This window comes from Acomys minous (assembly GCF_964271855.1).
Source record: "Acomys minous genome assembly, chromosome: 1".
NCBI classification, from domain to species: Eukaryota; Metazoa; Chordata; class Mammalia; order Rodentia; family Muridae; genus Acomys; species Acomys minous.
In genome coordinates, this window is record NC_140483.1 from 104644016 (window position 1) to 104716104 (window position 72089).

General features: G+C 39.7%; 1 protein-coding gene across 2 annotated transcripts; it reads left to right on the top strand.

Annotated features, from left to right (window-relative positions):
• Positions 1-9949: 9949 nt before the first annotated feature.
• On the top strand, positions 9950-54074 carry TRPA1 (transient receptor potential cation channel subfamily A member 1; the record flags this gene model as incomplete). Of its 2 annotated transcripts, XM_084780392.1 has the most annotated exons (27): positions 9950-10060; positions 15803-15962; positions 17317-17492; positions 22621-22728; positions 24143-24251; positions 24430-24575; positions 25434-25570; positions 29132-29180; positions 30807-30906; positions 31621-31721; positions 32667-32836; positions 32919-33083; positions 34396-34510; positions 36358-36524; positions 37681-37774; positions 38650-38709; positions 39627-39725; positions 40603-40673; positions 41199-41361; positions 42325-42414; positions 43878-44047; positions 45745-45874; positions 46337-46519; positions 47837-47905; positions 51825-51935; positions 53094-53191; positions 53832-54074. In XM_084780392.1, the coding sequence occupies 27 exons, from the start codon at positions 9950-9952 to the stop codon at positions 54040-54042; spliced, it is 3363 nt and encodes a 1120-aa protein (XP_084636518.1). In that variant the 3' UTR covers positions 54043-54074. The 2 variants fall into 2 exon arrangements, with proteins under 2 accessions (XP_084636518.1, XP_084636519.1); XM_084780393.1 differs by lacking the exon at positions 42325-42414.
• Between the last annotated feature and the right edge of the window lie 18015 nt (positions 54075-72089).

The window sequence follows — 72089 nt, forward strand, 5'->3', positions numbered from 1 at the left end:
CAGCAGCTGGGCAGCCACAGGGAGGAGGTAAGGTGTAGAGACAGCAGGATTGCCCTGAAGCTTCCCACCCACAGTGCTGATAGAAACAACAGGACAGGCCTGACTCAGTGAGGCCTAGAGAATTGTCTCCCGGCACATATACCTACACCTACATGTGCACACACATACATACATACACACACACACACACACCCTGACACAGACAAACACCTACACAGGCATACACACAGACAAATGCCTACACACAGGCATACAGACACACCTACACACACACACACACACACACACACACACACACACAGACAAATACCTACACAGACACACACACACACACAGAGACAGACAACACAGCAAATACTTATACACAGACATACACACAAACAAACACACACAGAGACAAACACCTATGCACATATACAAACACACGTTCATAAACACACACAGTCCTACACATACCTACACACACAGTCAGACACACAAAGAGACTGACACAAACACACACACACAGAGTCAGAGACAGACATATATACTGAGAGACACGTAGACAGACAGACACACATACACAAACAAACAAACAAACACCTACACACACAGACAGACATACATACAGAGACTGCCACACATACACAATCAGAGACAGACATATACACTGACAAACACACAGACAGACAGACACACACACACACACACACACACACACACGCACAAATAAAGAAATAAAAAAATTTAAATGTGAGAGCATACAACATTTCCAGACACCGGACAAGGGTCTTTAAAACAAAAGTTCTTCATGAAATTAAAATTACAGATATTCAGTAGATGACGATTACTAGAAAATGAAACTGTCAGCTAGACGATCAAATTAAAACTTTTTCCTATAATACAGTACAAAAGGACAAAGAACTTTATAAACTATATCAGAGTAATCTTTAAACGCAAGAAAAACAGGCTAAGAAATTTTAGAAATCCAGACAAAACTTAAAAAAAAAATCTGAGAAGAAACAGCAGTGGCAAACTTTTAAGAAACAGTTTAATTCAGAAAAGTTTAACGCAGAGCTCTGAGATGGTCTGGGTTACACATGTGCCACATGACATAGTTCTAAAGGACATACATACACATAAACATGGGCTTAACTCAAAAGTTTTCAAATAGAGATCCAAAAAGATGCAAATTAAATTCCCAAAGAGAAAATTAAAAAACAACCAGCCAACCAACCAACCAACCAACCAAACAGGTGTAGACGATAGATTTGAAAGTTAACATGCTTCAAATTACCTAATATGAAATTGTTAGATGCTTAAAGAGAATGTATCTAAAAGAGTAAATGAAAATATGATAACATTGACAAAACATGTGATTTTAATAGAGAAAACGAGAGAAAAACAAAAAATTCAAAACAGTATCTTAATATTGTAACACCAATATTTTAAATGATGTTTTCACTAGTAGACTCAGTAGACAACAAGATGGAAAGAGAATTTGTTAACTAGGAGATAGTTCAGTGAAAATTATCTAAAGCAAAGGAGAAATAGTAAAAGTTAAGTGCCACAGACTCATGGGACAATAATAAGTTTGTTAACACACATTACAGAAGTGCTAAAAAGAAAAGAGGGAAGGAGAAAGAAAAACATCTTGAAGAAGCAATTGCTGAAAAATGCAATTTGATTAGCACTGCTATTCTGCAAACTCAAGATCTTGTGAATATATTGCAGGAAAAACAAAGATCAGTACTTAGCCTGTTATTTATAGCTACAAGCCACTGAAAAAGAAAGGCACTTTAAATACACAGGAAATCATATTTATTATAAACAGAACAATGGAATAGCTTAGCATTTCTTGAGAAACAATGATGGCCAGAAGGCAGCATGGTGAAACTTTAAATATGGGGGGAAATAAAAGAAAGAAAAAAAAAAAAACAAAACACCTAACATGTGAAATGAAATACAGCTATCAAGCAAAGAGCCTCCTTCAGTGTTTGTTTTTCAAGCTGATCTGCCTTTAAGAAATTCTGCAGGATGTTCTTTAGACTAAGTGGGACTCATACCTGGTTGTACCTCAAATCTCTGAGAAATAAGGAGTAAAGGACATGGTAAATATGCAGGCAAATGTAAAACGTCATATAAGTCTACGTCTCCCTGTGTTTTTGCTTTTAAAAAAATGTGGCATTGTTTGGAGTGGTGGCACAGTATTTTGGAATACGTAACATTAATATGTAATGTATGTGCAAGGGTGTTAAAATGTTTTGTATATGACAATAGTATCATAAAAGGAAAGAAAAATGAAGATAGAAAAAATTTACTATCAGTTGTCAGGATTAAATATTCTCTTGATGCCAAAGATTGTTATTATAATCACTACACTACAGAAATAATATTTAATTGTGTTTAAAATATTGTAAGAGGAGAATGATTGAGCCGAGCCTGGTGGCACACGCCTTTAATCCCAGCGCTCTGGAGGCAGAGGCAGGCGGATCGCTGTGAGTTCGAGGCCAGCCTGGTCTACAAAGTGAGCCTAGGACAGCCCAGGCTGCACAAAGAAACCTTGTGTTGAAAACCAAACCAAACCGAACCAAACTGAACCAAACTAAACCAAACCAAAAATGGTTGAATACAAAGAAGTCAGTAAAGGACAGAATAACTAAGAAAGACACAAGACAGGTAAAATAAACCTAAAATGGTGGTTAATACAAAATTTATGGTTTCTTATAGTACAGAGAATGTACAAGAATAAATGTCAATGAAATGTTAGCCATAAATAGACATCTATGTTATCCTCTTTCCCAGAGTCCCAGGGACTATTGTGAAAGAGAGCAAAAGGATAGAAGAGGCCAGAGGTCCAGGAGGACTGGAGAAAAATTGACTTCTGGACATGACTTCTGGCTTCACTCACAAACTCCGAGTAGCTGTGCTAGCCTGCTTCAGATCTAAACAAGACCAAGCTAGTCAGCGTTTTAGCACGGAGAGGACAGGTGCTCAGGAGTCCTCACCCCTAAGTGAAGAGTCATTGCCAGGTGATGGCTTCTAGCAGAGGCAGAGAGAGTCCTCTCCATGGGTGTGGTCTTGGTGGGTAGACTGCTCCCAGCATATAACCCCACACAACACAAATGGGAGTAGGCCCATCAGTTTTAAGAAAGTGGAACGTGGATACGAAGGCTCAGCACTTAAAGAGAACTTTATGTTCCTGCGGAGAACCCGTGGTTCAGTCCTCAGCACCAACATGATGGCTCACTAGCATCTGTAATATCAATTGCAGGATGTCTAACCCTCTTCTGCTGTCCAGGGACACCAGGTACATAGAAATACACTCATGCAGGAAAACACCCGTCGACAATGAATAAAACCACATGAATCTGCAAAAAGAGAACAGAGTTGGGAATTGGGAGAATATGTGGTGGATCGTGGAGGAGTTAAGGGGAGGAGGGATGGGTGATTATGATCATAATTGTATTAAACTCTTAAAGAACTATAAAAACCTTTATATTTAAAGAGTAAAAACTGGACGAAAAATTTATACATAAATTCTATCATGGCCTCTGCAGGCACCTGTGTACTCAGGCACATGCTCACACTGATACGCACGCCTTTCATCCCTGCCCTTGGGAGGCAGAGGCAGGGGGATCGCTGAGAGGTCGAGGCCAGCCTGGTCTACAGAGTGAGTTCCAGGGCAGCTAAGGCTACACAGAGAAACCTCATCTCGAAAACCAAACAAAAGAATGAGAGAATGAGAATCCGTCTAGCACACAAGTAGTACACGTGAAAAATCTGTAGGGACCGTAGCTAGGAACGGAGAGGACCAGTGGTGATGTGGGTTCTGACAAACCCAAAGGGAGAATGAGATTTTCACAGCCATAATGAAAATTTCAGTAGAGGGCCACAGTAGACGATGACTAGGGATATGAAAGACTTGCGTACTATCAGTCAACCACACCTGACTAATGTGTTCAGGGCCTTGTCAAAACAACAGCAGAGCGTATTCTTTTCCAATACAAATTGACTAACCTTCAGGACAGACCACAAGTAACCATAAAACACAATTTTAAGTCAACGTTTAAGTTTATGTCAATTTAAATTATGTTAAGTATATTCTCTGACCAAAATAAGGTTAGATTGGAAATTAACAACAGAAAGACATTTGGGAAAGCTTTACATACTTGGAAATTCGACAACATACTTCTAATGGTAATTTATGAGTCAATGCAGAAACCACAGATGAAAGCACACTAAGCAAGATTTATAGCTGCAGCTATGAATGCTTAGTCACTGTTGTGTAAGCAGTCTTCTTCAGCCAGGACCTCATGCATGTCAGACGAGTACTCTAATGGCGAGCTACAGTCCCAGAAGGGATTGTATGATTATATTTTTGTATATCTGAAAGAAATCAGAGGGGAAAACACTACAAACACACAATAAACACAAAGCATAAAAAAATAGTATTAAGAAAAAAGAACACAATAGTCTCTTCTTTGAAAAGATGGATAAAATGACAGCTAGAAAAGAGAGGACACAAATTATTTTCAAAAGAAATGCAACAAAAAACGTTATTGCTGAACCTAGATTCTGGAGAATTTTGTGAAGTGGTCAAATAGACAAATTTCTTAAATGATATATATTACCAAAATTCACACCAACAGAAATCAAACTAATTCTATAAATGTTAGGAAAAATGAATTTCTGCATGTATAAATTACTTATTGTTGTGGCCAAATACCAGACAAGAGGCAAAGGAAGACAGTCTGTTTTGAGTAGACATAGTATCATAGTGGGGACAGTTCAGTAAAAGAAGCTTGATGTCTGGCTGGTCACATTGCATCTGTAGTCAGGAAGCAGGAGCAGACAGGAAGTTCAGCTGGATTAGGAACTCAGTGGGGTTGCCCCCTTGGAGCAGCATGTGAGTCTCATAAAACCTCAGGCCAGCAGCACCCAGTGACTCACTTCCTGTAGCAAAGCTCTCTCCTGCTTCTGAAGGGACATGACCTTTGAAATCAGCACCAGAGCCGAGGAGCAACTGTTCAAACATAGGAGCCCACTGGAGACACTTCAAGCCACAACAGTGATGAACTACCTCTCCAGAAAGAAAACATAAAGGCTGTCCTGGTGAATTTGTCCCATAGCCCAGAAAGCAGTTGAGTCCCCCTTAAGTGGGTAGTAGAAATCCTAAGACCCTCAGTGGATGGCTGACCAGAGAGCTAGGGTAATGAAAGCCATTTCATTTCAACTTAACACTTACATGCTGTGAAAACAAGCTTTGGAGTTTAGGTTGTTGCTTCAAAGACTAGCATAAATGTTCTGCTTACTCTTAACAATTTCATGGAAAATTACTCATTGTATGCTATGGCACACAGTAGGGTTCATTTGCACTAACTCAAAAACTTTTCCCTCCTTCCTTCTTTCCCTCCTTCCCTCCCTCCCTTCCTCCTTCCCTCCCTTTCTTCTTTTCCTCCCTTTTCTTAGTGGAATCACAATTCACATCTTATTTTGGATATCTGAATTGCCAGAATCAGTATTCATGCTTTAGAAGGGCATTACTGTCATAAATAAAGGTTATTTGGACATAAAAGCCAGCTTATTCCAATGGCCTCGTAATCCAGCAACTGAACAGCACAGTGACTTTACACCATGGTTGCCCTGGGAAGAAGATGATTCACATCCTGCATGGCAGGGAGCAAGGAGATGCAATACTTCATTACACCGTTCGGAACAGTACACGATTTAGAAACTATTCATTGTTTATGAAATTTTCTATTGTCTAATAAACATCTATGTAAGTCCTACTACTACTATATTTAATAATGGTTTCCCTCTAAGACTGGAAAATGAATTATGGCATCCATTCTCCACACTTCTATTTAGGTGTCCTGGACTGTTCAGGTTAGTCAGGGAGCATAGAAAGGATAATGTCATCATCATCACACATAATGCTTCATTACTGTTTGTTTGGTTCTGTCCTTTTCTTTTTTTTTATAGGCAGGGCCCCACTACGCAGTTCAGGCTGGCCTTGAACTCCCTATGCATCCAAGCCTGGCCTCACACTAGCAAACCTGCTGCCCGCACCTCCTGATGACCTATTAGAATCACAGGCCTGTGGGACCCTTCCTAGCTCAGACGAACCAAGCATCTGAGTAATCATCATCATATGCATGTGTGTGTATGTATGTGTGTCTGTGTGCACATATGAATGCTTCTCTTATGAGATCTGGACATGTAATTCTGTTCATCAAGACCCTAAGGCTCTAATCATCACCTTTGCTCTCACTAGCTCTTAGATGACACTTATTTGCACAAATTTCCATGAGACCTTAAAAGAGAGACTACAAGGATTAATGAATAAAATACGTGATGTGTAATCAAGACCTATATGAAAATTCAATTTCATTTCTCTAATGGCTTCAGATCATCTCAAAGTAAAAGTGAGATAATGAATCCATTCCAAGTTATTTAAAACTAATAAAATGTTAGGAACACATTAAACAGAAGTGTTCATGACCAAGACACACAAAACTAAAACCTATGGATGAGAGGCTTACGCTGTATCTGCACATATGGGGAAATTCTCTCTTTGTGGTTCAGAAATACTCAATTTTGAAACATGGTCTTGTCATTAATAAGATATATAAATTCAAATACAATCACTATAAAAATTCTAGCATTTTTTTATAGCAATTGAGAAGTTGATCCTATAGACGTATTGGAAAGGAAGAACAAATCTGGATGATTCAGACCATCCAATTTTAAATTTTATTATGCTGATGCCACAAAATTACGGCCATGTGATACTGGCTTAAATATAGACTTATAGTATTCACACATATACATACACACACATGCACACACATATCTATATTGGAATAGAAATAAACCTTAAAATTATGATCAATTAATTTTAATAATATTTTGAGGCATTTGTTAACTGGTAACAACTGTGCCTCTAACTTAACTCAAAATGGATCTATGGTAGGTCTACCTATATACACTTCCAGAAGGAATATTGCAGAAGGCACAGGAAAAGCTTCCTATAATGCATGACTCCATGTATCTGAAATTTCTAGAAAAGGCACAGCTTTAAACACAGAAACTGTAGAAGAGAAACAGGCCAAAGTTGGGTTTACTTCCAGTGGAAAGGGGAGCTGACTGCTTTGGACATAGGGACTTTGGGCATTGATGGGGGTATTCTAAAACTGGAAGTACTGAGTGTTACCTAATTGTACATATATACTGAAAATCATCAAATTGTAAATTTACTGTAAGCAGATTTTATGTATTTTTAAAAGATGCACAAAAATGTTCTATTCCTTAGTAAGTTTATTTTGTTTAGGTTAAAATGGCCTGTTTTACCTTAAATTGTGGACACTAGCAACACTATATTTGAAATAATGACTAAAAATATACATAGGTTTGGAATTGATTAGTAAAGTCAAGCAACTTTGCTAGAAAAAAATTAAGACAACTTTGGATAATTTTGTTGTTTGCTTTTATTTTTTCACCTGAAATAGCCATAGTTTCCCTGCGAATTCATATGTAAAATCATTTTTTTTCTTTTTTGAATAAGTGATTACTTAATGTCAAAACACAATTTGATAATAAAATAAACCTCTGAAAACATCTACAAAGATTTTTCCTTCTAATAACCTTAATTATTCTGAAATTATCACTGGTGAGCTTATTTCATTTATTTATACTTATCAATAATTAAATTTCAAAGGAAATAAGATCCTAATTGTAAGTGGCCAGCTAATGTCTTGTTCTGGCTACATTATAAATCTTAAAAAGTTCAGTATTTTGCAGGAAAAGAAGTCCCATTTATGAAAAGGATTTTTTTTTGGCTAGGCAGGAAATAGTGTAACAATTAGTAAGAAATGGCCACAAAAATTCTTGATTGCAAAAGGCAGGCACAAAGTGGACAAGTGCAGCTTGTACTTGCGATAAAAGGGAAAATTAATGTACATTTTGAGTTCTGTTTTCATGGCAGAAAGAAGGAGGAGATCAGTCCTATTGCTAACCATCTATTTTTCAGCACTAAGCGAGGAAAGGACATGCTGGTAAGGACCCAGACTTTGGAGTACCAAGTCTGTCTCTGAGGGTGGGTGTATATATATGCTGAGCCTACAACATTCTGTAGCAATGTTGTCTTCAAGGATGCTGGCTTCCAGCAACCATTTCCCCAGCACCACTCCACTGCTGCAGGTTCCTGGCTCCACAGTCTTCCCTCAGGCTCAAAGCCCACTGATGCTCCTTACAGCCCACCTTCTGCCTCAACCTAAAACCAAACAGAACCGCTACAATACAGTCCTCTCTTCTGTTCTGGTTTCTCTCCCACTTTGAGATGAGTATTGGGAGAGGAACAGCTAATCACACAGTCGTTCACAATAACGCAGAAATCCCTGGTCATCTGGTGTGTGGACCAGATATGCTGAAGCTTTCCTCAGCTTGATGTTCCCTATGAATTACCTCAATGCCATCCCTTGGCGGTGTGAACTGTGAGTGGTAAAGATCAATGTCTGCACCGCTCCACCCATTTTCCAGGCATCTCCTCTTAGGGACTACTGACATATTCAGCACCAGCCTCAGCCCAGCGGGTGAAATCGATCCCAACTTGCTGTATCAATGAGAAGATTTGGAGGGCAGGCCTTTCATGATTGCTCAGTGTCACTCAGCTCTTTAGACTCATCCCTAAACCAGCCCCCTTGTAACTCTTAAGCCAAACAAACTACAAAACCTTCCTGGCTGGAGCCCTGGGCTGTGTCCCTGTTTCCTGTGAGCTCGGGAGATAGGTGGTGGTTATCTATGTCCTGTGCAAACTCAAGCCCCTTTGGCAAGATGTTTTCCTGTGTTCTCACCTGGGCCAAACAGCAGTTGCACAGTGGAACTAGCCTCCAGGATAGAGCAGAACACTCTTCTGTGGCCACAGTTTACACCTATGCTGTGGATGAGTGAATTCAGGGCAGACCCAGAAAGATAAAGCCTTTAAACAAAGCTGCCAGGCAAACACCTTCTGCGGGTCAATAGTAGCTTCTATTTAACCTGCCATTTTATTAACCATATGAAAAGATAGCCATTTTATTAACCACCTTAGACAGGGGAGCACAAAGCAGATTAATACTGCTATCTACAGGAAATGAGATCCGAATGCAAAGGTCTAGTCACAGATCTAAGTCAATTCACTTCATCCTGACATCTGGGAAGAGAAATTTTGCTGAAAAATCTTACTTGCCTCAAATTCAAGAGCCCTTCTTTCCACAAGGAGTTGTCTGTGGACAAGACAGCTCTATTTTGTTGTATTGATACACTCTCATGCAGCCAGGACTGACCTCAAACTTGCCCTGCAGTCTAGAAGGACCTTGGACTTGAGACCTTCCTGCCTCCCCCATACTTGTATTACAGTTTGCGGGATTATACCAGTGTGCCTGTTTTTATGTGACACTGGAGAAGGTGTGCAGGGCTTCCTGAAGGTTAGGTAAGCACCACACCAAAGGAGCTACACTCCCAGTCGAACTAGCGGACTCTTATTGGGGAAAGATTTTTCTAAAAGTTCCGGATTCTATTCTCTCGCTCTCTCTCCCTCTCCGCACCCTCTCTCTTCTCCACTCATCCCTCCCTGCCCCCCCCCATTTCTTTGAGGGTTTGTTTTTATTTTAACAAATTCGTTGGATCCGCCCCAATTTGGAATCGCTCTGTGGACCTCCATAGGGGCGAGTCCTGGCCAGATGCCCAGGAGGTTCATTTCTGGATCCGGAGCCCCGCCTGCTGCTTGCTCTACAAGTAGCTCGGGCTGACTGAAAAACTCTTTGCAGAAGTTCCCTCCTACCCTGCAGCAGAGCAGGAATTTGGCTGCAGGGATCTCCCCAGCAAAGCTTGGGTATAGGTCCCAAGCTGGGCTCCAGCTCCTTTGCCTTGTCCCTTAGGTGCCGCCTTGTGGGGAGCAGCTGCGCCAGCTGGCGCCCAGGTGGAGTCAATGAAGCGCAGCTTGAGGCGGATGCTGCGCCCGGAGGAGAGGAAGGAGCTCCAGGGCGTTGTCTACTGCGGAGTGGAGAAAGACATGGGCTCCTCCAAGGAATGCCTAAAGGTACCAGGGAATCTGGAACACGCCGGGTGCGGGGCGATTGTGAAAGGTGGGAGGCTGGGGCTTTCCTTGTGTACAGTATTGCAGTACTTCTGCACTCTAGTTTAGGAAGCTGCAAGCTTGCATGGAAACAAGAGTATCAGGGTACTACTGAGCATCTGTAAGTACTGCTTATAGTCTCGGTCTCCCCCAAACTGCGGTCACATTAGTAAAGCTCTACCACACTTCCAGGTGGTCCTTTGTTTTGCTTACGTGTTTGCTTAACTCTGTCTTGCCAGGGCATGGTTTAATGCCAGAGGAGATGTGCCCATGAAGTTCTTTGGATAATTTACAGAATTGGGACCCAGGGACTGCTTTAAAGCCAGGATAAATTTGGAGTGTGTGCAGTTCCCTTTGAACGTTTAAGCGGATTTTAATTAATTAATTAACTAATTAATTAATTAATTTTGGTCTGTCCAACAAGTGTGTTGGGATGGAGAAGCGTTTCTATTTAAAAGTGAAATAAAGAACTCTGCGCTGGCAAAGGATGCCTCCTGGAGAGGAACTGAGGCAAGACCTGAGGGAAGATGTCAGTGAGTGAGTGCAACTGGAGACTCCGCATGGGGAGACCCAGTCAGGAAAGGAGGGTCCCTGAGCTGGGAGCAGCTAATTCTCCGTTCTTTGGGTGTTCTGACCCACAACAAAGTCGCACTCACTCAATACCAAGTTGCTGCTGCTGCTGCTGCTGCTGCTGCTGCTGCCCTGGTCTGAAGGGTAGAAGCCCAAAACAGCTAGTAGACTTCCTTAGCTTGAGGGAGGGGCTCTGAAATGTCAAGGTATTAACTGTGGCTTTCCAATTTCTTCCTTGCATTGTTAATCGTTCCTTATGCATTTTCCACCCCCAGGGGAAATGCAAACACAAACTTCCTATTGCACTTTCTTTAACTTACAAAAGTCATAAGCTTACAGAGGAAATTTTAGAGTACTTTTCAATTCAGTAGTTTGGAGGCTTACTTTTTTTTTTTTAATTTATTTTTGGCCTTTTTTGCTTTTTTGTTTTTATTTACTCTATAACTTTTATAATTAAGATATATATATATATATATATATATATATATATATCATATACATTTATATACCTGTCTATATTATAGATAACTAAATCTTTTTTCTTTTATTTTTTAAAATAAATTAATTTTTAGAAACTGATTCACTTCACATTTGTACAGTAGCCCTCTCACTTGCCTCCTCAGTGGTCGCACCCTCCCTCCCTCTTCTCCCCCCCCCTTCTCCTAGTCCTCAGAAAGAGAGAGCCCTCCTCCCCTACCAACACACCCCAAGACATCACCTCTTTTCAGGACTGACTGCATCCTCTTCCTCACTTGCCTGGCAAGGCTGCCCTGTCCTGTGAGGGGAAAGTGATTTAAGAGCAGCCAACAGAGGCCATGGCCACAGCCCTGCTCCCCTTAACAAGAGTTTCATTGCATTCCATCCCGTGGCTCACACCATGATTTATTTAACTACTTATGTACTGAGGTGCACTTAGGTCATTTTTGTTGCTTGGTTTTGCTGTTTTATTTAGCTTTGATGTTTTTATCTATGACTGTAGACGTGATTACACTCTAGGTGTCCATTGGTAGCTTTGTCTTAAGAGAGACAAGAAGAGCCTGGAGTGGTGGTGCTCTCACTTGAGAGGGAGATGCAGGCAGATCTCTGTGAGTTTGAGGCCAGTCTGGGCTACAAAGTGAGTTCCAGGACAGCCAGGGCTACACAGAGAAATTCTGTCTCTCGGGAAAATAAAAAAGAAGGGGGGGAGGAGGCAAGAAGTATGTACAGCTTGAGTTTTGGAAGACACTGCCCATCTCTATGCAGACAACACTGTCAGCATGAGTTGTCAGAAGCATCCTGCCTCACCCAAACCCATGCACAAGGCTTCTAGATACAGCAGTGCACCCCCATCCCACATACACTCAGCATGTTAACCATGGCCTTTGCTGTAGCAGGAAGAACCACATCGTGGGTGAATTTCAGCACTAGGATGCCATAATTACAATTAATATGGGGCAGAAAGAAATGTTGAGCGTTCACAAATTCCCTGATTAGGCGTTCAGTTTTCTAGAGATTTTGGAAGAAATCCTGCTATCCAATCCTAATATTTTATTTTTGTTTTTACTTTAGTGTCTTTAGTTTCATTGACTAGTTCAATGAACTAATTCAAGTTAATGCTTCACTTCTTAAAGAATACTTTAGCATTTAATCATTCTTTGGCTATAGATAGTTTTTCATCTTAGTTTTCTTTCCTTTTTGATTTTATTCTGATTAGACATATTTAATTCAAGTGATCTAAAACACATGGGTCTGAAGTCTGTAATTTGAAGGGCTTATTTAGAACTAACTTTCCTAAAAATGATCTAGTACCTGTTGTCTTGAACATAACCATAGAACTCAGAATTCAAGAGTTTACGACTCTTCAACACAGAAAACCACACTAGGTTAAATTTATGTGTTATTCCGCCAGCAGCTTAAATATACAAACTAGGAAAAAATAATGAAACCACATTGCAGTTCTGGGATAATGCTGATATTATAATGATTTTTAAGTGTGCTTTCCAGATTGGAACATATGAAACCAAGCAAAGCATTTGTCTCAATTATTTTCAAAGACATTTCTTAATAATCAATTAGTTAAGCAATTAATGACCATGACAAAAACCAAAATAAAAATGCAGTGCAAGCTAGTGACATTAAGTGGTCTTATTTTATATAAAAATGTATCTGTGAGCGTGCCAGGTCTGCCTTAAGAACGTGCTTGATGACATGTCAGGTTCTGAGAGAGTGTAACATGCTCCATGAGTTCACATGGCATGTTTTTAGGCTGCTTCATCACCACAAATTCAATAGTCTCTTGTGCGCTTCTGATCCAAGTCTTTCCTGTAAAGAATGTGGAGGGTTTGTGTCAACTACTTATCTCTGAACAGATTTGCAAATTACTCTTTTTGGGCACTGGTGATGGGCAGTTGAATCCCCTGTCATCATCCAAGGGATATCAAATCACTTGCTAAAATGCTTTCAAATTGATTTAGGTGAGCACTTCCTTTGCTAAGGTAAGGCATTAAGGGCAGGAAAAGTCCTAATTCTTCAAGAATCTCGCTTTAATTATTGGGTATGTGTAAATCTGAGAATGGCTGGATGCCTTTGTCTTACCATATAGTCACTAAGGGCACATGGAATTGTTTTTTAGATGTAAAGTGACACATTTTTTTTGTCTCTGCCAACATAAAGGTAGCTACATTTTAAGTGCTATTCTGTGACAAGAGAAATAAAATTCCAAGTTGGAAATTTAGAGATTGTAGTTTATTCCCTCCTAGCATTTAGTGAATGAACCTTATGCTAAATTCATCGCTGCTCTATTTCATAGTTTTTCTTTGCAATAGTGAGAAAACTTTTAGTTTTGACAGCTATCTTTCGTGACAAAGGGAACCAATCCTTGCCACAGGAGAATTCAAGCAACTATCTTGATCTTTTGTTTGGAGACTTTTTCTATGGTTTGAGGAAAAATGTATCATGTTGTCTTGGTTCTATGCAAAACTACTGCCTGTGGTACATTTCAGTTTGGGTCTTTGTTTTAATGAAGTTATTGAGAAACCACATTGAAAACAATTTAGGCAAACGTTTTCACTTGGCTGTTTGTAAGTCGGGAAGGTACAATGCTAAATAATTTGAATCTCAGTACTACCCCAGAACTACAATAGAATCTGTGACTTCTTTCTATTTTGTGCATTTCCACTTCCAGGAAACTAAAAGTCACTAAGTATCATAGTGTGTATAAAACTCTGTAGGGGGCTGAGCTATAGCTCAGCTGGTAGAGTACTTGCCTAGGATTGGTGTAGGCCTCGGTTTGAATGCCAGCATGGAATAAACTTGAGCTGTTGTTTATGCATGCAATCCTAGCATTCAAGAAGTAGAAACAGGAAAATCAGAAGTTCAAGGTCAACCTCAGCTATATAGGAGGTTTAAGCCTAACCCTGGGGACACCTAAGACCCTGTCTTAAAGGCAAGCAAAAATCTTTATGTCCTGTGTTCTGTGTGAAAGCTCCTTTCTCCCATTCCTTTCTAGAAAAAAAATTACACATATGACTATATGAGGAAAAATGAAGCATAGAAATGCATAGCAAACACTGAACACAATACATAAAATAAAAGGGGAGGAAAGAATCAGAGCGGTTCTCAAACTTTTGTTTTCAAATCCAATTTGAACTGAATAGTGTCCTAGCTCACACCTACAATCTGAATATTAGGGAGATAGAAGCAGGAGGAGCAGGGAGTTGGGGCCATCCTCAGCCACACAGCAGGTTTGAGGCCACCCTGCCTTACCCAAGATTCTGTCCTAAAAATTCAAATCCTTAAAGTAGACAAGTAAACAAGAGCCTAAGCTCTCATGGCACACATTACAGTCATCCTGTCAGACACCACACATGTTGGTCCACTCCTCATTGATCTTGGCATGGCCTCTGGGAAGCAGGACTTGGAGGGCTAAGGAAGGCTGGGAGACGATCCCTAACCATTCACTTGCATGTACATCAATTAGTCTAGAAGCAAATTTGAACAGAAATCTCATAAAACTATTGAAGAATAATTCAATCCTTCTGTAATTACTGGTTTTGAAAGGTCTTTATTTTCTATGTATAGCAGTTAGCTGAATGAGGGGATTGCTTACTGCCATTATAGATATTAAGTGAAAAGTCTTTAATTAGTTTTGTCAGGAGTTGCTCATTTTCAGGAGAAGGGCCACTGTGTTAGATGCCCCCAACCAAGTCCTGTAGGGACACTGCTTCAGGATGTGCAAGGAGAGATTGGATGGAGGATGACTGCAGGCAGAAGGGGACAGACAATATAGAACCATAGACTCTGCCTCTTCTTACTATTTTTGCCAAGTGTCTATTAACTGTACAAAATAAGGGCTTTCAGACAATTTTGCAACACAGGTTCACTGTACTTTCATCATTTTCAGTCTGTCTATCACTTGATTCCTCTTGCTATACTGAAATAAATACTTTTCACCCAGCAAAGCAAAGCCTTCTGTGCTTTTAAATATATTTTTTCCTCAGAGGACATTTTGTAAGCTTCCTTTAAACCAATCAAGATCCATGCTTAGACTGGGCCTAGCTCCCCCCGCCCCCATACAGATTTACCTGATGGGCCGCTCAGACTTCATATGGGTCCTCTTATAATGGGAGTTGGGGTTTTCTATGACATGGACTTTGTTGCCAGCTTGTTTACCAAGTCCCTCTGGTGGGACTGCCTCGCCAGGCCACCGGGGAAGAGGACAAGCTCAGTCTTGATGTGACTTAATGAGCGAGGGTGGATGGGAATGCAGGATGGGGTTTCTCTTCTCTGAAGTATAGGGAAGAAATGATGGGGGAGAGAGAGTGGAACCCAGAGAAGTGGAGGGATGTGATTACAACCAGGATGTAAAGTGAATAAACAGCAAAAAACAAAAACAAACAAACAAAAAAACCTTTCTTGAGGCCTTTACTTCTATGACCTATGTAAGATTATGGTCAGACAAAACATTTGTTTAACATATTTATCAATGTGTAGTCATTTGCCTACTTTATGTCTATACTGTGTTCTTTAAGAAAAGGTATTTGCTGTAAGCATGACGGTGTTGAATTAGTAAAGTATGGGGCTATTACATGACTTATCTTATATTTTTCAGTTTGGCCCATCCTTATCTTAGATAACAGACTTTTTATATTCCTCTAGGTGGACATTGAAGGGGATATGTATAGGCTGGATGACTTCATCAAGAACCGAAGAAAGCTAAGCAAATACGAGGATGACAATGTCTCTCCTTTGCACCATGCAGCAGCAGAAGGTCAAGTTGAAATGATGAAGCTGATCATCCAAGGTTCTTCTTGTGAAGGTAACCAGGTGCTGCGGTGACGATTCATCAAGTCATCATCCTCTTAGAGTTTTGAGCGACCAGGAAATTTGTACCTGTGGCATTGGCTGTGCTTATGGGCACACAGAATAGGAAGAGTATGTCTGGGGAGCTTGAGCTAAATTTGTGAGTTCTGCTTTAGGAGATTAGGTGAGCAGCATGACCAGCCATACCAAACAGGAACAAAGTCAGTGAGAATGTGAGGTTTGGTTACCCTGAGTTTGCTTTAGTTGGGCACATGCTCTTGGAGATACCACATACACAATTAGAACTTGCAGAGGATCGACTCACTCATCCAGGCATTGGCTAAGACGTTGGTGAGACTAAACAAATGAATGGACATAGGTTAAGAGAGTAGAGATTGTTAATAAGAGGGAGCTAAAGGGACTGACAAAAGAAGAGAGAGAGGTGGCAGAGGTAGAGTGGATAAGAGAGTGGTGGGACACGGCCAGGAAAGAAGTCACTGGGATGATAAGGTAGGTAGATCTAACTAGATGTTACAAAGACATCAAGTAGAACAGAGGTCACAAGAAAGTCCTGCATTAGAAAGCCCCTACAGAAAAGTAAATTGTGAAAAGTGGTCAAGATAAAAGTCCTTTTCAAGTTGTATGCTGGTAGATTAAGCTGCTTAGTTGTTTGATACCCAATAGAATTTTTATTTTGCTTAAACAGAATGGAGGAGTCCTAAGGTGTGTGTGTGTGTGTGTGTGTGTGTGTGTGTTGAGTTGAGATTTAAGAACTTGGATGAATGCAAGGACAAAGGAAATTTTAAAAGAGAGAGAGAAATAAGAAATAGGGCCACCTTGTGGTTCCCACTACTGTTGAGAGCTACCATGTCCTGTTCATGAGTGCTTTTCTTTTTCCTTAGACTTAGTGATATATCACTGGCATTACCTTATCATAGCTACAAGGCAGTACAGGTCGAAGAGCATTCTATTCTTCTGCAGCATTCACAGGGAAAATAGTCTCCCACGTCACGGGGTTATCTTTGGTGCAATTGCAAGCTTGAGTGCAATCACAGTCACATGGAATTTAGTTGTTATCTGCTATTATGTAATCTCAGCATTATATCATAATAAAAGTAATATACAGATAAAGAGTATAACAAGAGGATCTATTTTTATATAAAACTTTTATATAAAAATTTAACATAACTTTTAAGATCTATAAGTACTTTCATGTTGTCTCATCTGGTGTCCATTATATAATTTTTAAGCTAAAACTATATCTTATTTCCATATTCCAGGACAATATAGATGGTTTTCGATATGCTTGACACTGAGTTTTGGAGAGGGTAGTAGTAGATACATTAATGCATATTTTGTTATTTCTTTAGTGCTAAATATAATGGATGATTATGGAAATACCCCACTACACTGGGCTGCAGAAAAAAACCAGGTTGAAAGTGTGAAGTTTCTTCTCGGCGAAGGAGCAAATCCAAATCTCCGAAACAAAAACATGATGGCACCGCTTCACATAGCTGTGCAGGGCATGTACAATGAGCTGACCAAGGTGAGGCTGCTGGCCAACTGGCACTGAGGCTGACCATGGAGCAGGGGCCAGAATCCACAGCTGACTCACTTCCCGTTTCAGAGAGCCTAACTGCAAGTGCCACACAATAGCAAATAGAACCTAACAGTTATGTTTCTTTCTCACCAAGTGATGGTAGTAATAATGATGAGGCAGAGGAGCGATGGTAACCAGGCAGAAAATATTAACAGATTGTGGTGGTGGTGGTGATGATGGTGATGGAGGTAATAGTGGTGGTGGGGTGATGGTGATGGAGGTAGTAGTGGTGGTGGTGATGGGGGTGGTGTTGATGGTGGAGGTAGTAGTGGTGGTGGGGTGATGGTGTTGTTGATGGTGGTCGTGGTGGTCGTGGTGGTGGTGATGGTGATAGAGGTAGTAGTGGTGGTGGTGATGGTGGTGGTGGTGGTAGTGATGTGAATGCAGCAGGGAGGAGGTGGTGATGGGTGATATTGGTGAAGAAGATTATGGTAACGATAGTCATCTTTTTGTGAGTTTTAATTTTTCAGATATTTTTAAAAAGAGCTGTGTGCCTTTACTAAACTCTCATTTAAACAGTATCAATTAAGACTATTAGTATCTCCATTTTATAGCTGACTACGAAGAGGCACAGGGAGAATTGAATAACTTGCCTAACACTGCACAGCTCTTTTCTTAATGTTCCTAGCTCCACGTTTTGCCATTTAGATCTCTCTGATTCTGTGACTAAAATGCAAAGCGTGATTAGAAGCTTGGTGAAGGCAGAACCCATTACTATGGTGTTCCAGTTTTGTTAAATGGGGAGCCTGCCAAAAGACAGATCACCAACAGATACAGAGATCATATGGGGGAATCTTTCTTTCTTTCTTTCTTTCTTTCTTTCTTTCTTTCTTATTCATCATCATCATTATTATTTTTATGGATTTGTTTTCCTCAACTAGAGGAATCACTGGTTAACATCTAAAGGGCAGAGCTTAGATCTTAGCTTTTATAATACACCCCATAGATTCACAGGCACATTGGAAACATAATCTGCTTCCTCAAAGAGGAATGCCGTTTTCAGATGAATTATGTTCTAGAATTGCAGTTCTTAATCTGTGGGTCACAACCCACACATCAGATATCCTGCATTATAATTCATAGCAGTAACAAAATTACAATTATGACATTGCAATAAAATAATTTTATTGTTTGGATTCAGCACAACATGCGGAAGTATATTAAAGGGTCACAGCATTAATAAGATTGAGATCCAGTGTTCTGGAAGGTCATTTTGAAGCTATGCTATTTGGAACTTAACAGCAGGTTTTCCTGTGGAAACAATACTGGAAATGATCATTTTTAGCTAATGTGCTAACCTACACTCAAACCAATTGTCAATAAACCAGGAAAAAGAGTTCCAAGGCTCCTTTGTCACAAAAAGTTTCTTTTCAGCTCTCAGAAAGGTCTGAATTCTAGCAATCAGAGAAAACATGGGACCCTTTCATCTTGCCCACTGTGCTTGGGTTTTGAAGTCTGTAACTTTTATGACATGACACTGTCATCATTAAGCATTGCTGGGCTCTCCTTCCTGGAGAAACAATGTTGCATTTATCTGAGTAAGGTTGTAGTTCTTGATGACAGTGTCCTGATAAATGGTGGTCATTTGAGTGAACTGGAACAGTGAATAAGCAGAGGATGTGGCTGAAGAATTGGCAACAGTGAAGACTGCACAGGACACTGGACAATGTCCATGGACACAGGCTGTTTGCCTTCTTCCTAGTGCCTATGTCTTCCCGCAGCCACGCGCTGTTTCTGCTTAGGTTGGGGAATTAGTGTTCGCAGGGACTGCCCACTGGTGTCAGGTATTTCCCGACGGAGCCCTCACACTTTCTCTGAAGGCTTCTTTCATCAATAAATGGTCATTAACTTAATTTATTTTCATCTTAATAGCATGATTTGGGAATTAGAAGGCAGATGGTAGTTGAAAGCCTACAGTTAATTAGAAAACTCTTTAGAGCAACCATAGAAATCGAAGTTCAGAGATAAAGCCCATAAGTCACTTGTGAAATCAATCTGTAATAAAAGCAAAAAACAAAAACAAAAAGAAAAACAAAAACAAAAACAAAAAAAGAGAATGACAGCAAAATTCTAGATGCCCTGAGCAACACAAATCCAAAAAGAAAGCTAGGGTGCGAGTGGGCTGAACTGTCTCTGCCTTATGGTCTTTATTTTATAAACCATAATCATGTTTAACCATGCTCTTAAATCCTGGCTCATATCAGTAGGATACAGAGGAGGTTTGCTCATAGGCAGCAATTCTGTTCTAGCCTACCTCTCTAGCCACATCCATGGTCTATCCTGGTCTATTCAACCTTTACCAGTTTAAAAGGTTTTTTCAACTGTTTGAATTACCAGTTTTCCTCTATAATACCTACTGTTGCTTATTTGTTTATAAAGTTTAAAAAAAGTCATCTATGAATCACCTTAAGTTCTTCCAATGGCAGTAATCTCTGGGGACCATACTCCTAGGGGCTTTGGCATGACTATTTCTTGATGGCCTTTGTACTCGGGGATTAAGCCGGCTCAGTTGCTTGGGCCTTTCCTTAGATCTCTTGGATTCTTATCAAAGCGCCCTCAGAGAATCCCAGCTTCAGGACACGCCTGGTCATGACTGAATTGGAGGAGGTATAGAGCTCAGGGCTTTCTCTGTGACCACTGTCACCTAGATTTTAACTCAGCCTTGAAAGATGATGCTAATGACACTACAAGTAACTAGATGCTGCAGATCTGTGGTCTGCAGTTGTCTGAGTGGAAGAGTGGGAATATGCTTCTAGAAGACCCTGGTGGGTTCCTGTGCCTGTGATCTGGATATGAAGGACAGAGCCTGAAGGTGCTGAGTGGCCCTTTGCTTCTGTTGCTCTTCACTTTTAAAGAGTGCCCCTGTTTGTCCTTATGCACTAAACTGCAGCTCTAGTTTCTCCTCTGAACAGAACTCATCAGTGAGCCTAATCCATCTGCTGGGTGTCGGCTTAGAGTACACTCTGTTCGGCAGGCCTCTGCTAAGAAGTTGTTATTTTGAAGAAGTCAAGGATTTTAAGAAACAGCTGGTTGGATAAGCTTTAACAAATAAAGAGTGATAACAAATGCAATTGGCCTGCTAGGCTGGCAGGTGCAGGCTTGTAATTCAGTTGCACTGGGGCTAGCAAAGAAGGATGATAAATTCAAGTCTTTCCTGCACTACCTTACAAGGTAATGGCAAGTCTGGGCAATGAGACACTGTTTCAACAGTGACAATACATCTACAAATAATGCTGAAGAAATGACTCAGTGCCTGAACATCGCCCAACCAGCAAGGGATACTAGGTTCAGCTACCGGTACTATAAACCCATGTTGAGTTTTACTATAGGATTAGCACAAGAAGAGAGCAGGTTCCCAGATAAACTCACCTCCTGGCTGAAGAGAATGTCAGTTCTTTTATTCTAATCCTAATTACCATTATGAAGTCTAATATCATATAGTATGTATTATCTATATCTATATGCATATATGCTATTATTATACAATGAATACAAGTTAACGAGGCTGCAACAGACTTCTGGAGGTTTCTAAAATGTGTGTGTATGTGTGTCTGTGTTTGTACAAAGAAAAGAGATGCAGAAATAGAGAAAGAGAGAGATGAAAAGACATAGGCAGGCACACACACACACACACACACACACACACACACACACACACACACAATCTGTATTAATAAGAGAATGAACCAGGCCAGTGGTAGGAGGAAGCTGTTGCTGAGGCAGGGTTTGCGAAGCTGCCAGGTCAAAGGCTGAATCTTAGGACAGGATGTGGCAAGTTCAGATTTAGATCTGGATAGGGAAAAAGGTGGCTAGCCAGAGAGTCAAGAAGGTTGCATCAGCAAGGACAAACCAATGCTGAAGTCCTAGGGATGGCTGGGAATCCTCTGCTTGCCAGTCCTGAAGAGGCTTGCCCTAGGTATCAGGTGCTATGTTGCAGGGAGAGGGTCATGTCATTGCAGTGTTATGTGTGCTTCACTATATGACGTCCAGGAAGGGGAGCTAGATACTCTGCTTGGTCTCTTTGGGGTGGCTGATAAGTCCAGGGGCAGGGCTTCCCTGATATGGTTTAATATACCTGTCTATGCCTACTGCCTCAATTCACCATAAGGCTGGCCAGGGTCTTTTCTATCTCTGGGAATAAGTGATCTATTGGCCTGGGCTGGATGGGTGGTTCTGGCAGATGCAGTAACCTGAGGGCTGTGGTCACCCTTTTCTCCTAAAAGGGAGAAAAAACAAAACAAAACTACTTGTAAATTGGAAACTCTCAAAGCAAAACACAGTGTGAAAAAAACAACCCTCTTTCACCAAATGTGGAGTACCTTAGCGGGGGTGGGAGGTCGGAGAGGGTCGTCTGATCTAAACACTACCAAAGGTCAATATTGTTAACTTTTTTGAGAGACTTAACCCTGGTTGAAGAACAGAGTAGACTTGGCCAATAATAAGCTGGTGGTTACTGGTGAGGGAGGAACAGATTTTCACTTAACTTTCCTGAGAATTATTAATTGGCATTTAATCAGAAAACTAATTTCTTCTATCCTAGACCAACTTTTAATTAATTTATATCAAAGACAGATTTACACAAAGCCAGCTTCCCTGCTAAAGAGAATAGGGTTCCTGTTGGCATTTCTTGTAGTGTTTGTATTCCGCCTAACTGTAGGGAGAAGGAAGTCATTTGCCCTTCCTTTCTTTTTCTCTTCCTCTTCCCACATCTTTCCCATTTCCCTCCTTCCCTTGAGGCACATATTGAGAATATGTCCACACATTTATTTCTGAAGATATTACCTAATGTAAATCCTTGAAAGTACTGCCTTTTCAGTGAAATTATTATTTACCATTGTGATTCTGTTGCCAGATACGCAGTGCAAAATTCCACTGACTGGAATTTTGGCATTAATATCATAATCTCTTTGGTTCACTCATTTGATGAGTACTGCATATAAAATTTATGACACATGTTATGGAATTGGAATAGGAGAAGATGAATTAGACATGGTGTTTGGCTACCATGTCTCCTTAGAGATCTATTGTTATCAGTAGATTAGCTGTTTAACAATTATGTCTTTATTTTGTGCAGGTCTTGATTGAGCACGATGCTACTAACATCAATTTAGAAGGGGAGAATGGAAACACAGCTGTGATGTCCACATGTGCCAAAGACAACAGTGAAGTGTTGCAGATTTTGGTTTGTAAACTGATCACCTTATGTTGCTTTCTTTCTGTGAACTGGACACAAATTGTTATTTAAAAAGCACTTCATAGTATCTCATTAGCAAAGTGTGAGATACATATAATAGGTCTAAGGAACCTAGATCCCTGTGGTTTTTACATGGATCTGCTTCTAGGATCCAATGCAGACCCTAGATAGCAGAAGAAGATTGAAAATGAAGCATGAAAGAAAACACAAGAAAAATCAAATAAAGAGAAAATATAGGCAGGTAGTAAGATGAATTTGATAGTAGGTGCTAGAATATAAAACCAAAATATAACAACCTCTATGACACTAAAGCCATTCTATCCTGGAGTAAAGGGATAGCTCAGCGGCTAAGAGCATTGTGTTTTCTTCCAGAGGACACAGAGTTGCTCTCCCACACACACACATAGTGGATTACAATCATCTGTAATCCCAGGAGATCTAATGTCCTCTTCTAGTCTCCGTGGGCACTGGGACCACACACAGTTCAAATAAAATTTTTTAAAAAACCATTTGATTGTGAGCTTTCAAGTGGCCAAAGAGAAAAAAAATGAACACGGTCAGTTACAGAGTGATTTGACTTCTAAGATTCAAGCCAAAATGGAATGTTGTGTTCTTTCCATCTATGAGATTGGTATGTTCCTCTGAGGCGGAGTCCTGCACTGGTTCACTATCCTAAGGGTCTGAATGCAGAAAGCCAGTCATCAGCCATCTCTCTGGGAAGCCACCTAGGTGGGATAGATACACCAAGATCGTGGAGGTACCTGTCTCAGGGATGGCTTCTGTTCTTGGTACCGAGGGCACTTCGGAATTTCATCCAATAGTTATTTTTCAAATGTCTCTGGGTTGCTTGCCTGCTGTTCAGAAATAAAAGAATATGTGCTAATGTTTTGCTTTTATGTAAACATTGAGTACTAACAACTTAGAACAAGAAAACACTGCAGGAAGTGACGGAACATCAGAGAATTCTAGTCTCTGAATTTTTAATATAGTGGGTCTTAGAGCTTTAGACTTACCCGTAAGTGATGCTACCTAAATTGTTCTTATTCATCACACTGGGTACTTCTGCTGCCACAAGCAACTATTGTAAAACTGAAAACATTTATATGACTCAAATAGTCCATGTTTTAAAATTAAATATTTTATATGACATTGACAAAAGAATGTGTTGAGTTTGTTGAGGCCTTGATGTAGTTATCTTTGTACTGTGGAGTGTCTTCATCCTTATAAGATGTACAGTGCCCACGTTGTCTTCCACCAGTTCTGAAGTTGCTGCTTACAGAGCCCTCTGCAGGTTTTCCCGTTGGCTCTGGAGGGTGGAATTGTGTGCTGGAGGCACAGAAATTCTCACCCATCTTGGTCACTTAATTTATGTTACTGATTTTTTTTTCTCCTCTTCCTCCAGTTAGAAAAAGGAGCTAAGCTGTGTAAATCAAACAAATGGGGAGATTACCCTGTTCACCAGGCCGCATTTTCGGGGGCCAAAAAATGCATGGAGTTAATATTAGAGTATGGTGAGTGAAGCTCTCTACATTCTGCATAGTTAAGAAACCTTCAGATACCCTTCATTCAAAAAATGATACAATTTATATATGGGCCTTTATGTTATTCTAATGTCTTCTCTTTTTAATACCCATTTATCTTTATCCTTTAAAAAATTTTTTTAATCCTAAATGGTGCTTTCTTCTAAAGGTGAAAAATCTGGCTACAGCAGGGAGTCTCAAATTAACTTTGTGAATCATAAGAAAGCCAGCCCACTCCACCTCGCAGTTCAAAGTGGTGACCTGGACATGATTAAAATGTGCCTAGACAATGGTGCACATATCGACATGATGGAGGCAAGTGTGCGGTTTATGTGGCAGTCTGACTTGAGAATCCCCATGCGTTATTTCTCAAATGTTTTGTGGGTTACTTTATATTCAGGTAAGACTTGGAAATTCATACAGCACAAAGGAATGCCCATGCCGAAGAAAACATTCTCTAATTTTATAAATTTCAATATTCCAAAGCAAGTGACAAAGCAGATGCAGTATTGAGCACATCCCATTTAACTGCCATGAGCTATATAGTAAGGGCTAACCTCAAAGATAATAGCATTGATATTTCCAGCCAGGAGCACTAAAGCCCAATCATGAAAGCTTTGAGTTATAGCTCTGGCCTTTATAGACTTGTATCTTTTGACTAAGGATCACTTAATTTACTTCTAAGGATATGTATGTAAAAGTCTTGCCTGAGCATGGGTCTGGACCTGATTAATCACATATAGTTCAGGATCTTTTCCCTATAGTGGTCTAGGCAGACACCATAAAGGCCTTTCCTTTCTGGAGAAAACAGAGATTGCTTAATCACATGAAGCTTCTCCCCGTTGCTTCCAAACTCTTTTAAATAGAAATGACTTTGCCCCTATGAAGTCATTTCATTCAGGTGTTTCAGTAATGAAAAAGCCCCGACTCCCTGAGCAAAGAACAGTATTGCAACGATAGTGATGGAAGTGTATGCCAAGGGCACTTGGGTTGCTAGTGAGGACCCTTACCAGGTAGCTCCCCATACTTGTGGTTTTCAGTAGATCACCCAGTGTGGTTCATCAGCTTTGTTGTCCCTAGATCTGGAAAGAATAAACTCACGGCTGAATTTTTGTGTGTTAAATCCTTAAGTTGGGATTTAAATGCTAATGCTGACATCAACCCTGTTTATAGAATGCCAAGTGCATGGCTCTCCACTTCGCTGCAACCCAGGGAGCTACTGATATCGTTAAACTCATGATCTCATCCTATACTGGAAGCAGCGATATTGTGAATGCAGTTGATGGCAACCAGGAGACGCTGCTTCACAGGCAAGTAGCTTACATGCTAAGTATACATTGATGGAAAAATCAATCAGTATGGTAATAAAGACTATCAAGTTGAGTCATTCTTCTCAAATGACCAGAAAGTGAAGGACATCCTCAATAGACGTATAGGAATTATCTCTGTGATGAATAAGGAAACAGATAACTATTATGAAAACACACATGTATACAAAACCTACACATGGAAGATAGAGAATCACACACAACAGAAAGCCAGAAGACACCCCAAATGAACAAATGACTATTGACAAGTTTCCAAAAGCGTACAAACCAATGAACAATTACCAAAATGGCAGCTAGAAAAACCACACCTATCAGCAAAAATACCAATCAGATTCACCAGACAAATGACATCAACAGGATGAGTCACGAGACAAGATTCAGCAATATAGGCAACTCATTCACTTAGAAAGATACATAGAAACAAAAGTGGGAACATTGGAAAAATGAGTCTGTAATTAAAATCAAAGCAAGCTGCCCTAGATATATGCATTTCCAATAAGTCAACATTGAAAGGGACAAAGGTAAGGAGAGAAATAATCACAATGATGTTGTGTTTCAACTAGACTTTCTAATGACCCTGAGGAGTTAAGGTAAGATAGTAAATATGACTTAAAGAACAGAAGTGCCTATGATGTATTCTGGATCAGTCATGGATCCAGTGAGCCAGTTACTCAGGAGCCTGGGAACTCCCAGAGCTGGTTAATAGCCCAGATGCTATTAGAATCACTAGGGCTGAGTCCTAAGACATTCTTTAGAATTCTTTCAGTTAATCTGGACATCCAGTGACTTTTTATAACATAGTTTTAGAACATTAATATGCTCAAGAAGCAATTGTGTTAGAAAAATAGGGTCTCTATGCTAGTTCTAGAGAACATCACTCAAAAGCGTGTCAACATCAAAGAACCTCCTTATGGAGTTGGCTTCAAATGTGGCAAACAAGCCACTGGGAAAAATTTCCCTGGTCTGCCACAGATAGAATTTTGCCTAAAAATGGGCAATCTTAGATGCAGAGAGAGAGTCAACGACCAAACTAAACCAAGACAGGATAAGCAAATCTCAATAGTTCCTGCCTTCCAAAACAGTCTGGCAGAGATATTGGGCTAGAAGGCCAAAGATGATGCTCCAACATTATAGAGCGTGCTGGGTGAATGTTCAGGCAGTAAACTGTCTCTGTCATTTTTTTTCATTTTGGAAGCTGCTAAACACCTAAGTATTTAAGTTTTATCCCTTCTCAAGTCTCTGATGGGGTTGAAGACCAGATTTTTTAGTCTTACAATTAAGCTTAGTTAGTTAGGGGTTAAGATATTTTTAGATCAAGATAGACGTTTTAAGTGAATAGAGATGAGATATGATAGATATTGATTTTCAATCAGAAATTTAGACTGTACAATATAGGAAAGATGATTTCTTCAGGTTTTACAAATACAAATAGACAAATCACTACGAATGTAACATTTATATAACCCCTGATTGTCTCATGGTTCTTCCTGCTGTGTGTAGTTTATTTTATTCATGTGTAACAATATAAATGTATATATTAAAATTAATTTAAAAAACATAATATATAAAAAAGTATGTTTAGGTACCGCTAAGGAAGCTGACATGTGAGACTTTCTAAGCCATTTCTAAGTTCCAACTCCTCAGGTGTGTTCTGCTGGCATTTAGCAGCCAGAGTGGAGCAGATCCACACAGCCGTCCCATTGTTGCCCTTCTGACCTCTTCTGCCTTCAGCCACAAGCAGACAGAAATGTTTCAAAACAGCTGTAGGAATTTCTCTAACCAAGACTCCAAATGAAGAGAATTGTTTCTGTGGTGTAGGTTTCCTGGATGTTAGGCAGGGAGCAGAAAGTGTACACTTGGCCTTTAAGTAAGTGTGGACTAGGGCTTTAAGTCCTTTGGGAAGACAAGGATTAAATATTCCTTATGTAAGTGACAGCCTTTCCCTCTTTTCCACCATAGCTATGATTAAATAGAAGTGAGAAATGGCAGAAGAGAGCTTGTAAATTCTCAGTTAGGTAACACTATCAAGAATTATTTCTTGGGGAAAGGAAATTTAAGTCATCAATATAATATGTACCTCTGAGCTGGGAGGTTGGGACAAATGTCCAGATTACCAAAGCTACTAACCCTGATTAGATATGCATGTGCAGGCAGGGTCTGCCATAGGATAAATCTGACAACTAGGATTTCATATATAAGAGGAAAATATTTAAAAAGCAAAACAAAGCAACAAAGTACCCAAACCAGAAAAAGAATTACTTATTTTCAGGGATAAGTAAAATGCAGGGCAAGATGAAAAGAATGACAATCAAAATATTTCAAGAATATAAAGAAATGATCAATTATATAAATATGAGCATATAAGGATGATAGAAAATTATGAAAATTGAGTCAGCATAAATTCAGGAGTGTGGCTCCAAAAGAATCTTAAGTAGAAACTTTAAAAACAAAAACTTAGGGCCAGCAACATGGCTCAGTGGGTGAAGGTGCTTGCTACCAAGACTGGTGACCTGAGCCCAATCCTAGGATGCGTGTAGTACAAAGAGAACTGGGTCCTACAGATTCTCTTCTGCATGTGCACTGCAACACACACACACACACACACACACACACACACACACACACACACACACACAGAGTACTGCACATAGGAACCAGTCAAGAGCTTAGGAACTCAGAGCTAGTTGACAGCCCAGATTCTATTAGGACCTGGGGTGAGTTAGGACACTGTTTCAAATTCTTTGCTTAATTTAATTTGGACATATTCTGACTTTTCATAACACAGTGTTAGAATATAAAGATGCATAAGAAGCAATTATGGTAGGAAAATAGGACCTCCTTGCTGTTTCTTGTGAACTTTTGATGATACCCAAAAGCATGTTCTGAAATTCACGTATGTCCAAAAGATCAAGAGTAGTTGAGTGCCTCGGACAGGAGCAATGTGAGATTCACTAGAAAACATTAGTGCTAGCCTCTGTGCAGTGGTGTTTTAATAATTATTTGCAGCTTTTGGTGGTTATATTAATTAACATTTCTTGTGACTGCTCATAAGATAACCCTAAAGTGACTTCAGTTCACTCCATAGTAAGTTAAGGCTTCATAAGTTCTCCAGAAAGCTGAGGCTTCCTCACTGGTTTGCTGAAGAGGAGCCCCACCCACCCACCCACGCTCCCAGGAGATGTGTCGAATGCTACAGATATATTTTAGGCATATCTTGCATGATCCCTATAATCACGATGATGCCCACCAGTTCTCCTACTTCAATCAAAATGCAAATGTTTCTCCTCACTCCCCAATGGAGATTTCATAGGAAAGACTGAGCTCTTCAGAACATGAAAGAGTAATGTTTGAGTTATATTTTATGTTTCCTGATTTTTATTATTCTGAAAATATGCTACTCAGAATCTGAATTCTTTAATACAACATTGTGATCTTCTGTGTCCAGTTAAATTTGTTTCTGAGTACAACAGCTTTGATTTTCATATTGATTTCAACAGAGTTTTAATTCTCTCTCTCTCTCTCTCTCTTTTTTTTTTTTTTCAGGGCTTCATTATTTGATCACTATGACCTGGCAGAGTACTTAATTTCAGAGGTAATTATTCAACAGACAGGACTGGTTTCCTTAAACTCCTACTTACATTTGGAAACATTATATATATATAATGGCTTTAAAATCACAGTTATTGCTTAACAATTTGTTTACTTCAAATTTAATAGAAATGGCTGTGAAAATTCAAATTATTTTCATCTTAGTCTCAAACTCAAGCAAATATGATATAATTTTAAAGTGCATCATGGGCATCAGATTTTGTTTATTAATTACACTTTACATAAAAAAGAATGTGGGGTGGGGGTTAAGGATGTGCAAAGAAGGAAGTACAAAGAAACTATGGGCAGTTGTTTTGCAGCTGAAGTTTTCAGAAGTTTAATTAACACATTTGCATATAAGGTTACTTCCTGTTGATGCATAGTACTCAGACTATGAGGTCAGAAGAACTGGGGTGTGTATTTTTGTGTCCTTATCAATGTTTTGTATATGTGTGTGTGTGTGTGTGTGTGTGTGTGTGTGTGTGTGTGTGTGTGCGCACGCTTAGAGTTTATAAGTCTATTGCAAAGCAAGCTCCTTTGAGGGCGCAGGAATAGGTCCTCTTAAGACTGTTGGGTATAGACAAGTCATCTGATGCTTTGTCATCACTGAACTTGGGCAGATGTAGAGCAGGACCTACGTCACTTTTGGCTTCCAGAATAACCCCACTACCTCAGTGTCTTTCAAACCATGAAAAGCAATGAAGTTAAAAAATGTTGAAGACTTGCTGCTAATGAAAGCATTATTAGAACTTTGCTCAGAGAAGCAGATTTGATGGCTTTTGACCGGTATTTTCACAAGTGTGTACATGGGTGGTTGTGTGGTGGATTCATTAGTCCCCACAAAATGGACAACCAACAAAGCTGCATCCATAATATTTAGCACTTCCTGTGTTGTTAGTAGTATCTACTGGAACTGTGATACCATGTGTTCGGGCCATGTGTTCTTCCTTGCAAATTCTCCTGTCAGGAGAACTGTGGCTGACCCTTACCCACTGCCACCATCTTTCCATGAGGCTGTTTTTGCTGTCAGCCATGCTCTGCAAGAGCAAAGGGATTCTAAGTTTATGTTGTTTCTACTACTGTGCCCCAAGGAGAGAATTTGACCCATGGAAAATTTAAAGATCCTTTGTAGCATTTCATGTGGAATATCATCCCATAGCACACAAAAAGCAATTCTTATGTGAATTTTCACATAGATGTTTGGTTAAACTCTTACCTTCATGATTTCAATTCAGTTGTCCAAGTTTATCTATTTCAAATAATCTAAGTGCTTTAAGTGTCTGATTTCTTAATAATGCTTTAAGAATTATACAAGCAATAAATGCGGAAAAATCAAAATTAGAGACATTTAAAAGTCATTTCTTATAATGGGAACTCAAATTGTATTTTAGGCAAGAGGGTTTTGTTTTAAGGACTTCAGTAGTAATTGGTCTATTGACAGATGTTAAGTGCTTAACATGGGGAAATCACGTCATTGTTGAAATGAGGAGAGAAGGCCTAGAGAAAGGACATGTAATTCTATGATTAGTCTTAAGACTGAACACTGGAGTCAGGGACACCCTACACTAGTCAGGCACTGCAAGGCCAATCTTTGCATAATCCTCTTGTTGAATGATTTACTGTGTTTTAGGGAGCAAACATTGACAGCACTGATTCTGAAGGACGCTCTCCACTCATCTTAGCAACTGCTTCTGCATCTTGGAATATTGTGAATTTGCTCCTCTCTAAAGGTACCCGCCAATAAGAAGCAAACCAATCTGCTTAGATAGACATCTGTTCGCCAGCGGGCTCGTGCCAGGCATTGGGACACACTTTGTGGCCACAGAGGTTCATGGAATATTTTCCAAGCTGACAGGAGTGTTCACTCCAGTAAAAATATTGAAAAGATAATTCATAGCAATAACAAGTCCAGCTGTGTAACACCAGGAGTTGGATAAAGAAATTGTGAGCTTTCTTTCACAGCAGAGGTGTCAGCTGCTGTCACTGTCCCCATTGCAGACTAGCCTGGTGCTGTGGAAACAGAAAGAACTGATCATCTTACCTTTCTTCATTGCATCACATTCATATTTTATGCTTAAAACTTCAAGATTCATAGAGAAATGAAAAGTGTCACAGAATTTGTACCACCTCTCTCTGTCTCTGTCTCTCTCTGTCTCTCTCTCTGTCTCTCTCTCTCTCTCTCTCTCTCTCTCTCTCTCTCTCTCTCTCTCTCTCTCACACACACACACACACACACACACACACACAGAGAGAGAGAGAGAGAGAGAGAGAGAGAGAGAGAGAGAGAGAGAGAGAGAGAGGCAAACTCATTTTAAAACTATGTTTAAAATTGCCACTTAACTATAGTTGCCTGTAAGTTAAAGATTTGGGAAGTTGAAGACCCACCAAGGACCATGTTATAAACACATGAGGAGATTTTATATTTCCACTGTGCTTTTTTTCAGGTGCCAAAGTAGACATAAAAGATCATCTTGGACGTAACTTTTTACATTTGACTGTACAGCAGCCTTATGGATTAAGAAATGTGCGGCCTGAGTTTATGCAGGTATTGTATGGCCAATCATTTTTGTAAAGTGAGTTATGTTCAATACAGATTAAATTGATTTTGTTGCCATTTATAGTATGGGAGCTCATTGAGGCTTTCAAAACTGCTTTAAAATAAAGATACTTCATTTCCATCATAGAAATGGGGATGATAATAATTAGTTGATGGTAATGGTAATTCAGACTGAATTTTTTAACAGGGGATTTATACTCTCATCTATTGATAATCAGTTATTTTCCTTCACTGTTTCAATTCTGTGAAGTCCTTGTGAATGGAGAAGCCAAATATAAAGGTGAATAAGTAATATTTTACCATAAGTTAAGAAAACTGCTCAAGAAGCTGGGCTCACTGCTGACAGGACCATGTTAAGTGAGCTAATGTTTACTGCTTAACTATTAAGTACATCTGAAGTGAGTCATATTTCTTGCAATAAGTAGATTTTCTTGCTGTTACTGTGTTTAATAAAGAATCAAAATACATTTGGGCTTACGTGTTTTAAACAAAAGTAAATGTTTACTACGTGGATTGACCTAATGATTTGCCTTTCACAATCTCATTTAATCTAGTTTAAAAATTAAGTGAATTCAGTTCCATTCTAGGACGTCCATCCCTATGTTTACTTTTGTTTTGGCTTAACATAACAGCTTAGGAGCTCAAGCATTGTTTGTGGAAATGAAGGGAGGAGCAAAAGGGAAATCGTGGTCTAGTGGTTTGGGGAACATGCTGCAGTAAGTACTTTCCCTACCTGAAGGGTCTCTCAAAGCCTTGCCATGACATGATAGAGGGGCAAAGCATGAGACCGAATCCATATTTATTTCTCCCTAGCTGCACTTAGCTTGTTTGTAGACTTGTCTTCAAGCAGCAACTTGGAAAATGCTACCGAATACTCTGGCCCCTACCCTATGAGCACGGAGGCAGTTATACTAAAATATTCCATTCCCACAGATGCAACACATTAAGGAGCTGGTGATGGATGAAGACAACGAGGGGTGCACGCCTCTCCATTACGCGTGCAAGCAGGGGGTCCCCGTCTCTGTGAATAACCTCCTCGGGTTCAATGTGTCCATCCATTCTAAAAGCAAAGACAAGAAATCACCCCTGCACTTCGCAGCCAGGTGAGATTGAGATGCCCAACATTTGAGCGTGTCTGTTTCTGTTTCATAATTGTCTTATGCACGCCAACCTGATCTTTTCCAGTTACGGACGCATCAATACATGTCAGAGGCTTCTGCAAGACATAAGTGACACGAGGCTGTTGAATGAAGGGGATCTCCACGGAATGACCCCTCTTCACCTGGCAGCCAAGAACGGACACGATAAAGTTGTTCAACTTCTTCTAAAGAAAGGGGCATTGTTTCTCAGGTGAGGCTTGAGTGCGTGGAATTGTGTGTATTTTAAATGTAGGCATTTTAGACTTTTAAAAAAATATTTTAAGTGATGATATAAACTTTAGATCTCAGTAAATAAAAAATATATTGATCTCATTTAATGTTCAAAACATACATAATTTCTCAAACACTAAAGTGGAATTAAATCTAATTCTCAAATGGCAAATGAAGTATGAAGATTAATATACTTTGTTGACACAGAATAAATGGCTTTGGGAGGAGTATGTCCAAAAGCCTCTGAAAGACTTCTTTGTATTCTTTGTCGTTGTTCTTTGTCTTCTTGTGAAAATACAGAGATGTATTCATGCCTGTGTGTGAGTACACGTATGTGTACATATGCACACATACAAACGCAAAGCCATCCAAGCCTCAGTCTAATAAATGAAGTATGTGGAATAATTGAATATCATCTTTATAAATAAGAATGAAAACCTAAAGCCACTTATACAGGCTCAGTGTACCTGCTTCAAGCTCCTCCGAAGTGGCAGAGAGCAAGTAGGTTTTTGGGTTCTTGTCGGTCAGAGAACTGAAAGCAATGCATGAGGGACACCTTGAGCAGCGTGCTTTCCCCCATGCTCTTCCTGCTTCTAGGAGACACAGAATATCAGACCTGCAAAAGGGACACATTGGAGCTCCAGCTCCAAAGCTGGCCCTTAATGTCAGCATTACTGAAATAGCAGGCCGACTCACATAACCTGAAATAATTACTTAGTGGTACTATATTAACTTGTGTAATTTCTTTTCTATATTGTATTTGATAAAGTATCACCAATATGACAAGCTTTCACTATATTCGAATCTTTAATTTCTGTGAATAGGGTAAAACACCTTTGATAACACAAGAAAGAGTAGACATTAAGTATTTAGAAACATTAACTATCTTATAACTGCAATCGCTAGTGACTGCTAAGACAATGCAACTGTTGTGGAACTGTTCTGATACAACGCGCAGGGAAACAAGATTGAAAATTGTATTTTAAAACACATTAGGCTTTGAAAAATAATACACAGAACATATCAACTATACTTTACTCCACCCTCAAGACTTTGGTAACATTTTTATACCCTTTATACTTCACTAAAGTATACATGGGAATAACAACTATAAGTGAATGAGTTTGACTACCATGCTTGAACCTACCTCATGTTCTATAAATATATGCTAAATATTCAGTTGTTACATCTTACGCTTGGGCACCAGCTCCAGCTACACAGAGCTTAGTGACATCGCTTTCCAACTGTGATCTGTAAGCGTGTTTGCATGCCTTTTCTTACTTCTTTAACAGTGACCACAATGGCTGGACTGCTTTGCATCATGCATCCCTGGGTGGGTACACTCAGACCATGAAGGTCATTCTTGACACTAACTTGAAGTGTACAGATCGACTCGATGAAGAAGGGGTAGGTACTAGGTTTCTTGGACCAAATCAAAGTCTTGGTGTAGAACAAACTTGCAAAATTACAAGACTGATTTCTTCACAAGCTTTTCAGTCCTTGCTGTGCTTTCAGCTTTTTAAAGGAATTTTAAAACTCACTCTCTTGGTGTGAGGAATAAGTAAAAGGAGACTAGAAATTGGAGAATAGTAAAGGATGTGTGTGAGTTGAAGCTGCCCTTTCATAGCTACAGAAGCCTGTAGGTTCACCTGAAATTTTTATCTCTTGGTGATGAACCCAGGAAAATAAGCAGAGCAGGGCCAAGTGTCCTTAAAGAGAGGCATCAAGCACGGTGATTTGAAACAATTGGCTTTATTGTCTTGTACTGGGTATTATTCTAGTTTTAATTCTTTTGTTTTGATGCAACACCCTGATAAGTAACCTAGGGGAGGGCTTTTTCTGAGTCACAGCTCTACACTGCAGCCTGTCACTGAGGGCCTCATAAGCAGGAGCTCAATCACATCCAGAGCCAAGAGCCAGGCGAAAGGAATGGATCCTTGATGCTGGCTCTCTGTTCAGCGAGATTCTTCCCCCTACAGTGGACAGAGGCAATTGACTATTGATACAGTGTCCCATAGGCATGCCCATAGGCTGACCAGATCCTGAGGACTCCTTAACTGGGGCTCTGCTTCTAAGTTGACCCTGGTTATCAATAAACTGTTCACCCCTGAACTAAGATCTGAATCTCCATGATCTGGAAGCCACATAAGCATTCTTATCTCCCAAACTCCCACACAAGAACACTCCATTAAACTCTTAACACTCAATGGCTTTTCCAATCCAACAAAGCTCCACAATCCTTCAACAAAATAACTGAAAACCATAAAATATCATGAGACCAGGTTCATCACAGCGACAGCTCCACTTCTCTGGCATCAATGTCTCTTCTAGTTTTCATTTCTGCTGCTGTGATAAAGCATCCTGCGAGTAGACAGAAAAGGTTTATTGGGCTTGCAGCTCCATGTTATAGCCAGTCACTGAAGGGAAGGATGTCAAGGCAGAAGCTGGGGACAGCTAGTATCACATACACAGCCAAGAACAGAGAGGAAAGAATGGACCATGTCTTCCTTGCTCCCATATGTCCTTCTCCTGTCTTTGCTAGTTCAGGAAACCCTGCTGAAGGAATGATGCTACCCACAGTGGGCTAGATCTTTCTACAACAATCGACAACCAGGACAATATGATCCAAGCTGTTCCACAGTCCAAGCTGACCTAGACAGCTCATCCATTGAAATGCTCTTCTGGGTTGTGTCAGAATGACAAACTGCCATCTCTCCTTATTTGTTTAGAGTGTTGAAATGTACATTTCCTCAAGACATGATTAATATAGGCCACCATGTGTTCTGTTTTTATTTTTAATAACACTTCATATGGGAAAATAGCAAATTGGCAACTTTATAATAGTCTGTGACTTCTTAATGTGCTTGTAGGAACCCAAGTCTGGAAGTGACAGTCCTAATAAATGATAAGTCCTCGGGGTCATGTCCTTCTGTGCTTACTATAAGAGCCTTACCCTGAAAGCATCTCATTTGTCCTTGTGGAGTCACCTTGACACAGGACCATCACAGAGCAACACAACACACACACACATACACACACACACACACACACACACACACACACACACACACACACACTGTTTGGATGATAAATCTGTTGTTTCAAAGCTGAACAAGAGGACTGAGTTGATATACTCTGCTCTTAAGTAGTTAGATTTGTTGATCATTCTTCTAAGAAATTCAGTAATGAAACAGAACAGCAGGAGGATGCTTACTACTCTCACCCAGCGCTGTATGTTTGCTTTTGTCTGAAAGAACACAGCACTCCACTTCGCTGCCCGGGAAGGCCATGCCAAGGCTGTTGCCCTGCTTCTGAGGTACAATGCTGACATCCTCCTCAACAAGCAGCATGCCTCTTTTCTGCACATTGCACTGCACAATAAACGCAAGGAAGTGGTTCTCACGACAATCAGGAGTAAAAGGTATGTATCCTCCTGTGTTCCTGTTGTCCGTGTGACTAGCATCCTCTGGTCCACAGGGTACACCCCTAGCCTGAGAGCAAGATAGAGGGATAGAGTGTGCTTTGGCTTTTAATCGAGAACATGCTTGCCTCCAAGCCTGAGTAGTTCAGTTTGATCCTTAGAATTCATATAGTAAAAGGAGAGAATTGATTTCCACAAGTTGTTCTCTAACTTAACATGCACCCTGTGGTACATGTTCTTCCACATAAACATGATAAATTAATAAATACATATAAATAGCAATAATATAGAAAGTATAATTAAGGTTGCTATTGCCATTTAATAAACATGTCCATTAACATGTGACCTTTTATGGATGTACATTTGTCTATCATCCTTTAAGGAGTTTACTATTGGTTTTCCTAAGATTTATTTATTTGAAAGCTTTTTTTTTTCATGTTGCTTGAAAGGGTCAGAAGAAGCAGTTAACCCCTGAAACTGGAGTTGTGGATATTTGTGAGCCACCATGTGGGTGCTGAAAATTGAACTCAAATCCTCTGGAAGAGTAGTGCGGCTCTTAACCACTGAGCCACTGCCCTAACGGCTCTAAAGAGTGTGGATGATGACATTATATGGTGCTTTTTCCACTGCTCAAAACAAAACTTCTCAATAGCATCACAGATAATTATTCAGACACCCCCTGTGGTACATACTGCAGGATAGAAAGTTGACCAATATTCATATTCAAGGTAGATCTAGCCCTCATTTGGAGCATAAGGAGTCTCGAGATGCAATACCACGTTGCTGACACTTGCATGTGAATGTGACTTTCTCTCCCTAACACAGTCCCCCCTGAAAGTATTTAGCATGTTATAATTTGAGGTGAGAAAGAAGACAAAAGCATGTCTTCTTTCAAGGACAGGTAAAAAAAGAGACAGAGCAGTGAATATAACAGCCAATCTGGACCTCACTCACATTCCTAATTCCCATTAATGGGTTAGTGTCATATTGATCAGTTGCTCTTGAGTCACATGGCTCCACTGCAATGAGAGTGTGAACATGACACTTTGAGAAGGAAATTAAAATTGAGCATCCACTAAAAGTATGCAGTCTTCAGTGTGAACTACAGTGCAAAACTGTGATTAATTATGGTGTTTCTCTTATACATTATTTACAGATGGGATGAGTGTCTTCAAGTGTTTACTCATTATTCTCCAAGCAATAGATGCCCCATCATGGAAATGGTAGAATACCTCCCTGAGTGCATGAAAGTAAGCCCTCTAAAGCAAAATTCTTTATGGGAATGTGCTTGGCATGCAGTGTGGTAGGAGGACTTACTTTCATGATAATAGTTTCTATCTTCACAGTTTTTAATTTTCAAAGTCTATGAGGGAAATTAGCCAACAAGTATCTATTGACAACCTGCTTGGACAAAGGAATCCTAACAATGGTTGCGTGGAATATAATACAATTTACTAAACAGATTTTTTTTCTTCAAACTATTAAAATTTGCGCGGGGGGAGGCATGGTGGTGTTTGACAGCTGAATGACCGTTCTTTACGTTTGTTTCTAACATTTATACCCAGGATGCCTTCCTTAAGAACACAAGTGCCTGGCTTCCTATAGAAATCAAAACACATCTCAGAAAGCAGGAATAACAGCAGCTGCTTCCATGTCTGGAAGCATCTTCCATGGCACACACCCCATTTCTTCCATTTGCATACTCAGCTTTAATGTTCAGTGGTAGTGGTCACATATCGTCATTCTGATGAAATTGCTCCTCTTTGTATTAGAAAGATACTGTTTAACATAAGTGTCTATTTGAACATGAAGATAACAGTTCACGTTTCCATGAGCAATGCAGAACTTGATTATGTGTTTCCTGAACCCCAGATGATTATATAACCTAGAAGAACAATATTAGCGACAGGAAGCAAGTTCTTGGTATCAACTTATTACGGCCTCTCCTAGGGCAGCAGTGCCAATAGGGAAAAAACCTCCCAGTTCCTTGTTTTTCCTGATGAAGGATTATGAAGCAAAGGAAAGAAAGAGGGTGGCTTGTATATTATTTCAGACACGGAATAAAGTCCTTTCTCATGTGCAGTCTGCTGCCCCAAATATCTCAGGTGGGTTTTCTTTCCCAAAGGTTCTTTTAGATTTCTGCATGATACCCTCCACAGAAGACAAGTCCTGTCAAGACTACCATGTAAGTTTGTTATGATAAATTTAAATATACTTTATAAAACTTGATTGTTAAAGTGTTGCTACTGTATTTCTACAATCTATAGTAGACGTGAGTATTGGCTTCATATCACACTATTGATTTATGGGAGAATGTCCTCCTTACATTCTAGGACTCCCCCAAATAGTTTGCTACTTCTAATGCCATCATTTACTGTTATTTCCAATGTTTATATTTACCTCAGTTTTCACTGGAAATGGTGAATATCTAAAATAATTCATGTACAATAGGGGTGGTTGACCAGTTGTCAGGGAGCTCCTGCTGCATGTGTGAGACTGCTTAGGACAACCTGTCCAGGTTCTGCAGGACAGCATGACAAGCAATCATTTTTTAAAGGATTATGAATCTAGACCACCACATTTCAGGTGACACAAATAATTTATATTGATTGGAGCCTAAATCATACAATTCTATTTTATTCATGGATATAAATTATAAAGAAGTTTAAAGATATTTTTCTGATATCGTTTTGTAACTTACATGTAATAACTTAATTTCCTTTTCTCCATTTGTAATTATTAATAGTTATATCAGTTAACTTTTCACAAAAATTATATTTGTATTTTTGACTTATCAAGAAGTGACAGGAGACTAGACAGATGGCTCAGTGCTTAAAAGCATTGACTGATCTGATCTTCCAGAAGACTGTGGTTTGATTCTCAGCATCCTCATGGTGCTCATAATTGTTTGTAACTCCAGTTCCAGGAGATCCAATGCCCATTTATGGAAGCACACATGTGTTATTCAGATATACATGCAGGAAAAGCACCCTAATATATATCTTAATATATATGTATATGTATATATATATATATATATAATTTTAAAAAGTAGTTTGAGATCTTTATTAGACTAATATTTTAAATTTATGTCTTCCACAGATTGAGTATAATTTCAAATATCTTCAATGCCCATTATCATTGACCAAAAAATTAACACCTACCCAGGACGTGCAATATGAGCCTCTTACAATCCTCAATGTAAGTCTAGTGTTTGTGTTAATAGTCTTATTTCCAATTGGGCTCTGAATTGCTTGAGTGCATCATGCTTGGTGGAAATGCAAGAGCTCTGGAGAGACAGTTTTATAGTTCAATGTCCATACCTGCAATGTTGCCCAAGCCTGTATTTTTTCATTTCTGGCTTTTCTAGAATTTGTCTTCTCTGAGGAATAGCCTTTCTAGGTTAAAATATTCATGTAGTATGCAGGATCCTCCTAATTGGGGTCTCTTTTGCTCAGCAAGATTGTGTGGTCTATGCATTATGGTAATACCAGTGGGTTTTATGACTGAAAGGTGGTGTGAGGAGTTTTCTTGTCCCCTCACTGTCATTAATCTCACAGTGTATAGTTCTGCAATAATTAAATGTGATTTTGGAATAGACAGTAAGAGTTATTAATAATACCCTTGAAGGAGGCTTATAATGTACACATTATTTTTACTGCTTCTATGTGCCTTATTGATTAAATTCCTCTAGAAAGGTAAGACTGATTTTAAATTAGGGTAACCCTTGCCAATTTATCTATAATGTCTATTTCTGCTGTAAACTTGCTTAGGATTAGCAAGTCTGTGCCATATTATTGGGACAGAGACAGAAAGAAACCGACTGAATTAAGGGGTTCATCTGTATAAAAATGATTCTCTCCCTTCTGCCTTTGCCCACTTGCCCCTCTCTCTTGCATCTTTCCCTTTTACAAATGTGTGAACTTCTGAAAAATTTAAAGTAAGCAAATGTTGCATTCATCATAATACCATAGTTATGTTACATAATACCACAGTAATGTTAAAGAAAACAAAAGGCTCAATTTGCCCTCAGCCATTTAGCAGCAGTGTGTTTTCACGGCTTCTTCCTTGTTTTCAGGTCATGGTACAACATAACCGCATCGAGCTTCTCAACCACCCTGTGTGTAAGGAATACTTACTCATGAAATGGTGGGTACCAGTCCTTTTGTTTAATTTGATTTTAAATAATTTTATGACTGTGGTATTTTGTTACTTTAGATTTTACTGTAACGTTTTAGAATTTAAGAGGGAACAAGCATTTAAGGCCAATTTTGTCATTGGAAATTACTGAGGTTATTTTTGACCTTAGTACATTCGAAGTGTGGAGGGGTAAGAAGGGATCATTGCCTGAGACACAAACCAGCATCCTGGGTCACGGAGTCTAGTGAGCACTGAGGTAATAGGGATGTCCTATGGAGAACCTTAGTTTGCAGCTAGGACCATGCATGGAAGACTCTGCTTTTCCATGACTTAGTGAGACCTGCATTTGCTAAGTGACTGAGATTCCATCTCTGAAAATAAAGAAGGTGAATTAGAAGAACCTTTATTTATAAAATACAGTAAATTTATAAAAATAGATTGTGAAGTAGATCATTGCTATTTTTTCCATAGATGCCTTTAAATATTTTTATTTGAGATGATTGGTTCAGTTGTGATTTTCTCGATTCTTTACAGGTGTGCCTATGGATTCAGAGCCCATATGATGAACCTAGGATCTTATTGCCTTGGTCTCATACCCATGACCCTTCTTGTTGTCAGAATAAAGCCCGGAATGGCCTTCAACTCCACTGGAATAATCAATGGAACCACTGATCACATGGAAACAATAAACACTCCGGTATTTTAAAACTTTGTCACTTTAAAATTAAGGATTATAAAATGTTTTCATTTGAAATAACAAGCCCATAAAAATATCTGACATAGCAAGACTTTGATATTATGAATACAACTTATATGTGGTATAAATTTCTTTAAAATCTTTCTTGGAATGAGAACAAATATTAACAAATTTTCAATAAGAGCATTTGCAAAGGAATTGGCATCTGGTTAAAACACTAACTGGGCAAGATTTCAACTTGCCTGGAATAGCGTGGATTTGCCATTGTGAGGAGTGCAGGGGGAATAAGGAGAGGAGTTTCTGGAATGTAGAAGCTTTTAATGAAATAATGGGAAAGCTTTGGAAATAGTGATTATGGTGATGTAATAATGCGAACATGTTTAATGGTAGCAACCATACAATTTATAATGTAAAATGAATTTAAAATATAGAGATTTTAAAGTGACAAATGGGAGGCCCAGCAAGATGGATCGGTGGGCAAAAGCACTTGCTGTCAAGCCTGATGATCTGTGGTCAGTGATAGAAAGAGAGAACCCACTTCCGCAGATTGTCTTCTGAGCTCCACCTTCATGCTATGATATGAGCACAGGCGCACATGTATGCATGCAATAGACACTATATAAGTAACAAACACACACAATTATACAACAGTAAGTTTTATGACATGTGGACTTTACCCCAACTTTTTAAAATGTATGTAGGTATGTAGATCTGTGTCCCTTTATAATTCACTTGACAGCGTTTGAACATGCACTAATAGGAGTCTTAAGACAAGAGTGTGTCGTCACTACTAAATGAGATGAGTATTGGCAGGGTGACAATTTTCCATTCAATGCAATTTTGGACAATGCATCAAAATGAAGCAGAAGCAAAATAAACTGATTAGTGGGAATTGTGATGCAAATAAATATTGTCTACTCTTAAACCCCTCATAATCCTTCTGTCTTATTCTTTTTGTTGCAGAATTCATTCGCAATAAAAATATGCATGATTCTAGTTTTTCTATCGAGTGTATTTGGATATTGCAAAGAAGTGATCCAAATTTTCCAACAGGTATATAATTCAGTTTGTATTTCTAAGTTATAGCTTTTAATAGAGAAAGTATGAATTAATTATTATTTGAAATGGTTTGTCATATTGAATTCACACTGCTTGACCGATGTAGCAATTTCAAAATGTAGAAATCACATACTTGTGGTAAGATCATTGCATAGTTGACAATGTGAGAGAGAGTTGCTCCACCATTACTGCTGCCAGGTGGGCCTGTCTGTCCTCAGTGGTAATGAATAATAATTTTGCAGCATTTTCTCTTGCAGTATTTAAGACCTTTTGTCTATAGACAATCTTAATTGTAACACTATAATTCAATTGTCAATTTGAAATATAAGCATTTTTAAATAGCTTATCCAGATCCCATTTCAAACAGGTTCGCCTTTGAATTGTTGTCATAAGGTGAATGCTTTTTCTTTTTACTGATGAAAAGCCACATTCTTATAAAGTTTGGAAACATTCTTTGAGCTAGAGCTCCTACTCTGGCTAAGTCTGGCCTTGAATTCATGATCTCCTTGCTGTCACCACTGTAGTACTGGCATTATTGGTACGTGCCACACACTCAGCCTGGACATTTTTCCTGGCCTTTTCTTTTACTTTATTCTTATGAATAAGATAATGAGTTAGGTACAGTTTAGACCTAAGAATTACATAAAGTATCCAAAGATCTTTTCTTTGATTGGCAAATGAGAGTGATTCTGTAACTCTAAGTACATAGTTTTAAATTTTTACTTATATTTTTGTATATTTTTAATTTTTTTTATAAATCATATCTCTTTATAGCATTACATTTTTAAAGTTGTTGTTGGTAAGTCATGTGAGTTCATGGCTATTTGTATTAAAGACTAATGGTGTTAATAAAAATGTGTATTCATTTATCCTTATGCATTGCGAATACTTTCACATGTGTGCATACTCTTTTTTTCCAGTAAATGGTTACAATCCTGAGGGTTAAATTGCAATTTTTTGTTTGTTTGTTTTAAACCTTAAGTGATTAGGGCACATTATCTCGTCTTCTCCCTCATTTTCCTAACTGATCACTGCAAACGATAGCTTCAAACCTGCAGCACTATATAAATCCCATTAGAGTTGATCTCCCTTCATCTGGTTTATAGTTGAATGGTCACCAGTGTAGAACAGCTGGCATCTAGATCATTCTACTAAACACACCACTGCGCTTTGGTGGTGTTCCTTGGTTAACCTTCACGCATTTTTATAGCCAGACTTGCTCACGGTGCCTTACCAAAATTCTGTGTCCTTAGAGGCAGGACGGAGCTCAGGAATTATGAGATCAACATGCAGTTCTTTAGGAGTTCCCTCAAGAGGAAATGTGCCTTTTATATGGAAAACCAACCAACCAACCAAACAAACAAACAAAGAAGGCAACAACAAAACCACATAGCCTTTTACAACCCATAGATGCCAGGTTTCTCTCTGTGACAATTCTCCTTCCTTCTCTTGTCCAGAAAAGGAACTACTTCCTGGATTACAACAATGCACTGGAATGGGTTATCTACACAACCAGTATCGTCTTCGTGTTGCCCTTGTTTCTCAACATCCCAGCGTATATGCAATGGCAGTGTGGAGCCATAGCAATATTCTTCTACTGGATGAATTTCCTACTGTATCTTCAGAGGTATGGCCGGTTTGGATGATATTTACATTCCTTAAGCCTTTTAATATAAAAGAAAGAGCTATTACAGGTGATGTGAATTTGTAATTTGGTTTTTTTTTCCTGTTTCCGGTTGTGTTAAATTTATCTTAATATCTTACTCCCGGAGGGTACAAGGCTCTAGAATTCAGTGTGTAGACTGAGGCTTCCGCCCCTCAATTTAGAACCCACTAATTATTTCTGGTGTTTGTCATCATGTGGAGGGGGCAGCTCTGCATATACAACAAAACTAGTTAGCAACGTCCCTGGTTAATACCCAGTGGACACCAGCTGCTGCTCTCCGTCTTCAGTGTAACAACCATAAAGTGCCCAGGTATGGCCAGAGTCACCTCAGTGCCAAATCTGCCTTCACCAACAAATCTAGATCAAATGTGGACGGAAATGGAAATGAAATCATTAGCTACTCTTGTTTTACCTGACATTATTTGATAAACATTTACATTGGGTTAAAACACTCAAATTAACTAAGTCAAAGTACTAGAAAACATTTAATAAAATAATCTAATTTCTTAAAAGTAATAAGTAATTCATGAGAAGGAAAGTGGGCTAAGTTCACCTCCTTACAGTAGCTTTCACATGTGTGTTGAGGTGTTGAGTTAAATGTCCTTTTAACATGTGCTTCTACTAATGAAACGTAAATAGCACAGTCTGCATTGTATCAAAGAAGAAATGTAAGCACAGAATAAGGGTAATTAACTGGTAAGTTGAGAAATAGGCTGGACCAGAGTCTTGGGTCTCAAGGACATGCTTACCGCACTTTAATCTGCAGTGCTGTAAATAGTGCAGCTATGCCCACTGAGCTGTAGACCCTTGGAGGGAGCGGACATGCTTTGGGAGGAGCAGTGACCCGGAAGGAACACAGACTCAAGTCAGGCACTATCAGTGAGCTTGCTATTCTTCTGCTTCTCTTTGGGAGCATTAGTAAATTTCCTTTCACATTTTCAATATTTTCATTTTTGATCGACACACAAATTTACAAAGTTCAAGGGGATGTTTTGATTCATGTATATATTCAGTGGATTTTTTTCCGTGTTGGGATTCCTTCTTTTAAGAATCTTTCTTTGACAAAGGGAAATTGTCAAAGCTTGTGGACAGATGTTGCACTTGTTGTTGATCCAAACATGTCACAAAGTAGTGTGTTACAGGTGGGTCGCTAGGACAGATGAATGTATTCTGCCCTGTCTTCCAGGCTTCTGAAAATGTGATTCAGTCGATACTAGATCCATCACGAAATTTCTGTCCCTAACCCTTTTATTAAACAACTGGTATCATTTTTTAAAATTTTGGCTGTGAGGGTTTCTCTTTACCACTTAGAGTAAATTTCTGTTCCCTTAGTCAACTGGTAAAATATGGCATTAATAAGAGAGAAATACTCTGTCCCGGGGTACAGAGAGAAACCCTGTCTTAAAACAAGCAGAACAAGGAGAAGGACGAGGAGGAGAAGGAGGAAATCTGAGAAGAAACCTTGGTTACTTGCAGATTTGCATTTATTTATTTATTCCAAAATGACAGGTTTGCGTTTATATGTTTATTCCAAATGATGGGCTTCAGTGATGTCATCTATTAAACCTGGTATCATGACTTACTCCATGATACATACTGAAAGAAACAACCTTTGACACCGTAGTGAGCAACTGTTTTTAATATTTTTACTTTTCTAGGTTTGAGAACTGTGGGATTTTCATTGTTATGTTGGAGGTGATTTTTAAAACATTGTTGAGATCGACGGGAGTGTTTATCTTCCTCCTATTGGCGTTTGGCCTCAGCTTTTATGTCCTCCTGAATTTCCAAGTGAGATATTTGCATTTCTAGTTGACTTCATCACTAATACTATTTTAATAGATTTTATCTTATGTATCTTTTAAATGATTTTATATCAATTTAATTTATAAACTTAAATTTAATTATTTATGATTCATTCACTTTACATACAAATTATAGCTCCCTCCCTCGTCTCTTCCTATCCCCAACCTTCCCCCTCCTCCCTTTTACCCCTTCACCTAGTTGAAAAACTAAAATTTTATTAGATTTTCCTCTAGTCAAAAAATTTATATTTAGGCACCAAAATTTGTTTTATGTTTACTTTGATGGTTGTAGTTTATTAATACTTAGCGGGACTGCATCTCACTAGATATACATGTGAATTAAAAAAAAATATTTGTAGCATAATTCTCATCATTTACTCATCAGAAAATCTTTTATCATGCTATGCAATTTTCATTTCCTGTTTTCTTTTCCTTTTTTTCCCCCCAGGCAGCCTTCAGCACTCCATTGCTTTCCTTAATCCAGACTTTCAGTATGATGCTAGGAGACATCAATTATCGAGATGCCTTCCTTGAACCATTATTAAGACAAGAGTTGGCATATCCAATCCTGACCTTTGGGCAACTTATTGCCTTCACAATGTTTGTTCCAATTGTTCTCATGAATTTACTAGTAAGTGATGTAGCTTTACTCACTACAGTAATTACTTAGACCATTTAATGATGATAAGAATCCTTAACCCCTCTAACATCTCTCTACTTGGGAGTATACTAGTCAGCTTTATGTTACTAATGAAACTATAGAAGGCAACAAACTTAGAAGATAAAGGTTAATACCTCCTGGCTGCCATAGTCCAAAGGCACAGAAAACAGATCATTGGATGTTTCTGAGTTCTGCCTCCCTTGCCTTCACTCATTGATTCTCACATCTTCCTGTAGTTGGCCTACATCTCATGGGTCTTGATCTCTATCATGGCAGTAACTGAAGAAGTGTGCTATCTCAGTTCTCTGTCAAATTTCCACGACAGATCACTAATTAAAAAGCTGATCATTTTGTTTTAACAGTGGACTGGTGGGATTTCTTTTCATGACTCTTTAGAAGCCTTAAATCAGTCCAAACCCATCTGTACTGAGTGCTTGGCTTACTGTCATCTTCCGTTTACCCGACTCCCCTCTTCCCCAGGACTGTTTCAGTCCTGGAACTCTTGTGCAGCATGGAAAACTCTCCCACCATAGGCCAACTCTTTCTGATCTTTCAAAGTTCATACTTCCTCCACCAATGGCTCCACTCCCATCATTTTAGTCTGAACTGGATGCTGCCTTCTTCTCTTATGCCACTCTTCCACTTTGGCAGAGAGAGACCTTGCCACAGTTTAAACGTCTAATCAGCAAGATAATAAATGGTATAAAAGCTAACGCCTTTGAGTAACTCTTCCATAAATAAGGACAGAGCATTCATGTACAGGACTCACACCGATGTGGAAAGCTGTGTGGGAACTGGTTATCCTTTTTTTTTTTTTTTTTTGTCTGCTATTCCTTGAGATGATATAGAAAATACTATGTATAACACGGAATCTGCTAAGACCAATATTTTAGACTTCAGGGCCCCAGAATGTTTTCCTCTGAAAAAAAAATCTTCTCTCATATATTACATCCTACCTGCAGTTTTCTCTGCCTTCCCTCTGCCTGGTCTCTCCCCCATCTCCCCTCTCCCAGTGACTCAGGCCCCTCCATCTCCCTCAGAAAAAAGCAGGTCTCCTAGGGACATCAAGTAAACACATAAGCTATAATTAGACCAGCTGACAAAGAAAAGACAAGAGTGAAAAGAAAGAACAAACGCATGTTGCTTATATACGATGTGTTCCATGAGGTGTGGCTGCTTATCCACCATTTATTTCATGGTGTTTAGTTCCTGAAGCTTGAGCAGAAAGTAGGACCAACTTTAAGTGCATCTTTGTTGTGCTTTGATTGATCTTTTGTCATACTACAGATTGGTTTGGCAGTTGGGGATATTGCTGAGGTGCAGAAGCATGCATCACTGAAGAGGATTGCTATGCAGGTAAGCACTATAATTATTAAACACATTGGAATCAACACTCTTATAATTATTTGTATATATATACAAGATTAACAGGTTTTTATAAGAACATAGTTACTTAATATGAATAGTTCTCCATGTTGAGGGGTGCCAGCTATGCCTGTTTGTGCACACAGTGGCATTCTTGTTAGATCCAGAACTTGAATAAATACCCTGAAGTAGTCTATTCAGAAAAATTGAGAAACTGTGCACAACTTGTGTCAGGTAAACTTATAGCCAACTGGAGATACCAACTTTACCTGCTGGACCAAAAGCAACACTGGTGTGAAGGTCTGAGGGTGTGTGTGTGTGTGTGTGTGTGTGTGTGTGTGTGTGTGTGTGTGTCTGTGTGTGTGTGTGTGTGTGTAGGTAGGTATTTGTGAGTATTATGTATGTGTTTGTGTATGTGTATAGGTGTGTGTGTATGCATGTGTGTAGGTGAATGTATCTGTATGCATGTGTGCATGTGTGTCTGTCTCTATGTGTTTCTAGGTATGCGTATGCATGTGTCTGTATAGATATATGTAGGTGAACATGTGTGTGTGTGTATGTATGTGTCTGTGCAGGTGTTTGTTTATATATGTGCATGTGAACATGTGTGTGTGTGTTAGTGTTTGCATTTGTGGGTGTGTAGGTTTGTGTATAGGTGTGTGTTTGTGTATGTGTGTGTATAGATATGTGTGTATGCATGTATCTGTGTGTGTGAGTGTGTGTGTGTTATACCAGGCTGACCTCAAACTCACTTTGCCACTCACTTTAGCCTTGAAATCAGGATCCTCCTACCCCAGCCTACTGAATGCTGGAATTACAGGCCTGGGGCATCATAACCCAACGGATACAAGGCATTTTGCCTTATTGCAGCCCAAATGTTCAGTGCAAATGCTCTCCTGATGTTTTAACGTATGATCACAGGGTCCCTCCACAGGTTTTATATTGAAGCTTTATTCTCTGTCTTATTTTGTTAGTCATTTTACCTCCTGTCACATTGTACACATGTTGTACATTAGAAAACTAATGTCCTGTGAATAAATACATGCACAAAAATATAGAATGAACTGTGACAAAGAAAAGACAAGAGTGAAAAGAAAGTTACATTATAGTTGTCTAGAAGCATGAATAATTAAGTACTCATGGTCATGGTGTGGTTCCATCCACCACTGACATATCTTTATCTTGGCTGCCCTGCAACTTGGTCTCGCAAGTTAAAACCAGATGAAATCTTTTCTAGTATACATTTTGCTCTCCTCACTGCCTCCAAGGCTTCAGAATTTCCCTTTCCTCAAGATGTAAGTTACTCCAATGTTCAAACAGTCTGGTAGGCAAAGAGGCCTGAGTAGAGACAGTGTTAAAATACCTTCTTTCCTGCCAGGCTGTTTGCACTGCCCAGAGGAATGGGGTGCATAAAAGTTGAAAGATGGTGGGCAGTGAACAGTGAGGGCCTTGAGATTTGGCTCAATGATAAAGGCTTTGGCTAGCATTTCAAGAGGATGGGCTTGAGTTTCAGCACACACACAGGCGGTGAGGCATCAGTGAGATTGCTCTGAAAACGATGGAGCTAGAAGAAGCCTGTGAATTGAGGAAGGTGCTGATATATGACCCTTGGCCTGGAAGGATGGATGGTGTGAGCAGGTGACAATTGTCACACAGGTGATGGAAAGCTCTATTTACAAACAGTGAAGGGAAGAAGTCTTAGGACGTAAAAAGAAGCATGGGCAGCAAATGAAATGTTGTAAGTTGTTGCATTAGTGTGTACAGAGTTGTCCTCAGCCCACTCTAGATGAGAGTAGAGTTTAAGCTGGCCTGCTACTTGTCTTGATTCAGTGCAAAAAAACTAGAGGGAAAAAAGGAGAGTGATTAGCCATCATTCTGAAATAGATGGAGTTCAGGGATCTGAGTAGACAGGAAGAATGACCAATGACCTTAGAGCAGACATGTCCTTTCCTAATATATCCAAAAAGCTTTTTTAAAACACCAGTGAGAATAAGAAAAAGGAATACTGGAAGCAAAAGCATAGATGAAATTGTCTTGGGAAAGCTGCTCACCTACTTGTCAACGGGTAAAGTTGGAAAGCATCATTCTGTGTTGTGTTCACTTTGCCCTTCTTACTGGACAGCAGGAGGCCTAGGTCAGCATGCCACTGTTCCTTCTTTTAGAAGAAGAGCAGCATTGACCAGCAAACCAGAAATTCATTCTCCTCTTCCTTGAGCTAGCTTTAAATCAACTCTCTACTTCTATAACTAAGCAAGAGCAAAACAGAACAGGAGCATGGCATGTTCTCCACAAACACTCATTTCTTTTCCCAAATCACTGCAAACCCAAGTGTAGACAGAGGACCTCGGGCCAGTGCATGCTGGGAGATGTGCTCTGTATAGACTTTCCAGTGCCTTTGGGACAGGCGCATTGAGAAGGGCTTGCACCAATGTGGTAGCTCCACTGTGGTTCCAGTTTCTGCAAGGCTGAGGACCCTACACAGTTCATAAATATTGATATCACTGCTAAAATTAGGAAAGTATATCCACAGAGCACACATTATCCTTCAGGATGGAAACCCACCAGTGAGCAAAGGAGGAAGTGCTGCTAAAGCCCAGTGGCCCCATGAGTTCTCATGGGCCAGACCCACATTGTTGTGGGCCTTTGCCTCCCAGGCTCCTCAAGATTATGTTTGAAAGAGGAAGTGTATCAGTTCCTTTTTAGACAATGAAGAGAGTTAGGGTGCCATAGCCTTTACCTGCTGATCCAAACTGGCCTTCACTAAGTAATTTTCAGTTGACTTTGACTAACAATAAAATATGTGACCTCTGAAAAATATATAAGGAAAAGGGAATGTTACTCTGAAGACCTAAGGGAGAAGTGGACTCAGCAAACTATCATAATAATCAAAACAAATATCTAACCATAATTATAAAAATCATAAAAAATACAGCATTTTTGAAAATGAAACTAATTTATAGTATATAAAGGGTGGTGCGCACCATAAGAATAAACCGAAACCAGATAGTAGCTGTTTCTTAGTGGGGGTACACTTCGTTTGAGGCTGTGTGTTAAGGAGGCCTTTATATCTGACCTCCCCGAATATACTTAGGAAAGCCATCAGTGAAATCCTAGATATTGAAAAGCTGTGTGGTCTTAGATTGGAAAGTGACTGCTGCTATGTGGTTGTCACAACAAACCCATCGCAAAGAGACATCAAGGGCTAGAAAAGAGTGAAAGACAAATTTGCTGAAATCAGGGCAAAATGAAACATTGAGGGCTCAGTGGAAGACTAGGAGAGCTCTATGCTAAGCGTGAGTGAGGCCTGGCTTGGATCCCTAGCACTGCCCCTCAAATGTTAGACATTCTGACAATTAAACTAAACGCAAGCTCAGAACAGAAAAAGTAAGAAGATGAAATACTTTATCTCCAAATAGAAGTTCTGCACCTGCTAATATAACAAGAAAAATCCACAGAAGGACGACAGCATGCCAGTTCCATCCTTTTGTTTTGTTTTGTTTTGTTTTGTTTTATGCACTTAACTGCACTTGTGTATTCACTTTATACCTCACCAGCTAAGCAATCCCTCCTCACCTGTCCTGGGTATATTGTAGCACTCAAACCTCCCATCCGTGCTACACTCTTAGGGTCGCTCCTTACACCCCAAGGAGCGAGGCTCTCTCCTTCTTCTTTATATCTACAAGTGGACTACAGTCGCTGACCACTACACTCCTGCCTGCTTACATTAAATTCTTTAACCACTTGCTTCACTCCATATGTGGACTGCTTTCCGGAGTGAGCTAAGGAATGGGGCAGGTAAAGGAAGCCCGGCAGCTCAGCCACTGTGTGTAAACTGAAACTCGGGACTCCAGAGGCGATTGTTTTAGATACTAAGTAATGAGTCTATCAATAAATCCAACATGTATTTTAGGTGGAACTTCATACCAACTTAGAAAAGAAGCTTCCGCTCTGGTACTTACGCAAAGTGGATCAGAGATCCACCATCGTGTATCCGAACAGACCCAGGCATGGCCGGATGTTAGTAAGTACTGTTAAAAGAGCATGCTGAGTAATGGCACGTGGCATCCATTCGCCATGCTGTCCTCAGCAGTCCCTCAGAAGGCTTCCAGTCTACTCCACTGGTGGGAAATAAGTGGTTGTAGTTTTGTAAGTGCGTAATACACTGTATGTAAGTATCAGGATCAGGATGCTGGGAGGGAGACAGCTGCCCATGCACAGCAGGACATCCCTGGAAGCCCAAGCAGGAAGGTAAGGTTGCTTTACCGTTTTGGTAAAGTTGTCTAACAGGGCAGGCGTTCTTCATTTGCTTTTCCTAATCATTTGCCACATACTTATATGAGTAGAGATCTATGTGTACTTGTAAGTGTAAATATAGAATGCAAAATACAGAACACACACACACACACACACACACACACACACACACACACACACACACGAGAATGTCTCCTTTAAAAGACATGTAAAAGATGCAAAAGAGTCAAACACCAAGGCAGGCCAATGCACTAGGAGAGGAAAGCTGTACTAAAAGCCCTAAGTCCCAGAACCTAACTCTGCCATGCCCAGGCAGCTGACATCTTTATGACTGTACGCGTTCTTTGTAGGTTCTTTCACATCTACCTCTGACTTTCTCTAGTGCACCATGACTTAACAGGCACTCAATTAGATTGGGGTATGACTCAGTGTTAAAGTGCATCCCTGGCACGTGTGAGCTTGTCTGGTTTGTGTCTGGGGCCAGAAAAATATAGGTCAGTAAGTTTAAAAAATTATTTACATGTAACTGCAGAAATGTCTGTAAGTGGAATGTTGTTTGGGAGTTGTCATGGTGGATGATGAAGCAGATCAGTTTCAAAGAATGAGCACTTTGTATATGGAACAGGACTGACATAATGTAGAATGGGCATCTTTCAGAAGAATTTGTAAAATGATAAAGCTTTTTCTTAAAAGCTCCCTCCCCCATTTATGCCTTCTATATAATTTGTATTTTTAATTTTTTTCTCTTACATATGACTTCACTGTAGCTTCTCAAGGAAGGCTAGGAGCTCTTTGAGACCCCAGTGGTAGCCTAGGAAAGTGCATCCTACTGAGCTTGACACGGAGGCTGAACTTTGATGCGTGCTCATGAAATGACTCCTGAATTTAGTTCATCTCTAGTAACAACTGTGCTTTTTGCCCACAGCGATTTTTCCATTACTTTCTTTGTATGCAAGAAACACGACAAGAGGTGCCAAACACTGACCCATGTTTGGAAATGGAAATATTGAAACAGAAATACCGGTTTGTATTTTTTCCAGCTATCTTCATGTGAGAAATCGGGTACAGTTTCTTTCTGGTACTAGTCTGTTTTATATGTGAAGTTAGGCTTTATTGACAGATGTTGCTCAGGCCCTCAAAATCAAGAGCCATGTTTTAGGACTCAGTTTACTTGCTGCCATTTCACCAACCAGTTTGCCCTCCAAGGAGCAAGTGAATGAGAATTAAAAGCTGATTTCCTTACTCCTGGATTCCTTACCATAAACTGTACTCTTCAGGAAACATTTGTGTTCATATATCATAACTATCATAAGACTTGAAGTATCATTGGATTAGCTACCTAGTAGGCAGGAGATCTGCAAGAGGGCTCTATAATTTCCCTGAGTTTAGATTGCCAACCAACTACTTAGCAACTATGCCCATGAGAAGACTGCTTAACCTTTCTATGCCCACTTCATATCAGTAACTGGAAACAACCACTAGTCACAGATGAGACTGTAACCTAGGGAGCCTGACTAGAATGCCAGGAACGGATGGCCACTATGAGGCTACAAGCTGAGCTCAGTTACCTGGCGCAGAACATCTCCTGTCCCTTCTCCTGGCTGCAGTCAGGGCTTCAAAAGGGTTGGAAGTAAGATCATGACATGTGTGTGCTCTTCTGCAGGCTGAAGGACCTCACGTCTCTCTTGGAAAAGCAGCATGAACTCATCAAACTCATCATCCAGAAGATGGAAATCATCTCAGAGACAGAGGATGAAGACAACCACTGCTCTTTCCAAGACAAGTTCAAAAAGGAGCGGCTAGAACAAATGCATAGCAAATGGAATTTTGTCTTAAATGCAGTTAAGACAAAAACGCATTGTCCTAAGTATTAGTCACCCAGATCTTTAGTGGGGTGTCTTATGGGAGTGGGGGACTTGCTTGACTTAATTCACTGAATGTCAGTTTTGTATGGGACTATCCCTTTTGACATGTTCAAGTTGGACCTTAATGAAGGGTAATCTCATTTGAATTAATAGAAAACAATATTGTTAGAATATACATTATGAAAGATAAGAACAAATGTAACTATTAAATTATGGCATAAATATTAATATTAAATATAAAATAGAAATTCAATAGCTATATAATATGAGATGCCAATAGTCTCAAGTATTAGATTCAGACTTCTACCATGTAAACTTTCCTCTGTTAGAGCCTGGGGTGGGACACTGTAATCTCTGATCCTACTATGACTAAATCAGTCCCACCCTCCTTCCTATTCCCATCATATTTAACATCACTTTGAGTCATATAACTGAAGTCCTAATTAGTAGAGTCTGATAAATATGCATGTTACAGCAGATACATGTTCCCTTTGTATTTATGCTCATAGGTTGTGCTGATTCACATAAGAAATGTTGCCTATGGGCTCATGCATTTTAATACTTGGTCCCCAGTTGATGATGCTAGTTAGGAAGGTCACACAGTCTTGCTTGCTGTCTACTTTCTGGGCATGGCTAGAAATGTGATCAGTGAGAGTCCTGGTCCTGTTGCCATGCCCTCTTCTTCATTATAGACTCTCTCTCTCAAACTGTAAGCAAAAATAAACTGTTTCTTCCTCAAATTTTTTTTGTCTTGGTAATATGTTATAGCAGCAGAAAGTAACAGATGCCAGTGATCTTCATAAAGGGTAAAACCAATACAGTCCTTTGTCGGGGACAACAATATGAATTTTTATTGTATTTAGCTTCTGAAAATTGCAAGTGCGCCTTCATCAGATCACCACATTTATCTTTTTCTTACAGAGTGTGAATTTACCACATACCCCAGCACTGAGCTTCATAAAGTGATTCTCATGTTTATTCATTCATAAACTCTAGAAGATATCTACTCATGAACATTACTCTGGCTGTACATATCCCTATGTGGACAGGGTTGTTTTGCGTGTTTTAGATACATAGATGGTATTGTTCTGTGTCTCTTTTTGTTTTTGTTATTTTTTTCCACTGCATGCTATGTTTACAAGATGAACTGCACCATATGTCAAATCTACTGTAGTGTCTAGTGGCTGTTCATTTTACTTTGTGCAGTCGTATACTTAACTAAGTCTAAGGGATGAACACCTTAGTGGTTTCCACCTTCTTGCTGCCACATAACATCAGTACCAATTCAACACTCAATGTTGCATAGCAACTTGACCTATTCATGGCCCAACAGAACACATGCAATGGAGGCTGTGTTCTATGTGTCCTCATCTTTGATGTGAAGTTTTCTGCTTTTCCTTAAAGTCCAAAAGCTATAAGTTCCCAATGCAGGAACAGTACCTAAGCACCTATTGATTATGATACTAAGTCCTTCACTGGCCTCACACTCCACACAGTACAGATATTCAGGGTCACTGAGCACATGTGAAGCACCATGGTTCATGTTGTGTGCAACACTGGAGGATGAAAAAAGATGTATAACAACCACCACTGTCTGAAAGCTCCTAATGCTTACAACTAAGTAAAGCATCATTTGTCTCCTGGAACTCTCTCCTGCTGTTTCCTCCAAAATTTTCTTTCACTCACTCCTTTCCATGCCTGCCTCTTCTTTCCTGACTACTGCTGTGGCACTAGATTCTACACCTGAGGTCTATTCTTGACTCTGATCTCTTACACAACTTTTCTATTTACCATGTCAATATCATAATTACTCGGCAGAACACAGCTGACAAACTGAGCCTTTTTTTCCTTCAGTCAAAGCCCAGCCTTGTATCTCCATAGTTTTTCAAATAAAAGATGTACAATGTTGGATTCAGAACAGAACTTGGCTTCCTATTTGGCAATAAAAATACCAACATCTGAAATTGACATGCCTCAAGATATATTGAGGTGCCTTGAGGTGCCCTTCCTAAAGATGAGCTCGAAGGCTTTATACCTACACTGGAGTAGTATCTACATAGCGGAATGCTTTCATGGTATCTATATAGCCCAGAGTCCTTCCCCAATGTTACTAAGTAAAGAACAAAGATCATAAAGACTTCCTTCCTCCATAGAAGTAACATAGCTTTCTTAGCCTATTTCAGCCTCTTCTGGTAGCTAATTGTTCTTGGTCCAAAAAGTATATGACTCCTTATCTCTAACCTTCTACTATCTTCTGTACAGTCTTCTGATTTATGCTCCTGGTCTCCTGCAAACTGATATAGATGTCCCTCCTACTTCTGCCTATAATGGTGACCACACCTGCCTCCAATGCATAACCAGGCATCTCTCAGACTTGTTCATGGTTCTTTCTTATCTTGAATCGTAGATGATACAAAGTATGACACCTTTCTTCACTTTTCCCCCATAGCCTATGTGGTTTCTATAACAACATCTTGTGCATAGCCGATGCTCAACAAACACAAATGTGAATCAAATAAAATCAGTGAAAATAAGTTCAAGCCAGAAAAAGAAGGTAAAGAAACTGGCTCAAAAGTGGTCTGTGTACTTGTTTTATTGGCCCTGACCTATTCAGCAAAAGGCTTCTTTCTGAGGAGTGTAAGTGTCATGAGAGCCACAGGGCTACACCCTTCCTTCTCATTGCTTCAGTCTTGGCCATTTTTATTATTTGTAACTATGGTCAGAATAAACAATAGAAAGAGTCTTATTTCAAAGTAGGCTAGCATGTGCCTTTACATGGACTCTAGCTCCTATTAGTTCGAAACTCTATGAGTTCCTCATCTCTATAATCATGACAATAAGGCTTGTTCCTTGTAGCATTGGCAAGGTTAGACAACGTGTCCACTGGTAACTTCGCTTAATAAATGCTCCTTTAAGAAAACCGGTGCAACAGGTAGAAGCAGACACAAACCTTTGAAACTTTTATACCCTACCAATTACTCTTTACATTTGTTGAAGATGCTATCCTTTTGCCATTGAATGGATTTGGCTTCTTTGTCAAAAATCAAGTGACCATATGTGTGTGGGTTCATATCTAGGTCTTCGATTCGATTCCACTGATCAACCAGCCTGTTGCTGTGCCAGTACCATGCTGTTTTAATTACTATTGCTTTATAGTACAGTTTGAGATCAGGTATGGAGATTCCTCCAGAGCATCTTTTATTGTACAAGATTGTTTTCACTGTTCTGGGTTTTTGTTTTTCCATATGAAGTTCAGAATTGAACTTTTAATGTCTTTAAAAAATTGTGTAGGTATTTTGATAGGGATTGCATTGAAGCTATCACACATCTTTAATATGAGAGATTTTTGTAAATGGGATTAAATAAAGTTAACCCTAGGTTAAGATTAAGATGTGGAGCAAGCAACCAGACTGACTGAAAATGAACATGGGAAAAAGCCAAAGAGGGTGAGAGGAAGTCCAGAGGATGGATAGAAAGACAGAGAGGAAGTAGGAAGGAGGGACATTCAGTTGAGGGGTATTTAAGACAATGTGGAGAAAGAGAAGGGATTTTCCTTCCTTTCCTTTCCTTCCAGTATGAGCTGAGTAAAAAGACTTTTTTTTCCCATCAGGACATCAGCTGAGTAGGAAGGTCAGCTGGGTGGGTTCTCTGTCTTTCAGAGCTAGCAAGTTTTCACCTCAGCATCTGGCTCCTGGATCTTCATTGGTAAAAGCAAATATTTGTTTTTTTAAACAACTAGCCAGTAAGGAAAATATATGATTTGTAAAGATCTGAAAGATTACTCATGTATTTAAAGAATTTTCCATTTTTGTTGGACAATCAGAAAAAATACAATCTATACAAATTTGTCTTTAAAATGCACTGATCAAATCATATATCACCATGGTTTTCAGCTTGGTTCCAAATTTCACAAGCATAATTTGATTTGTGTACTGAATACTCCATCACTATATCATCTGGCCAAAAATGACATTTTGTAAGTTGCAAACTCTCAAACAGGCAAGTCGCTTCTTTTAATATGATTAAAGTAGACTTCATCTTTTTAAACATCTAATTTCAGGGGATGATGATTCATTAGAATGTAAGAGGTTGTGTGTGAAAAAAAAGCAGAGAATATGAAGAGAAAACATGTCTTTGGAGAACTAGATATAAGTAATACTGCTTATGAAGGATCTTCCAGGTTCTCTGTCTGTAAATATGTTTAAGCTACAGGCTTATTTTAAATAGTACTTTTAGGCACAATGCTAATTTTAAAGGCAGTTTAGACATTGTTACAGTCTTCCAAAGCAATTAAAAATTGGCTGTGGTAAGAAAATATTTTTTCTAAAGTACCAAAGTGCTAAAAAACATTTATAAAACTACTTAGTCAGTATATGCAGTGAGAATTGGGGAACAGCTCCAGACCCAGGTCAAGAAGCCTGCCCTTCTACCAAAGTCAGCTTCAAGATCTGCAGGGTCGTTAAGGGCAAACTGAGAGAATCAGGAGCTGCAGAACTTTCTGATCACATACAGAAATGATGCCCCCCTTGCTGATGCCAGTGACGTCACAATCAGAGGGCAGGGGATAACTTCTCCACAATTCTTGTTATTCCGTTTGCTGTCTAGTCTCATGATGGCTTGAGTTTCACTCTGTTATATCAGATCACTATAGCCCAAATCCTCTTAATTGTATGTGTAAGTGCGTGTTCAGGTGTGTGGGGAGTACAAATGTGTGTGGTTGCCTGTCAGATCAAAAAATGCGGTTATAGTTAAGTGTGGTATCACCTAAGATCCAAGGGGAATTCTTCATGGAAAATGACTCACACTTTGACAAACTATCACCAGTGAAGCTCAAGCGCCATAGACAAAGGCACACTTCCTATCTGCAGATTATAGGTTCTGTATTGATCACTGACAGCTATTCAAACAATCAAGCTGTTTACACTTCACAGTTACAAATGTGGAACTGGCAAGCATATGGATATGGTAAGCATACTAAGCCACCTTCTTTTCATAAAAAATTAAATCTACTGCAAGCTAGATTAAGGACATAAATAAATACAGAGAATTGCTTTGAAAGTATTAGATAATCAAGTGTATAATTTAAACAAAATATCTATGGATACACATATAAACACCACAAAAAGACTGAAATTACTAAATAAACTACGACTCATAAGAAATCAAAAGCATAATCAAGACTGTGTAAACTAAAAGATCAATTATGAAAACAAATGGAAAGAACGCAAAATAGAAGAAGACAAAATATTTTCCATTTGAGTTAAAAAGTATAGCTCTCAGAGTCTGGTTTAAACTATTAAAGAAAGGTCTATAAAGAAGGAAAGTGTGCATACCAGAAGTAGCAAAACGGATTTAATCCAAAGAACCTGAGGAGAGTACAAATTTAGGTAAAATTATTACTTATGCTAACAAAGGCTTTGCTGACAAAGAATTTGTGTTATCAGCCTTTTGGTTTAAGCAAATTATCAAAATACGGCAACTTAGTGCTGGAAGAGATTAATCATATGTAAAAATATGGAAAGTCGTATCACAGCTGCATTAGTCTGAACTACATACCATGCAGCCTTCAGAGGTTATTAAAACACAGTTAGTTGCCAAGGAACCAGGAGAGGCTGCTAGAATGAGGCCGTCAGCAGAGGGTGACAGCTGCTAGACTGATACAGGCGGTCAAACTAGAGCAGGGCCTCGCCAGGAAGATGCTCTTTCTGAGATAGCAGGGCTTATTGCACTTATCAACAGATGGCTGTGTTTCCTAGGTAAATGTCATCTGATCTGGCTTTTAAAAAATCTCTGCCCAACTTTGCTCTTGCCATTTTTATTGCTTATACCCCAATTAAAACTGAGAGTTCAATTTTTTAGGCATAGCTCATAGAATTTGTACTTGTAAATGAAAGAGAAAATATAAGTGTAAACCCATATTTCACCTGGAGTACTTCTCCAGTTTGTTGCTTGGACCCAGGCCCAGGAACCTGGGAGGCAGAGATGAGCTGGTGCAGAGTCAATGACACAGACTCCAGGAGTCAGGAAAGTGGCCAAAGCAGACCTATTTATTCCAGGAGGAGGATGCCCCTTTATACCCCCTGCCAAACTTCTCATTGGCTCTCAGACTGCACACTGCTGTTGTGGCTCCTCCTCATTGGCTTATGTCTCTTTAGCAGTTATGATGTCATCAGTCCCTGGACATGCCCAGGGCAGGTCTTAGGCCAGTTTTATGCAGAAGCTCATCCTCACGTGTGCATTATTAGCAACAGGCTTTGTTGCCATTCAGTGACAGGCCTTGTTCCTCCTACATCTGTTATCTGAGTTTCTCCATCTCCAATGTGAAGCCACTTTGGCTCCAATGGAAACGAAGGGCTGTGACACCATCCCTGAGTCTTCTGTGACCTAGACAGACTTCAAGTGCATGGGATATGTCCTGCTTAGCTACTTAAATGTAACCTTGCCGCTATCTCATTGTAACCCACTCATCAAATGGTTTCCTCCCTCATTCCCTCACCTCATGCCCAGGGCACACTTGTCTCAATGGTTGACATGAATGAGGAGGAGGAACTGTCCATGGTATAATGGTGTCTCCCCTGTATCAGATAGTTTTTCCTGACACATTATGTTCTTCTACCTTGCAATGCCAGCTGTGTGGAGGATGAGCAATGGCACCATGTCGTGTGAGCAGAGCTTGAGACCTTACTTTGAGCTGCACTTTAACAAGATCCACATGCAGAAATGCGAAGTACTGTTATGGTGAGGCTCCTCCAAGAAGCTGCAGGACACTGAGTCAAAAGAGAGGAAACAAAACCAAAGTACGGCTACTCTCAGACATAGGAGATGGGACGCGCTTCACTCCCCGTTTCTGTTTCTCTCCCTTGCAGTCTCAGGGTTCACAGTGCACACTAACATAACAAGGGTCGAATAAACCCGGAAAGGGAATGGCAAAGGTTGTAGCTCAGAGGTAGAGCACTTGCTTGGCATGTGTAGGGTTCTGAATTCCAGTAACATCCACAGATGTGTTTCCAGAGCAGTTCGACATTTCGGTCAGCAGAGTGGTAAAGCTCATCCTTTTACAGCGACCTGGCATCCATTAGCTAATCAGGGCCTGGGTAGAACAGAAGCGTGGGGTGGCTCTCTGCTGGAGCTGGAGCATCCTGCTTGAGCTCTAGCATCCACTCTTCCTGCCCTCAAACATTGCTGCCCCATGCCTGGGGCTTCAGACTCAAATCACAGTGTACGTACATCATCTGTGTCCTTGTTCTCAGGCCTATGGGTCTGGAATGGAACCACTCTCCTAGTACTTTCAGGCCTTCATGAACAACAGATCTGAGGAGTTTTTAGCCTCCATAATCATGTGAGCTGTGTGTGTGTGTGTGTGTGTGTGTGTGTGTGTGTGTGTGTGTGTGTGTGTTGCAGCACCATGGTGCATGCGGAGGTCAGAGGACAACCTTGGGTATCTGTCCTGTTTGAAACAGGCTCAATTCTTATTTTGGTATACTCTATATAGCAAGCTAACTTGCCAGTAGGTTCTAGGGGCATTTCCATCTCTGCCTTCCATCTTGCTGTAGGCACGCTGGGATTATGTAGGTTTATGTAGGTTCTGGAGAGCTCAACTCAGGTTCTTGTGTTTTCCAACAAGTCCTATATCCATGGAGCTATAACTCTAGCTCCAAGAAGTTCAAATACTTTTAATATAACATTACAGATTTTATTTAACTTAGATTAAACTAAATAATTGGAATCTTATTTAAGCAAGTATTTAGTCTCAATTACCAAAAAAAATTAAGAAATACTATTCTTATTTATTTATTTCATTTATTTGAGAATTACATACTTTTCTGTTTGGCAGCTCATGCATTCAGTCCTAGGAGATTCTAGTGTCTGAAAGCAAAGGTTATAAACCAGGTTGTACTAGTGACAACATTCCAGGAGACATAAAAGGAAAATAACTGGGGATCCTTAGCTAAAAATTGTGCCTGGTTTAGCATAAAACATGTATTTTCAGGGTACAGATATCACAATACAACACTCAACATTCCAGAGAGAGGGTTCATATGTTCCACCTTAATCCACATGTGCAGGTCTGGGAAATGAATTGACAAAAATGAAATAATATAGAAAAATCCATTCATCTGGTTAACACTAGATGGCAGTGATTGATAATAAGTATTTGGAAATGAATGTTAGATATCATTGGTAATGTCATCACAGATGCATATGGAATTTCCTTACTCTGAATACAGAAAGAAAAAAGGTTATCTAAATAAATTTTGCTATCTTTGCATTGTTTTAGCTGTTGTCTTAGTCTGTGTCTTGAAGGCTGTCCCAGACCAGACCTAGTGTATCCTAGAACCCCAAATATTCCTATAATAATGACATTTGTATTATTTCTTTTACCTAACTTAAGATCTCTTTTTCTAGCACTTCTCTAGCTGATGTCTATTATAACAGTTTAAATTCTGACTGTTAATGAAAGGCCAAGTTTGGTTCTATTCTGTGGTTCCATCAAGGATAGCAGATCTACTCCTAGGGAATCTGAGGCCCCAGGCTCAGTTCTATCTCTCCCCTTTGTGTCCTGACCACCATGGGGCAAGGTTTTCCTCTGCCAAGCACTCCTCAGGTGTTTTCCTAATACAGTCCTGAAGTAACAGGGCCAGCTAGTCATGGGCTGAAGTCTCTGAAGCTACGGACCAAATAGCTGCTTTCTCAAGCAACAGAAAACCAGTTAACAAAGATCTGTGGTCAATTTCACATCAAAATTCTTAGGAAGATAGCGCCAGGTTGGAGTTCTTAGTTAAGTGCCAATGTTTTCACCTTTTTATAAATGTATATGTGCATATATATATATATTATTACTTTATTGAGAATTCTGTACAATGTATTTTGATTATCTTTGTCGCTGCCCCACCAACTCCTCTGAGACATACCTCCTTTTTCCTACTCCCTTCCACTTCCTGTCCTCTTTCTTAAAGAAGACACTATCTTTTAGAATAACTTCATTCTCCCTTCTCTCTATATACATTCGTATTTCCTTCCATTTTTAAATGACCCATTCCTTATAGAACTCTTCAAACTTAGGTCATCTTCCTGCCCTATAGCTCCTGCTATGGATAAGGTCTTTAAAAGACTCGGTAGGAGCAATATAAAAAAAAAACTGTGTGGCTTCAAAACATCCAAAGAGAAGAGTGGTCAGTAATTCTTCTCTTCATGATGGAATATAGAACATAGAAAAAAACAATATGCAAGTGCTTAGTTGATAGAGTGCTTGAGGTCCTTGGTTTAAGCACCATCACTGTATCCTCCTTTTAAAGAGGTGGAGGCAGGAGTACCAGAAGTTCAGCTAGATCGTTATACAGCTGGCTTGAGCTAGAAATGCTATCTAAAAAGAAGGAGCAAGAGCAGTTTCCCCAGTATGGACCATCTCTGCTGCGGATCAATTTTTACATCCAATATCCTATGTCCAGGCTTACATTTGTGTTGGTTGTTTCACTACTGTATGGAAGTCTTCTTGGGAGGAAACCTTCAGAACGGAAATGTCTGCTTCCCTTCTGTAGCATCCATGCATGGCCCATAGACGTTTATGCCCTTGGTCCCATGTGTGGTTACACTGCTTGCTTCATACTCTGCCCTTTATAACTTCAGAAGTCTATTTGAAAGCAGTGGTACTCAGTGGAGAACAAAAGGTGCAGGGCACTTGACTGTAACAGAAGGGATGAGGAAATGCTACCTGAATCTAAGAAGCCTGATGCTAAGTATCCAATAATATAATAAGGTAGGCTTCTGTAATAGAAAATATTGAGCAAGGATGCCAATAGCTCCAAGGTTGACACAACCAGAGCAGAGAGAAGGACAATATTCAATACTCCATGGAAGTGTGTAATGTCATACAAGGGTTATAACCAGATCAGAGGAACCGTGAAGGGCCATCAGTTAACTGTTCTCTAGACTTTCCACCCAATATGACCTATTTATCTCTAGCCACTGTGCACTGGCCTGGCTTACTCATACATCGAGTCTAGTTAGAAGATTGCAAGACACTCTCAGAATGTGTGGTAGCTGCCCACATCAGCATATCCTCCAGGCAGGTCAAGTTCTCCTCTGCTAATTCTTAAACTATCTCCTTATTTTGCATTTCTGAAGGTCTGACCACTCTGACACCTGAAAATAAAAAGATTGCTCAACATCAGGTCAAAAATGGGAAGATGAATCAGAAATGAAAACTGGATGTTTCTTGAGTAGTTGCTTTGAAGACCAAGGGCTTTGTGACTCATGGGTACATTCTGAAAGACAGTATAATACAAAGTAAAACACAGGACACTCACACAGCAGGGTTGGGGAAGGGCTGTGCCGATGAAGTGGCTGCAAGATTCAATGGTCCACCTAGTTAAATTACCAAAAATACTAGGACAGTTGACATGTCTTTCAGTTTGACTAGATTCAGGGACATGAGTCATAGGTGATGAACTTGAAGATGCAGAGAATCATCTTATTTATTTTATAAATTCAGAGCTTGTCAAGTTAATGCTTACTTCAGCTTAATAGCTATTACTGGGTAAACAGAGGACAGCACATGGCAGAAAATGGCAGCAGATGCACACTGTGCCAGGCAAGGAGAAGACACAGCAGTGTGATGAAGAAAGACAATGCAGGCAGCTGCAGTCATCGGATCTGTGTTGGAAGAAATGTGGAAATAGAGCAAAAAAGCACAAACAGAATGAAGGGAACTGGCAAGGTCAACCCTCAGGAAGTTAGGATAAACACAGCTTGTTTAAAACGGAGAGGGTCTCTGGAGCATCGGCTCTTGTGGATGCAAACAGCTTAACTCCGATTCCAGTCCTGGAGAGCAAGACTCTTACCTTGAATAAACAGGAAATTACAAACATGAAATCCATTGGAACACATTCCACGCTCCCTTGAGATGGCACGCTATGGATGCGGGTGAATATCTCACCACTTTAAAGAGTCCACCAGTAGGTCAGTTGATCTCAGTATTATGTAGCTGGGAATTAAATTGAAAGGAAGAAATAACTTAGCATTATATTCAAGACCTCGAGCATAAATTTGGAATATCAACTCTTTTTTTTTTTTTTTTTTAGAACTGTAGAGATCTATGTTATGTGAACATCCTGTAAAACACTGAGTTCCTGGATACACAAACTAAAAACATAAGTGCCGGTTTCCATCAGTCTAATACATAAAACCACTAACATGAGAAACCAATGACTAAAGACATTCAATCTAACGAAACATCCATGTGTATGTGACTTTCTGAAAGCCTGAAAAAGTGGACCGGTTTCTCCGAATGAACTCTTCAATGCAGCTTGCCGTCACTTGTGATTACCACACACAAAACAAGCAACACTCAACAAAAACTGGAAAGCCATGGTATGAAAGAAATGCTAGTAGCATAAGACAATCTAACTGAAACAGGATTATACATGCCCTGCTATAAGTGCAGCCCAAGGCTTAGGGCACCTTTCCCAGAAGGAAGGAAACAGTGGCTTGCTTGCTGGCCACCAAGACTCCCGGTACTGCATCTGATTTTTTTTTTTTTTTTTTTTTGCACCTTTTAGGCATTGGCCCTCTTCTTCCTTGTTCTCATCTGGAACAGAACGACACTGTTTACCAGATGTAAAATGATGAGGTCACTGTGAGCAACGCCATTATGTCCTGGATTACAAATGCAGGTGTACTCTATTATTTTAACCTTTCTTTCTCACCAAGATCCTCTTTAGTAGTGGACATTCTGAAACCATTGAATATATATATATATATATATATATATATATATATATATATATATATATATATATATATATATATATATATATATATATCTCACAGATGTTTGCCCGTTGCCCCGTCTTCCACCATGGAAAAAGAAAACGGGAATGGGCTTGCTACCTTAGACAGCCCCTCTGCCGTTGATGAATCATTATGGAAGCTTTATCTTGGATTTCTAACAGCGAAGCTCCGGTCTGTTTTACTGAAGCTGTTTATATATCTAATCAGAGTGGATCAGGAAATGAGGCTGATAGCACGGGGCTGCCCGAGACACGTAATATTTGTGGGCCAGCATTAAGGGGACCTTTCAGTGCGGCGGTATGATGGATGAAGTGTGTGTGAGGCTCTGTTTAGACGGAGAGAAAGAACACACCGGTGGCCACATTCATCCTGAGCATACCAGTTTCTCTCACGTGGGCTGCCGATGAGAGGGTAAGACAACCCTTGTCTCCACAAGCCCCTCGCATGTCTGCTGGCCACAGGCTGGGAGGGCTCCAGGTGGACAAGGAGAAGGTGTCCATGGGGCAAGGCAGACCATACTCTGCCTACATCTGTGAGCTGAACACGGCGGCGCACGATTTCACATCGGGAAGCCTTTGTAGAACGGATGATCACCAGAAAAAAACAGGAGCAATAAGAGGTGGAGATACAGACGATGTCCAGATCTATAGAGTGAAAGTTACGTCATGGAATCCGAGCTTTTCAGGGGAGGGGTCTGGCAAACCTAAAAACCACAGAGCCTGCCTGCAGGCTGGAGAGTCAGGAAGGAGCGGGAAGGAGACTGCAAGTCTACCTTTTATTCTGGTGTCTTGGTCTTGCCCGGAGACCTTCCAACTGACTCGAAGAGGCTCCTTCCCATATAAAGGATCACTGTTGTGATTTCAGTGTCCTCTGACTTCAACACTTCTCTTAAAAGTTTTGTTGTCGAGTTTTGTTTCTTGTGGAATGGAACGTAGAGGCTTACATTTGACAAATACATGGTCAGCCCCAGTTACACTCCCAGACTTTATTGACTGAAGTTTAATATATACAGCATTTCTAAGTAAGCAGAATCTGGACAGACACTTGACGGACACTGGATAAAGTGGGCATCATGGCTAGGAACGTTGAGTAGCATCAACAAACACGGGATTATAATAGTTCACTTAGAAAAGTTTCTGGAAAAATAAATAGTAATATCTATAAAATATAAACACAACACATGGTACCAAGTCACTCAACGGCTAAGATTTTGGGTGGGTCTGACTTAGAATTTAAGATTACATTTTAAAATGCTGGAAGCCATGAGTTATCTTTGGACATAATTCAGTTGCTGGCATCTGAGTCAGATTCTTTCTCAACCACACTGTGAGAACCTTCTCCAAAGAGCCTCAGGTGTCCCTGGAAACTGAAGCAATGCATGCTGGGAGTGGATCCATGTTTATAAGTGGCCTAGATTTCATTTGAAGCTCACCTTCTGCTCTTGAAAAACAATAAAGGTCTTTGTGGGTGCAGTCACTCAAAGTTTTCGTGTATGTTTTCATGACCTGTGGCCCCAGCAGTTCAGAATGTGCAGTAAGCTGAGGGTTCTTTTAACGTTGTCTTGCAAAGTGCTTATACCAGGGTTAGAAGAGGCAATTTAAGAATGTGGCTTCCATGCACGCCTTTCTCTCCCTGGCATAAAAATCCAGCCTCAAAGAGGACTTCATTGTTTCCATTTCAAGGTCCTTTTGTGAGAGGAGAAAACTGGCAGTCAAGGGTGAATGCTACCTTTCTAAGATTTATTAGGAGTCCTGGAGGGCTCAGTAAACTAGGAAGGTAGCTGTGCTATCCTACAGCACTCAAGACTGATTTAGTTTCATGTCAGTTCTGGAACTGCAACCACAATATGAGCTGTAATGTTATGAATTGCTCCTTGGAGCAGCTGACCTCGCCGGCGGGGAAGTCAGAGAGGGGAGAGCAGAGGAAGCTGAAGACCCACAACTGCTACACCCAACCTATACATTTCACCAAAGCACTTGAGCACTTATTTGTCCCTAATTTTGCCCCAAATGTCCCATTCCTTTCCCTATGTTTCTTTTCTACCAAAACTATCCTTTCTTCTTTGAGATAGAAACTGGATTATGCTATGACAGGGCATGGGGCTTGTGGTTGAGAATGACTGCATAAAGTTTGCCCATGTGAAATTCAAAATAAATTCAGGGAAGCCTCCTCACACCTCCTCTCACAGTAGAGTCTCTCATAGAAATGTGTAAACAAATTGATTTCTTTAAGAAAACAAAGCTAAGCTGGGCGTGGTAGTGCACGCCTTTAATCCCAGCACTCCAGAGGCAGAAGGACTGTGAGTTCGAGGCCAGCCTGACCTACAGAGCGAGTCCAGGACAGTCAAGGCTAACATGGAGAAACTCTGTCTCAAAAAACAAAAAAGAAAAAGAAAACAAAGCTAATATGGAGGCACTGAGTTCTTTTATTTATTTATTTATTTTCTTTTCTAAAGTTAGTTTTTTAAAATAAAATTTCATTATTCTGACTACATCCACTATTGATATGTGAGGTCCCTTTCCCACTGCCTCATCAACACTAGTGTCATCGGAACTCCTGACTCATTGGTGAGTGTGACACTCCATTACACCCTTGTCTTAATTATATGTTCCTTACTACCAGTAAGGGAAACTTATTTTAAGATATTCACTGGACTCTAACCTCATCATTTGTTCCATTATCACAGGAAAGAACACAATTTAACCAAAACTCCCTTCCATCAGTAAATGACATCTGACTGTGAAGCCTTGTCAACTCGGTTTAAAAGTGTGTCTGGATGTGGAGGGAAAAAGTGACCTGCTATTCCTTGAGATGCTGTGATGTGCAGGTACTCTAGGCATGTGGCGGGCACCCTTTTCCTGTGCCCTGCTGTAACCTCCAATTTCAGGAGGAAGTGGGAACATTCCACAGGTGAAAAATAGTCATTCCCAGTGTCATGAATCATTAGAGCAGAGCCGAGGATGCTGTGAGAAGAAAGCCCATGTGCCTATCCACAGCTAATAGTCAGCTGCTTCTCAGGGCTCTAGAAATGTGTAGCCACCATCAGGGAGCTGTGACATGTTCTCAGGAGAGCAGCAGGTGGCCCCAGAAATGGGACATCCGTGATAGTGCATTGGCTATTGGCCCGGCTGCACCTGGTTCACCACACAACAAAATTTCAGATCCTGGATGACCACAGTCTGTCCTCAGTAGAAGAATAATTCCCTGGAGCTCTTGATGAAGCAAAATTCATATAATATAGTCCTAAAAATGTAATGGAATTTCTAGAGCAGCCTGCTATTTTTTCTAAAGAAGACTCAAATATGTTATTTTTTTAATTTTTGGAAAATTGCATAATTTTCCCCTTCCCTTTCCTTCCTCCAAGCCCTCTCATGTACCAGGCCTCCCTTTCCTTTTCTTTTTAAAAATTCATGGTCTCTTGTTTAGTGTTATTACACACACACACACACACACACACACACACACCACACACACACACACACACACACTCACTTGTATTCCTACAGACGCCCTGCTCAGTGCTCAGTTCACGTGATGTTACTTGTATGTGTGTTTTCAGAGCTGACTATCAGGTATTGAATAACCAATCTGCAGGCTCTTCCCTAGGGAAGATGCTTTCTTCTACTCTCAGCGTTCATTAGCTGCATCTAGTTCTTTGTCTAGGGTTGAAAATTTCCCATGTCATATTAGTTAATGTGTCTCTTGGTGTCAGTCTTTTTCCGGTTGTGTTTAAGCAGCCATATTGTTGATACTTTATGGGTGTAGCTTTTGGTATTCCTAGGAGATGCAATCTCATAGCTAACTCCCTATTCTCTGGCTATTGCACTCTCTTCTTCCCTCATCGTCAATGATATCTGAGCCTCGGGTGCAGGAGTTATGTTGTAGATATATCAGTTGGTACTGGATCCTACAAGTCTGCATTTTGATCAGTTGTGGGGGTTTGTAATAATCCCAGTCTGTTCCAAAGAGAAGGTACCATGATGATGGTGAGTACTACACTTATCTGTTGGTATAAAGACAGATACAATCAGTGATGGATAATGCTACTTCAGTGGAGCAGTGGTTGCAGGCTCTCCTCTAAGATTTATAACTTTACTAGCTCTGAGTAGTTGGCATTATTTCGAGTAGCAGGTGTGATTTCCTCCTTGTGTTGGTATTAAGTGCAATTAAAAGCCTAACTGCTAGTTACCACCATGGTATACGGGCCATCATTGTACTGTTGGGACTATCATGCCATGATGGCTGTTATTGTGGTTTGTAGGTGTCATCTCTGGATAGGGGTGTTGGTTATCTCCCTCATTTGGAAGCCTGAAGGGCACCTTCTGGTGTGAAAATGAGTTATCAGAGAGTTACAGGTCAGAACCAGCTCATGTCTTCTGGCTCCTGTAACCAAAGTTCATAGTGTCTCTGAAATAGAGATTATAGTCTACCTGTGGTAGCAAACAATAGAATGAAATCAAAGAACCTGAAATAAACCCATACACCTATGGACACCTGATTTTGACAAAGTCCTACAATGGAAAAAAATAAATCATCTCCAACAACTGGTGCTGGTCTAATTGGAAGCCTGCTTATAAAAGAATGCAAATAGATTCATATTTATCACCCTGCACAAAACTTAGGTCCAAGTGGATCAAAGACCTCAACATAAAACCAGATGCACTAAATTTATTAGAGAAAAAGTGAGGAAGAGCCTTGAACTCATTGGCATAAGGGACAACTTCCTGAACAGAACACCAACAGCTCAGGCTCCAAGATCAATAATTAGTAAATGGGACCTCATGAAGTTGAAAGCTTATGAGAAGTTAAGGATACTGCCAATGTGACAAAATGGCAGCCAACAGAATGGGAAGAGATCTTCACCAACCCTATATCAACAGATAATTAATATCCAAAATATATAAATAACTCAAAAAATTAGACACCAACAAACCAAATAAATATGGAACAGAACTAAACTGAGAATTCTCAGTAGAGAACTCTCTAATAGCCAAGAAGCACTTAAAGAAAGGTTCAACATCCCCAGCGATGAGGGAAGTACAAGTCAAATTGACTCTGAGATTCCATCTTACACCTCTCTGAATGAATACGATCAAAAATTCAAGTGACTGCACATGCTGTTGTGGATGTAGAGAAAAGAGAACATCCCTCTGTTGCTTGTGGGAGTGCAAACTTGTACAATCACTTTGGAAATCAATCTGGAAGTTTCTCAGAAAATTGGGAATAGCTCTACCTCACAACCCTATACCACATCTTTTCACAAGAAAAGTATACATTTGAATACCTTCACCTTTAATTTTCAAGGAAAACACTGGATTGTTTAGTTTGAAGAAAATATAAAAGATCTGTATACCCCAGGACATGTCCATTTCATAGGAATCGTTGTGACTTTGTCTTTAAATTAGGTTTTCTTCTACTGGTTGCTATTCTGTCGTGATCTATATAAAAGTTGAGTGATCTAACTATAAGCATCTAAAATGTTCCCATATCTGAAACTATAAATACTAATTGGACATCACAAGTGGAAAATTGCACACCCAGCTTAGTGTTATTCATTAGTATCATCAAAATCCTATTGTATGAAATGATCTTAGGTTATGTGTTAAGGATTATGCTAGCACAAGTGAACTACTTTAGACTTGCTCCCATTACCAAGGTAGCTTATTATATTTATGCCAATATTACAAAACCTTAAAAAATTATGAAAGCAGAAACATTTGTAATCTTGGGTATTTAAGATAAAGAATTTCCAACAACAACAATTTGGAAAAATGAGAGTTAGAAGATTCAGATAAAATTACTCAATTAATGAGTCTAACTCCCCATAATCTATAAATAAGAGAAACAAGTCCTCATAAGTAGAAAATTCAATAACTATAAAAGAGCCATTCCCTGGAACAAATCCATAAAATAAGCTTGCTGTCTTAGCTCTCAAGTTGCTATAATATAATACTAGAGATCAGGTGGCGTAGCTCTATTTGTTTCTCACAGTTCTCAAAGTGGAGAAGTCCAAGATCAAGATGCTAGTGGATTAAGTGCTGGGTGAGTGTCCTTCCCAGATTCCAGAGGGTTGTCTTCTTGTGACATCCGTACAAGCCTGGAGGGGAGAGGAAGAGAGGGAAGTAAGTGGAAAGGAGAGAACAGAATGGAATGTAGGGGAGCAAGAGGAAGAGAGGGGAACAGAGATAGAAAAGATAAAGAAAAAAGATGGAGAGAGACAGGGATGGAGACAGAAAGAGAGAAGAAAAGAAGGGAGCAGAAGGAAA